This window comes from Oncorhynchus keta, unplaced genomic scaffold (assembly GCF_023373465.1).
Source record: "Oncorhynchus keta strain PuntledgeMale-10-30-2019 unplaced genomic scaffold, Oket_V2 Un_contig_541_pilon_pilon, whole genome shotgun sequence".
Classification (NCBI taxonomy): Eukaryota; Metazoa; Chordata; class Actinopteri; order Salmoniformes; family Salmonidae; genus Oncorhynchus; species Oncorhynchus keta.
In genome coordinates, this window is record NW_026288280.1 from 238,764 (window position 1) to 306,256 (window position 67,493).

Below are 67,493 nucleotides of genomic sequence, written 5' to 3' on the forward strand. Positions count from 1 at the left end.
TGGGACATGGCTGTTGCACTGCCACGTTGCCGACCACATCCACGCTGGAATGGAGACTACTTTCACCATCACGGGTAACCATGGAGACCACCTTCAGCATCACAGGACCCATACCTAGACCTAACCTCTTGAAACCAAGACCGTGTGTGTGTCGGTGTGTGTCGGTGAGAGAGAGTGACAGACAGAGAGAGTGACAGAGAGAGTGACAGACACAGAGAGTGACAGACAGAGTGTGACAGACAGAGTGAAACAGAGAGTGACAGACAGAGTGTGACAGACAGTGACAGACAGACAGAGAGTGACAGACAGAGAGTGACAGACAGAGTGACAGACAGAGTGACAGACAGACAGTGACAGACAGACAGTGACAGACAGAGAGTGACAGACAGAGAGTGACAGACAGAGAGTGACAGACAGACAGTGACAGACAGAGTGTGACAGACAGTGACAGACAGACAGAGAGTAGGCATGACAGACAGACAGTGACAGACAGACAGTGACAGACCAGAAAGTGACAGACATGAATGAGACAGATGAGTAAACATAACCAGAGAAGACAGAGTAATGACACAGATTCGAGTGACAGACAGACAGTGACAGACAGAGTGTGACAGACATTGACAAACAGACAGAGAATGACAGACAGAAGTGACAGACAGATTAGAGTGACAGACAGAAGTGACAGACAGACAGTGACAGACAGAAGTGACAGACAGAGAATGACAGACAGAAAGTGACAGACAGAGAGTGACAGACAGTTATGACGTCAACATTGTCTAACATCAAGTCTCTTGTTTATCTTTTATTGCAGAGAAAACATCACATGGTGAGTAGGCATGAATAAACATGAACCACATTAATAAACATGAACCAGATGAATAAACATAACCAGATTAGAATGACTAGACATTAATAAACATTAACCAGATTAGAATGACTAGACATTAATAAACATGAACCACATGAATAAACATGAACCAGATTAGAATGGCTAGTCATGAATAAACATGAACCAGATTAGAATGGCTAGTCATGAATAAACATGAACCAGATTAGAATGGCTAGTCATGAATAAACATGAACCAGATTAGAATGGCTAGTCATGAATAAACATGAACCAGATTAGAATGGCTAGTCATGAATAAACATGAACCAGATTAGAATGGCTAGTCATGAATAAACATGAACCAGATTAGAATGGCTAGTCATGAATAAACATGAATCAGATTAGAATGACTAGACATGAATAAACATGAACCAGATTAGAATGGCTAGTCATGAATAAACATGAACCAGATTAGAATAACTAGACATGAACCACATTAAAATAGTTTCTCCCCCTCTCCTATAGCACCTGGTATTGGAGGTTCCATCTCCACTCTGCTACTGCCACTATTACTGACCCTTCTCCACTAGACTACTCTGTGTGTGTGTGTGTGTGTGTGTGTGTGTGTGTGTGTGTGTGTGTGTGTGTGTGTGTGTGTGTGTGTGTGTGTGTGCATACATACGTGTGCGTGTGTTCATAATGCATTATCAGTCAATGTAATCAGCTATCAAACCAATCAGTCCTACAATAGATAAAATGATGATGATTGACAGATCCATACTACACAGCTTCACCATCCAGTCATCCCATGTTACAGCTTTATCATAGAATTAGGAAGTAGAATCCTAGAATGGACATGAACCTTCTTATGATGGCATAAAAGGTCAGCCATGTTGGTCAGGGAGATGATCAACCGTGGTTTGCCAGTGCTGTTATAATTTGTAAAGCAATGAATTTGAAGAATTCGCATTGTACACAGTGCATTCGGAAAGTATTCAGACCCCTTGACTTTTTTCCACCAAAACATTTTTACGTTACAGACTTGTTCTTAAGTTGTTTAAATTGTTTTTTTCTTTCCCCTCATTAATCTATCAACACATTGCCTCATAATGACAAAGCAAAATCTGTTTTTTAGGAATGTTTGCAAATGTAAATAAAAGAATACATACATTTCACATTTATACATTTATATAAGTATTCAGACCCTTTTACTCAGTACTTTTTTGAAGCACTTTTGGCAGCGATTACAGCCTTAAGTCTTCTTGGGAATGACTCTACAAGCTTGGCACACCTGTATTTGGGGAGTTTCTCCCATTCTTCTCTGCAGATCCTCTCAAACTCTGTCAGGTTGGATGGGGAGCGTCGCTGCACAGCTATTTTCAGATGTTTGATCGTGTTCAAGTCCGGGCTCTAGCTGGCCCACTCAAGGACATCCAGAAACTTGTCCCGAAGCAACTCCTGCTTCTTGGCTGTGTGCTTCGGGTCGTTGTCCTGTTGGAAGGTGAACCTTCGCCCCAGTCTGAAGTCCTGAGTGCTCTGGAGCAGGTTTTCATCAAGGATCTCTGTACTTTTCTTCGTTAATCATTCCCTCGATCCTGACTAGTCTCCCAGTCCCTGTTGCTGAAAAACATCCACTCAGCATGATGCTGCCTCCACCATGCTTCACCGTAGGGATGGTGCCAGGTTTCCTACAGACGTGACGCTTGGCATTCAGGCCAAAGAGTTCAATCTTGGTTGCATCAGACCAGAGAATCTTGTTTCTTTAGTCCTTCAACTGCCTTTTGGCAAACTCCAACTCTGTCTGGCCACTCTATCATAAAGGCCTGATTGGCGGAGTGCTGCAGAGATGGTTGTCCTTCTGGCCACTTAACCATAAAGGCCTGATTGGTGGAGTGCTGCAGAGATGGTTATCCTTCTGGCCACTTAACCATAAAGGCCTGATTGGTGGAGTGCTGCAGAGATGGTTGTCCTTCTGGAAGGTTCTGCCATCGCCACAGAGGAACTCTGGAGATCTGTCAGAGTGACCATCAGGTTCTCGGTCACCTCCCTGACCAAGGCTCTTCTCCCCCCATTGCTCAGTTTGGCCGGGCGGCCAGCTCAAGGAAGAGTCTTGGTGGTTCCAAACTTCTTCCATTTGAGAATGATGGAGGCCACTGTGTTCTTGGGGACCTTCAATGTTTTGGTACCCTTCCCCAGATCTGTGCCTCGACACAATCCTGTCTTGTAGCTCTACGGACAATTCCTTCGACCTCGTGGCTTGGTTTTTGCTCTGACATGCATTGTCAACTGTGGGACCTTATATAGACAGGTGTGTGACTTTCCAAATCATGTCCAATCAATTGAATTTACCACAGGTGTACTCCAATCAAGTTGTAGAAACATCTCAAGGATGATCAATGGAAACAGAATGGACCTGAGCTCAATTCCGAGTCTCATAGCAAAGGGTCTGAATACTAATGTAAATAATATTAATATTAATAATAATAATAATAATAATAATAATATTTGCAAACACCTAAAAACCTTTATCAATTTTAGAATAGGGCTGTAATGTAAAATGAAATTGGAAAAAGTGAAAGGGTCTGAATACTTTCTGAATGCACTGCATTTGTTAGCTCGCTAGCTATTCAGTTGTACAGGAATGATTCCATTAACTGTATGTGTTAGCGCGCTAGCTATTCAGTTGTACAGGAATGATTCCATTAACTGTATGTGTTAGCGGGCTAGCTAGCCAGTTGTACAGGAATGATTCCATTAACTGTATGTGTTAGCGCGCTAGCTATTCAGTTGTACAGGAATGATTCCATTAACTGTATGTGTTAGCGCGCTAGCTATTCAGTTGTACAGGAATGATTCCATTAACTGTATGTGTTAGCGGGCTAGCTAGCCAGTTGTACAGGAATGATTCCATTAACTGTATGTGTTAGCGCGCTAGCTATTCAGTTGTACAGGAATGATTCCATTAACTGTATGTGTTAGCAGGCTAGCTATTCAGTTGTACAGGAATGATTCCATTAACTGTATGTGTTAGCGCGCTAGCTATTCAGTTGTACAGGAATGATTCCATTAACTGTATGTGTTAGCGGGCTAGCTAGCCAGTTGTACAGGAATGATTCCATTAACTGTATGTGTTAGCGTGCTAGCTATTCAGTTGTACAGGAATGATTCCATTAACTGTATGTGTTAGTGCGCTAGCTAGCCAGTTGTACAGGAATGATTCCATTAACTGTATGTGAGCCAGCGGGCTGAAGCCAGTTGTACAGGAATGATTCCATTAACTGTATGTGTTAGTGCGCTAGCTATTCAGTTGTACAGGAATGATTCCATTAACTGTATGTGTTAGCGGGCAATTAAGCCAGTTTTATGATTCCATTAACTATATGTTTAGAGGCTAGTTATACCAGTTGTATAGGAAAACCTTAACTGTGTGTTAGGTTGACAATAGGAATGATTCCATTAACATGTTTCTGATGTATAGGAATGATTCCATTAACTTATGTGTTAGCGCGCTAGCTAAATTAAAATTCCATTAAGATGTATGCCTCTACTGCCATTAGGAATGATTCAATTAAAGTATGTTTAGGGGGATTTCTCAGGAATGACCAACATGGCTGCCATTTTCACCACATTCTGGAACTTTCATTAGGGCTTTATGTGTTAGCCCCTCTGCCAGTTGTATAGAATGATTCCATTAACTGTATGTTTTATTCCCCAAGTCATTCTAACTGTTCAATAGTCTGCTTCAGAACCAGTTGTCTAGGAATGATTCCATTAACTTGAATGTGTTACTGCTGCTCTGTTGTGAATGATTCCATTAACGTTTCTACTTAACTGCCAATACGAAGCCAACATTCCATTCAATGTCAAACAGCCAGACACTGGCTGAAATATATTTTGTAGGAGTTAAATATTGTTCATATAAAAACAGATTTCCAAAAGACAATAATTTTCAATTTATGTTTCTTTAATATATTTTAGAGGCTAGTTAAACACCTGACTGGTATAAAAACCTGTAAACTGTTTTAGGTTGACCAATAATTCTAACCCCAATTTCTGATATATCGCATGGTAACTTTTATAACCTGCATAATTAAAATCAGATTATGCCTCTACTGCCATTACATTACAATTAGAAGTACTTTGGATTTCTCCCAAGACCAACATGGCTGCCATTTTAACCCTACATTCTGGAACTTTGAGGCGCTAACCCCAAGCCCATAGGTGAATAGAATCTCTGTGGTTTTATTCCCTAAGTCATTCTAACTGTTCAATAGTCTGCCCAGAACCTGTCTACTGTCCAAACTTGAATATATACTGCTGCTCTGTTTGATTGGTGGCACTCGTTGACCTTTGCAAGTCAGAGGAAATAGAATGTAAACATGACTACTGTACCAAATAATGTTTGTTTAAATCTGTGTTCAATAAAAACTGCTTTGACAGCTACAATAATGTTTCAATGTTGAGTTTGTATTAACGTTTATAAAAGGGTGTTAAACACCTGACTGCAATAACCCCCAAGACTACAGGTAGTAACCATGGTAAAGATAACCCCAAGTGCATTTGCCTATAGGTGGTAAAAACCTGCTAGACTAGGACAGGGTCAGTAACCATAATAGGACCCTAACCGGTAGAGGGAACCCCAAGGCTATAGGTGGTAACCATGGTAACCTAACTGATGGACTAACGCTAACCCGTTGTTGCCTCTTGACTTTTCCACTTCACAATAACATCACTTACAGTCGACCGGGGGCAGATCTAGCAGAGCAGAAACCAGGCTGAACGTAAGGGGGCTTGTTGGAAAGGTGGCATCTATGATGGTGACACTCTGAAAGTCACTGAGCTCTTCAGTGAGGCCCATTCTACTGCCAATGTTTGTCTATGGAGATTGCATCGCTGTTAACTAGATTTTTTTTAGACAGCCTTTTAGGACCCTAACACATGTTTATTATGATCAACGGGATTCCTGCGGTGAATTATTTTTAAAGTGTGGGAGAAAGATCTACATATAGGGGGACATAATACTGTAACACAAGAAAGATACACTTAGAGTGCATTTGCCATTCTGGTAAAAATGCATTGTCCATTGTATAGGACAGGAGGCCAGACAGTAAGGCCATCCAGCATAGGACAGCTGGACATACCAAGGTCAGAGGGACACACAAAGGAGGGGGTCAGCCAAATGACCAACTGATGGACTATAGACATAGGACATATATTTTAGGACATGAAGATGCTGAAGGAATGTCAGAAGAGACACATAGTCCGACCTAATAAGGACAGGCATACCAAAGAACAAACCAGGCTGAACGGACCACCAGGGGGCCCATAGCATAAGGATGGGCATGTATTATTTTGGGGACATGAAGAGGTCCTGTCACCATTATAAAAAAATTTAAAAACTATTACAATAATGAGATGTATCCACCAATCCAAAGAAAGGATAGGCGGGACCACCAGACAGAACACCAGTCCACCAATAAGGATAGGCGGGACCACCAGACAGAACACCAGTCCACCAATAAGGATAGGGCGGGACCACCAGACAGAACACCAGTCCACCAATAAGGGCGGGACCACCAGACAGAACACCAGTCCACCAATAAGGATAGGCGGGACCACCAGACAGAACACCAGTCCACCAATAAGGATAGGCGGGACCACCAGACAGAACACCAGTCCACCAATAAGGATAGGCGGGACCACCAGACAGAACACCAGTCCACCAATAAGGATAGGCGGGACCACCAGACAGAACACCAGTCCACCAATAAGGATAGGCGGGACCACCAGACAGAACACCAGTCCACCAATAAGGATGAAGGTGGGTGGACCAGGGTGTGTTATCAGACAGAAGGTGGGTGGATAAGGATGAAGGCGGGACCAAGGGGTGTGTTATCTGTGAAGGTGGGTGGATGGGAAGGGGTGTGTTATCTGTGAAGTGGACCAAGTGGGTGGATGTTATCTGTGAAGGTGGGACCACCAGACAGAACACCAGTCCACCAATAAGGATAGGCGGGACCACCAGACAGAACACCAGTCCACCTGTGAAGGTGGGACCACCAGACAGAACACCAGTCCACCAAAAGGATAGGCGGGACCACCAGACAGAACACCAGTCCACCAATAAGGATAGGTGGACCACAGACAGAACCAGTTCAATAAGGATAGGCGGGACCACAGGACCAGATAAGGTATCGGGACCACCAGACAGAACACCAGTAATCAATAAGGATGGGACCACCAGACAGAACGGCAACAACAAAAGTCCACCAATAAGGATCAGACAGAACACCAGTCCACCAATAAGGTAGGCGGGACCACCAGACAGAACACCAGTCCACCAATAAGGATAGGCGGGACCACCAGACAGAACACCAGTATAAGGATAGGCGGGACCACCAGACAGAACACCAGTCCACCAATTAGGCGGGACCACCAGACAGAACACCAGTCCACCAATAAGGATATCGGGACCAAGACAGAACACCAGTCCACCAATAAGGATAGGCGGGACCACCAGACAGAACACCAGTCCACAAATGCTTACCTTTGAAGGTGGGTGGATCTGGAAGGGGTGTGTTCCTGAAGGTGGGTGGAAAAATGAAGGTGGGTGGATGGGGAAGGGTGTGTTATCTGTGAAGGTGGGTGGATGGGGAAGGGGTGTGTTATCTGTGAAGGTGGGTGGATGGGGAAGGGGTTTTATCTGTGAAGGTGGGTGGATGGGGACATGTTATCTGTGAAGGTGGGTGGATGGGGGGTGTGTTATCTGTGAAGGTGGGTGGATGAAATAGACGGGTGCTTCGAGGTATTCAAACATCCCATAATTTGATGGCTGCTCCAGGCCATAATCTTTGATGGGGCTGAACGGCAACAACAAAATTTGATCATGGTGAAAGTGGCATCTGAAAGTGAATGTCTGATAAAAGTCACCTTGTCCGAGAGAGATTTACATGGATATCAAAACGTCACGCCAGAGTAAAGACTACACAATACACACTGCTTATTTGAAGTGTCCTGGAATTCCCTATGGGAAAAAATGTGTGGAAAAACAAATGAACCAATTACCTGTTTGACCCCTGGGTATTATGACATGTCCATTGTGGGGCTCTTATGTCTATGGTTGAAATAGAGTTGAGGTATTCAAACATATGGCTGCTCCAGCCCGTTGCACATTTGTATGTGTGTACATGTGTCTGTCACCTGTAGCCGTGGCACCTTGATGTGTCTGTCACCTGTAGCCGTGGCACCTTGATGTGTCTGTCACCTGTAGCCGTGGCACCTTGATGTGTCTGTCACCTGTAGCCGTGGCACCTTGATGTGTCTGTCACCTGTAGCCTTGGCACCTTGATGTGTCTGTCACCTGTAGCCGTGGCACCTTGATGTGTCTGTCACCTGTAGCCGTGGCACCTTGATGTGTCTGTCACCTGTAGCCGTGGCACCTTGATGTGTCTGTCACCTGTAGCCGTGGCACCTTGATGTGTCTGTCACCTGTAGCCGTGGCACCTTGATGTGTCTGTCACCTGTAGCCGTGGCACCTTGATGTGTCTGTCACCTGTAGCCTTGGAACCTTGATGTGTCTGTCACCTGTAGCCGTGGCACCTTGATGTGTCTGTCACCTGTAGCCGTGGCACCTTGATGTGTCTGTCACCTGTAGCCGTGGCACCTTGATGTGTCTGTCACCTGTAGCCTTGGAACCTTGATGTGTCTGTCACCTGTAGCCGTGGCACCTTGATGTGTCTGTCACCTGTAGCCGTGGCACCTTGATGTGTCTGTCACCTGTAGCCGTGGCACCTTGATGTGTCTGTCACCTGTAGCCGTGGCACCTTGATGTGTCTGTCACCGGTAGCCGTGGCACCTTGATGTGTCTGTCACCTGTAGCTGTGGCACCTTGATGTGTCTGTCACCTGTAGCCGTGGCACCTTGATGTGTCTGTCACCTGTAGCCGTGGCACCTTGATGTGTCTGTCACCTGTAGCCTTGGAACCTTGATGTGTCTGTCACCTGTAGCCGTGGCACCTTGATGTGTCTGTCACCTGTAGCCGTGGAACCTTGATGTGTCTGTCACCTGTAGCCTTGGAACCTTGATGTGTCTGTCACCTGTAGCCGTGGCACCTTGATGTGTCTGTCACCTGTAGCCGTGGAACCTTGATGTGTCTGTCACCTGTAGCCTTGGAACCTTGATGTGTCTGTCACCTGTAGCCGTGGCACCTTGATGTGTCTGTCACCTGTAGCCTTGGAACCTTGATGTGTCTGTCACCTGTAGCCTTGGAACCTTGATGTGTCTGTCACCTGTAGCCGTGGCACCTTGATGTGTCTGTCACCTGTAGCCTTGGAACCTTGATGTGTCTGTCACCTGTAGCCGTGGCACCTTGATGTGTCTGTCACCTGTAGCCGTGGCACCTTGATGTGTCTGTCACCTGTAGCCGTGGCACCTTGATGTGTCTGTCACCTGTAGCCGTGGCACCTTGATGTGTCTGTCACCTGTAGCCGTGGCACCTTGATGTGTCTGTCACCTGTAGCCGTGGCACCTTGATGTGTCTGTCACCTGTAGCCGTGGCACCTTGATGTGTCTGTCACCTGTAGCCGTGGCACCTTGATGTGTCTGTCACCTGTAGCCTTGGAACCTTGATGTGTCTGTCACCTGTAGCCGTGGCACCTTGATGTGTCTGTCACCTGTAGCCGTGGAACCTTGATGTGTCTGTCACCTGTAGCCTTGGAACCTTGATGTGTCTGGCACCGGTAGCCGTGGCACCTTGATGTGTCTGTCACCTGTAGCCGTGGAACCTTGATGTGTCTGTCACCTGTAGCCTTGGAACCTTGATGTGTCTGTCACCTGTAGCCGTGGCACCTTGATGTGTCTGTCACCGGTAGCCGTGGCACCTTGATGTGTCTGTCACCGGTAGCCTTGGCACCTTGATGTGTCTGTTACCTGTAGCCGTGGCACCTTGATGTGTCTGTCACCTGTAGCCGTGGCACCTTGATGTGTCTGTCACCGGTAGCCTTGGCACCTTGATGTGTCTGTCACCTGTAGCCTTGGCACCTTGATGTGTCTGTCACCTGTAGCCGTGGCACCTTGATGTGTCTGTCACCTGTAGCCGTGGCACCTTGATGTGTCTGTCACCGGTAGCCTTGGCACCTTGATGTGTCTGTCACCTGTAGCCGTGGCACCTTGATGTGTCTGTCACCTGTAGCCGTGGCACCTTGATGTGTCTGTCACCTGTAGCCGTGGCACCTTGATGTGTCTGTCACCTGTAGCCGTGGCACCTTGATGTGTCTGTCACCTGTAGCCTTGGCACCTTGATGTGTCTGTCACCTGTAGCCGTGGCACCTTGATGTGTCTGTCACCTGTAGCCGTGGCACCTTGATGTGTCTGTCACCTGTAACCTTGGCACCTTGATGTGTCTGTCACCTGTAGCCGTGGCACCTTGATGTGTCTGTCACCTGTAGCCGTGGCACCTTGATGTGTCTGTCACCTGTAGCCGTGGCACCTTGATGTGTCTGTCACCTGTAGCCTTGGCACCTTGATGTGTCTGTCACCTGTAGCCGTGGCACCTTGATGTGTCTGTCACCTGTAGCCGTGGCACCTTGATGTGTCTGTCACCTGTAGCCGTGGCACCTTGATGTGTCTGTCACCTGTAGCCGTGGCACCTTGATGTGTCTGTCACCTGTAGCCGTGGCACCTTGATGTGTCTGTCACCTGTAGCCGTGGCACCTTGATGTGTCTGTCACCTGTAGCCGTGGCACCTTGATGTGTCTGTCACCTGTAGCCTTGGAACCTTGATGTGTCTGTCACCTGTAGCCGTGGCACCTTGATGTGTCTGTCACCTGTAGCCGTGGCACCTTGATGTGTCTGTCACCTGTAGCCGTGGCACCTTGATGTGTCTGTCACCTGTAGCCGTGGCACCTTGATGTGTCTGTCACCTGTAGCCGTGGCACCTTGATGTGTCTGTCACCTGTAGCCGTGGCACCTTGATGTGTCTGTCCAGTTCAGGTGTGTGACTGTCAATTACACTGCCTGATCAAACACTCCTTGACTCATTGACAACATTCTCTCTTTCAAATATAGAGGTGTTGTTTTTAAGTGGAAAATATAACAGTAAACAGTAAAGTAAACAACAAATTCATACAATACAAAAAAAATTACACTGACAAACTATTGACAACAAAAACAATCTTGTCCCCATGGACCCAAATGGGTGAGCACCCACCGCCCCACCCCTCCCACCGCCCCCACCCCTCCCACCGCCCCACCCCTCCCACCGCCCCACCCCTGCCACCCCTCCCACCGCCCCACCCCTCCCACCGCCCCCACCCCTCCCACCGCCCCACCCCTGCCACCCCTCCCACCGCCCCACCCCTCCCACCGCCCCCACCCCTGCCACCCATCCCACCGCCCCACCCCTCCCACCGCCCCACCCCTGCCACCCCTCCCACCGCCCCACCCCTCCCACCGCCCCACCCCTGCCACCCCTCCCACCGCCCCCACCCCTCCCACCCCCCCACCGCCCCACCCCTCCCACCGCCCCCACCCTCCCACCGCCCCACCCATCCCACCGCCCCCACCCCTCCCACCGCCCCACCCCTCCCACCGCCCCACCCCTCCCACCGCCCCACCCCTCCCCACCGCCCCACCCTCCCACCGCCCCACCCCTCCCACCGCCCCCCCCATCCCACCGCCCCCACCCCCCCCACCGCCCCACCCCTCCCACCGCCCCACCCCTCCCACCGCCCCACCCCTGCCACCCATCCCACCGCCCCACCCCTCCCACCGCCCCACCCCTGCCACCCCTCCCACCGCCCCACCCCTCCCACCCCTCCCACCGCCCCCCCCCTCCCACCGCCCCACCCCTCCCACCCATCCCACCGCCCCACCCCCCGCCCACCGCCCCACCCCTCCCACCGCCCCCACCCCTGCCACCCCTCCCACCGCCCCACCCCTCCCACCGCCCCACCGCCCCCACCCTCCCACCCCGCCCCACCCCCCCTCCCACCGCCCCCACCCCTCCCACCGCCCCACCCCTCCCACCGCCCCACCCCTCCCACCGCCCCACCCCTCCCACCGCCCCACCGCCCCCCTCCCACCGCCCCACCCCTCCCACCGCCCCACCCTCCCACCGCCCCACCCCTCCCACCCCCCACCCCTCCCACCGCCCCACCCCCCACCGCCCCACCCCTCCCACCGCCCCACCCATCCCCCGCCCCACCCCTCCCACCGCCCCACCCCTCCCACCCCTCCCACCGCCCCACCCCTCCCACCGCCCCACCCTCCCCCTCCCACCCCCCATCCCCCGCCCCACCCCGCCCACCGCCCCCACCCCTCCCACCGCCCCCACCGCCCCACCCCTCCCACCCCCTGCCACCCATCCCACCGCCCCACCCCTCCCACCGCCCCCACCCTCCCACCGCCCCACCCCTCCCACCGCCCCACCCCTCCCACCGCCCCCACCCCTGCCACCCATCCCACCCCCCACCCCATCCCACCGCCCCACCCCCTCCCACCGCCCCACCCCTCCCACCGCCCCACCCCTCCCACCGCCCCCACCCCTCCCACCGCCCCACCCCTGCCACCCATCCCACCCCCCCACCCCTCCCACCGCCCCACCCCTCCCACCGCCCCACCCCTCCCACCGCCCCACCCCTCCCACCGCCCCACCCCTCCCACCGCCCCACCCCTCCCACCGCCCCACCCCTCCCACCGCCCCACCCCTCCCACCGCCCCACCCTCCCCCGCCCCACCCCTCCCACCGCCCCCCATCCCCCGCCCCACCCCTCCCACCGCCCCACCCCTCCCACCGCCCCACCCCTCCCACCGCCCCACCCCTCCCACCGCCCCACCCCTCCCACCGCCCCACCCTCCCACCGCCCCACCAACAGAGACTCTAGAGTGATGTGTAGCCTGCTTTAAGATCGATTGGTCTAGAGTGATGTGTAGCCTGCTATAAGGTCACATTGGTCTAGAGTGATGTGTAGCCTGCTATAAGGTCACATTGGTCTAGAGTGATGTGTAGCCTGCTATAAGGTCACATTGGTCTAGAGTGATGTGTAACCTGCTATAAGGTCACATTGGTCTAGAGTGATGTGTAACCTGCTATAAGGTCACATTGGTCTAGAGTGATGTGTAACCTGCTATAAGGTCACATTGGTCTAGAGTGATGTGTAGCCTGCTATAAGGTCACATTGGTCTAGAGTGATGTGTAACCTGCTATAAGGTCACATTGGTCTAGAGTGATGTGTAACCTGCTATAAGGTCACATTGGTCTAGAGTGATGTGTAGCCTGCTATAAGGTCACATTGGTCTAGAGTGATGTGTAGCCTGCTATAAGGTCACATTGGTCTAGAGTGATGTGTAGCCTGCTATAAGGTCACATTGGTCTAGAGTGATGTGTAGCCTGCTATAAGGTCACATTGGTCTAGAGTGATGTGTAGCCTGCTATAAGGTCACATTGGTCTAGAGTGATGTGTAACCTGCTATAAGGTCACATTGGTCTAGAGTGATGTGTAACCTGCTATAAGGTCACATTGGTCTAGAGTGATGTGTAACCTGCTATAAGGTCACATTGGTCTAGAGTGATGTGTAGCCTGCTATAAGGTCACATTGGTCTAGAGTGATGTGTAACCTGCTATAAGGTCACATTGGTCTAGAGTGATGTGTAACCTGCTATAAGGTCACATTGGTCTAGAGTGATGTGTAGCCTGCTATAAGGTCACATTGGTCTAGAGTGATGTGTAGCCTGCTATAAGGTCACATTGGTCTAGAGTGATGTGTAGCCTGCTATAAGGTCACATTGGTCTAGAGTGATGTGTAACCTGCTATAAGGTCACATTGGTCTAGAGTGATGTGTAACCTGCTATAAGGTCACATTGGTCTAGAGTGATGTGTAACCTGCTATAAGGTCACATTGGTCTAGAGTGATGTGTAACCTGCTATAAGGTCACATTGGTCTAGAGTGATGTGTAGCCTGCTATAAGGTCACATTGGTCTAGAGTGATGTGTAACCTGCTATAAGGTCACATTGGTCTAGAGTGATGTGTAACCTGCTATAAGGTCACATTGGTCTAGAGTGATGTGTAACCTGCTATAAGGTCACATTGGTCTAGAGTGATGTGTAACCTGCTATAAGGTCACATTGGTCTAGAGTGATGTGTAGCCTGCTATAAGGTCACATTGGTCTAGAGTGATGTGTAACCTGCTATAAGGTCACATTGGTCTAGAGTGATGTGTAACCTGCTATAAGGTCACATTGGTCTAGAGTGATGTGTAGCCTGCTATAAGGTCACATTGGTCTAGAGTGATGTGTAACCTGCTATAAGGTCACATTGGTCTAGAGTGATGTGTAACCTGCTATAAGGTCACATTGGTCTAGAGTGATGTGTAGCCTGCTATGAGGTCACATTGGTCTAGAGTGATGTGTAGCCTGCTATAAGGTCACATTGGTCTAGAGTGATGTGTAGCCTGCTGAGGTCACATTGGTCTAGAGTGATGTGTAGCCTGCTATAAGGTCACATTGGTCTAGAGTGATGTGTAGCCTGCTATAAGGTCACATTGGTCTAGAGTGATGTGTAGCCTGCTATGAGGTCACATTGGTCTAGAGTGATGTGTAGCCTGCTATAAGGTCACATTGGTCTAGAGTGATGTGTAGCCTGCTATAAGGTCACATTGGTCTAGAGTGATGTGTAGCCTGCTATGAGGTCACATTGGTCTAGAGTGATGTGTAGCCTGCTGAGGTGACATTGGTCTAGAGTGATGTGTAGCCTGCTATAAGGTCACATTGGTCTAGAGTGATGTGTAGCCTGCTATGAGGTCACATTGGTCTAGAGTGATGTGTAACCTGCTGAGGTGACATTGGTCTAGAGTGATGTGTAACCTGCTGAGGTGACATTGGTCTTGAGTGATGTGTAGCCTGCTATAAGGTCACATTGGTCTAGAGTGATGTGTAGCCTGCTATAAGGTCACATTGGTCTAGAGTGATGTGTAGCCTGCTGAGGTCACATTGGTCTAGAGTGATGTGTAACCTGCTGAGGTCACATTGGTCTAGAGTGATGTGTAGCCTGCTATAAGGTCACATTGGTCTAGAGTGATGTGTAGCCTGCTGAGGTCACATTGGTCTAGAGTGATGTGTAGCCTGCTATAAGGTCACATTGGTCTAGAGCACATATGTCAGAGTCAAGGCCCGCGGGCCACATCCGGCCCGCGAGAAGGTTTTTTACGGCCCCTGGGATGATCTTGATTTATTATTAGAACCGGCCCGCAGACCGCAGCAAGCCGGCAGCCCGCAGATCTTTTACACGCACCAATACTACATTTCCCACAATGCAACGGTGACGCACCGAGCAGTAGGCTGCTTCATTTCAATATTTATTGGCACAGCAGTTGTCAGCATCACAGTAAAATTAACTTTCAGATACCCATCAAAAATGGCAAAACGGAAGGTGGACACTGAGAACCGGGGTTTCAAACAAGGTGGGAGTCGGAGTATTTGTTCACGGAGGTAGCTGGAAAACCTGTGTGTCTTCTGTGTGGAGAAAGTGTGGCGGTACTGAAAGAGTATAATCTGAGACGACATTATGAAACGAAACACGCGGACAAAAACAAGAATATGGACATGGAACAAAGGCTACAAAAGGCAGAGGAATTAAAACGAGGCCTCAAATCTCGACAGGCTCTGTTCAAAAAGCCAAATCACAAGGCCAGGCTGCTGTCAAGGCCAGTTTTATTTTGGCAGAAGAGATCGCTAAATCAGCCCGGCCATTTACGGAGGGGATTTCATCAAAAACTGCATGATTAAAGTTTGTGACGAAGTTTGCCCAGAAAAAGGCAACTCTTTTTAAATGTGAGTCTGAGCAGAAACACCATTGCCGAGAGAGTAGACCAGTTGTCCATCAATCTAAAAGAGCAGCTTGTGAAAAAGGGAAAAGATTTCATTGCATATTCCTTGGCTGTGGATGAGAGCACCGACATTTCTGACATTGCCCAGTTGTCAATTTTCATCCGCGGAGTGGACTCCAGCCTAAGCGTGACAGAGGAGTTTTTGGCTTTACGTCCTATGCATGGCACAACTACGGGGCATGATTTGTATGAAGAGGTGTCAAGATGTGTAAATGAGATGGAGCTGCCTTGGGAAAAACTCGTGGGTTTGACAACCGACGGAGCACCTGCGATGTGTGGACACAGGAGCGGACTGGTGGCGAAGATACGGGAAAAGATGCAAGAGGAAAACGCGACAGGTGAGCTGACAGCTTATCATTGTATCATACACCAGGAAGCGTTGTGCGGTAAAGCCTTGAAAATGGAGCATGTAATGAGCATCATCACGCGCACAGTTAACTTTATCAGAGCCAAAGGTTTGAATCACCGCCAGTTCAAGGCATTTCTGACGGAGTTAGAAACGGAGCATGGTGATTTGCCTTATCACACAGAGGTGCGATGGCTAAGCCAGGGAAAGGTGCTTCAAAGATGTTTCGAGCTTCGTGAGGAGATTTGTCTGTTCTTGGACAGCAAAGGGAAAGACACAACACAACTCCGAGACGAAATGTTTCTGTGTGAAATGGCTTTTCTGTGTGACATTACGAGTCATCTGAATGCAATGAACTTGCAGCTGCAGGGTCGGGATCGTGTCATCTCTGATATGTACAGTACAGTGAAGGCATTTAAAACCAAACTGACTCTGTGGGAGACGCAGATGCGGAAAGAAAATTTGAGCCACTTTCCCAGCTGCCAGACCATGAAAGAGAAGCTCTCTACCAGTGCGTTCCCGAGCGCACAGTTGGCTGATAAAATAGGTATGCTTGCCGCTGACTTTCGACGCCGATTTGCTGACTTTGAAGCACAAAAAGCAGGTTGGAACTGCTCGGTAACCCATTTGCTGTTGACGTGGAAAGCTCACCACCAAACCTCCAAATGGAGTTGATTGACCTCCAATGCAATGATGCACTGAGGGCAAAATATGCGGCAGTGGGTGCTGCGGAGTTCGCCCGTTTCCTCCCGACACAATGCCCCAGCTGCGCATCCAGGCTGCTCAAACGTTGTCTATGTTTGGCAGCACATACCTGTGTGAACAACTGTTTTCTTTGATGAACTTGAACAAAACATCACACAGAAGTCGACTTACTGCTGAACACCTCCACTCAATTCTGAGGATTTCCTCAGCTCAGAGCCTACCCCGAACATTGATGAACTTGTGGAAAAGATGGGACACCACCAAGTATCACCCTCAACCTCAAACAAGTGAACATTACTGTGCAATCACATATTTAGAGTTTTTACTCAGTTCAAGTTTAAAAGTTAAAGTTTAATATTTGTTTTCACTGCATGTTACTTCTCCTTAAACAAAGTGTTGTTTTTGATTAATAGATTTTTGCACTTTATTTTATTGTATTTCAATCCAATTATATTTTAAAAATATTTCAGTTGAGTGGATGATAGAAAATTGCTATTATTGTTTTTTTCTTTGAAGTAAATTTAGCCCACTTTTGCTAAAATAGAAAATATAGGCTACTGATGGTGCCTTGAATACCGGTTTCTTTCATTTAATGTTCATGTTATGGGGATTTTTATATAAAGGAAATTTGTCTTTTGTGTCTGTTGAAAATTAAAGATTACTGACAGAGCCATAAGAAAATATTGCTTTATTTATCTGATCATATTGGAATATATTTGTTAGGTTTTCAGTAGGTTCAATTAGGTTCACTAGACTATATGCGTCATTTAAACATTTTTCAATGAACATTCGAACAGTCCGGCCCTCGGCTTGTAGCTAAATTTTTTATTTGGCCCTCCGTCCATTTGACTTTGACACCCCTGCTCTAGACCAATGTGACCTTATAGCAGGCTACACATCACTCTAGACCAATGTGACCTTATAGCAGGCTACACATCACTCTAGACCAGGGGTGTCAAAGTCAAATGGATGCTGTCCAAGAACAGACAAATCTCCTCACGAAGCTCGAAACATCTTTGAAGCACCTTTCCCTGGCTTAGCCATCGCACCTCTGTGTGATAAGGCAAATCACCATGCTCCGTTTCTAACTCCGTCAGAAATGCCTTGAACTGGCGGTGATTCAAACCTTTGGCTCTGATAAAGTTAACTGTGCGCGTGATGATGCTCATTACATGCTCCATTTTCAAGGCTTTACCGCACAACGCTTCCTGGTGTATGATACAATGATAAGCTGTCAGCTCACCTGTCGCGTTTTCCTCTTGCATCTTTTCCCGTATCTTCGCCACCAGTCCGCTCCTGTGTCCACACATCGCAGGTGCTCCGTCGGTTGTCAAACCCACGAGTTTTTCCCAAGGCAGCTCCATCTCATTTACACATCTTGACACCTCTTCATACAAATCATGCCCGTAGTTGTGCCATGCATAGGACGTAAAGCCAAAAACTCCTCTGTCACGCTTAGGCTGGAGTCCACTCCGCGGATGAAAATTGACAACTGGGCAATGTCAGAAATGTCGGTGCTCTCATCCACAGCCAAGGAATATGCAATGAAATCTTTTCCCTTTTTCACAAGCTGCTCTTTTAGATTGATGGACAACTGGTCTACTCTCTCGGCAATGGTGTTTCTGCTCAGACTCACATTTAAAAAGAGTTGCCTTTTTTTCTGGGCAAACTTCGTCACAAACTTTAATCATGCAGTTTTTGATGAAATCCCCCTCCGTAAATGGCCGGGCTGATTTAGCGATCTCTTCTGCCAAAATAAAACTGGCCTTGACAGCAGCCTGGCCTTGTGATTTGGCTTTTTTGAACAGAGCCTGTCGAGATTTGAGGCCTCGTTTTAATTCCTCTGCCTTTTGTAGCCTTTGTTCCATGTCCATATTCTTGTTTTTGTCCGCGTGTTTCGTTTCATAATGTCGTCTCAGATTATACTCTTTCAGTACCGCCACACTTTCTCCACACAGAAGACACACAGGTTTTCCAGCTACCTCCGTGAACAAATACTCCGACTCCCACCTTGTTTGAAACCCCGGTTCTCAGTGTCCACCTTCCGTTTTGCCATTTTTGATGGGTATCTGAAAGTTAATTTTACTGTGATGCTGACAACTGCTGTGCCAATAAATATTGAAATGAAGCAGCCTACTGCTCGGTGCGTCACCGTTGCATTGTGGGAAATGTAGTATTGGTGCGTGTAAAAGATCTGCGGGCTGCCGGCTTGCTGCGGTCTGCGGGCCGGTTCTAATAATAAATCAAGATCATCCCAGGGGCCGTAAAAAACCTTCTCGCGGGCCGGATGTGGCCCGCGGGCCTTGACTCTGACATATGTGGTCTAGAGTGATGTGTAGCCTGCTATAAGGTCACATTGGTCTAGAGTGATGTGTAGCCTGCTTTAAGATCGATTGGTCTAGAGTGATGTGTAGCCTGCTATAAGGTCACATTGGTCTAGAGTGATGTGTAGCCTGCTATGAGGTCACATTGGTCTAGAGTGATGTGTAGCCTGCTATAAGGTCACATTGGTCTAGAGTGATGTGTAGCCTGCTGAGGTCACATTGGTCAAAAGCACTCACAAACTTCTACAGATGCACAATCGAGAGCATCCTGGCGGGCTGTATCACCGCCTGGTACGGCAACTGCTCCGCCCTCAACCGTAAGGCTCTCCAGAGGGTAGTGAGGATTGCACAACGCATCACCGGGGGCAAACTACCTGCCCTCCAGGACAGCTACACCACCCGATGTTACAGGAAGGCCATAAAGATCATCAAGGACATCAACCACCCGAACCACTGCCTGTTCACCCCGCTATCATCCAGAAGGCGAGGTCAGTACAGGTGCATCAAAGCTGGGACCGAGAGACTGTTAAACAGCCACCACTAACATTGAGTGGCTGCTGCCAACACACTGTCATTGACACTGACCCAACTCCAGCCATTTTAATAATGGGAATTGATGGGAAATTATGTAAATATATCACTAGCCACTTTAAACAATGCTACCTTATATAATGTTACTTACCCTACATTATTCATCTCATATGCATACGTATATACTGTACTCTATATCATCGACTGCATCCTTATGTAATACATGTATCACTAGCCACTTTAACTATGCCACTTTGTTTACTTTGTCTACACACTCATCTCATATGTATATACTGTACTCGATACCATCTACTGTATGCTGCTCTGTACCATCACTCATTCATATATCCTTATGTACATGTTCCTTATCCCCTTACACTGTGTATAAGACAGTAGTTTTGGAATTGTTAGTTAGATTACTTGTTGGTTATCACTGCATTGTCGGAACTAGAAGCACAAGCATTTCGCTACACTCGCATTTAACATCTGCTAACCATGTGTATGTGACAAATAAAATTTGATTTGATTTGATTTAGAGTGATGTGTAGCCTGCTATGAGGTCACATTGATCTAGAGTGATGTGTAGCCTGCTATGAGGTCACATTGATCTAGAGTGATGTGTAGCCTGCTGAGGTCACATTGGTCTAGAGTGATGTGTAACCTGCTGAGGTCACATTGGTCTAGAGTGATGTGTAGCCTGCTATAAGGTCACATTGGTCTAGAGTGATGTGTAGCCTGCTATAAGGTCACATTGGTCTAGAGTGATGTGTAGCCTGCTATAAGGTCACATTGGTCTAGAGTGATGTGTAGCCTGCTATAAGGTCACATTGGTCTAGAGTGATGTGTAGCCTGCTATAAGGTCACATTGGTCTAGAGTGATGTGTAGCCTGCTATAAGGTCACATTGGTCTAGAGTGATGTGTAGCCTGCTATAAGGTCACATTGGTCTAGAGTGATGTGTAGCCTGCTGAGGTGACATTGGTCTAGAGTGATGTGTAGCCTGCTGAGGTGACATTGGTCTAGAGTGATGTGTAGCCTGCTGAGGTGACATTGGTCTAGAGTGATGTGTAGCCTGCTGAGGTGACATTGGTCTAGAGTGATGTGTAGCCTGCTATGAGGTCACATTGGTTAAGAGTGATGTGTAGCCTGCTATGAGGTCACATTGATCTAGAGACTCTAGAGTGATGTGCAGCCTGTTATAAGGTCACATTGGTCTAGAGTGATGTGTAGCCTGCTGAGGTCACGTTGGTCTTTAGAGCGATGTGTAGCCTCCTATAAGTTAGCAGGGTAAGTAGCAGAGTCTCTAAATATACTGAGAGATGTTAGGCCCTCTCAGGTTTAATGCTGGCATCGCCAGAGAGAGGCCAAGAGACCCTGGGGCCGGTGGTCTGAGTCTAGCCTGAGAGGGAGAGAGAGGTCTAGCCTGAGCGAGAGAGAGAGAGAGAGAGAGAGAGAGAGAGAGAGAGAGAGAGAGAGAGAGAGAGAGAGAGAGAGAGAGAGAGATCTAGCCTGAGAGAGAGAGGTCTAGCCTGAGAGAGAGAGGTCTAGCCTGAGAGAGAGAGGTCTAGCCTGAGAGAGCCTGATGTGCCTTCACTCCTGTTAGGCTTCTGATGCTCTTCACCTTAACGCAGAGGTTGTAGAGGGCTTTACCTCCCACCCCCTCAAACTCCCCCAGGCTCGGAGTGTTAAAATCTAACAAGTCCTCCAGACCCCCTTGCCAGTCTCCAGTCTCTGCCGTCACCTGCAGTGGCGGGAACATTGGTGGCCCCTCTCCCTTTGGCCTCTCAAACACCCCCCTTACCGGCTCAGACAGTGCCTTCCTGTTTGTTGCGCCAAGACCTCCGGGGTTTTCCACCCCTCCTCTCCCAGCAGTCTCAGGTCACCCAGCCTTTGTCAACCCCCTGCCATCAGTTGCCTCTGCAGGGTGGCCGACTGAACCGATCTCAAAGGGATGGCTGGGTTGTGGAAGATGGGCTCCTCCCACACCCACTGCCCAGGCTCCACACCCCCTTCTCGTGTGGGCCTTAGCAGCTGCCAGGCCCTCAGCACCGCAGAGTAAAACTCTGAGAGACCTGCTGTACTCAGCCTCTCCAGCTTCATGAGGAACAGCTGCCGGTCCAACCCTAATCCGCCAGCTCTCCTCAGCAGCGTGCATGCTGGTTCCTCCAGCCAACATCAGTGTGGTACAGCAGTCTCTGCACCGCCTTTAGTCGGAAAGCAGCCATCCTGCTCTCCAGTTCCACCAGGCCCTGTCCTCCTTCGTGGACGGTCATGTACAAAACTGCTGCCTTCAGCCAGTGATGTCCCGACCAAAAAAGTCCACCAGCTTGCGTTGCAGGTCTGCAAGCAGACCGGCGGGGGGTTGAGGACAGCCAGTTTATGCCACAAGGAAGATGCCACCAGGTTGTTGATTATCAGCACCCTCCCTCTATATGACACTTGGGACAGGAGCCACCTCCACCTGGCCAGTCTTGACACCACTGCCTGTGTCAGCCCCTCCCAGTTCTTGCTGACCCACCTCTCCGAGCCCAGGTACACCCCCAACACTTTAAGCCCTTCACAACCCCACTGCAAACCCCCTGGAAGCAGGGGAGGAGCCCTATCCCCCCATGCCCCACATAACAGAGCTTTGCTGAAGCTCCCTCGTACACCTTCAGACTGGTCTCTAGTTCCTGCATATCTTGCCCATCCCTGACCATCACAGAAACATCATCTGCATATGCTGAGACTGCAATTCCTGTCACCACATCCATGCCTGTCCAGCACACTCCCCGCAGTCTCCTGCGTAGCAGTCCTAAAAAGGCTCAATGGCTAGTGTGTACAGCTGCCCAGATAGAGGGCATCCTTGTCTAATGCCCCGTCTCACCCAGACTGGCCTACTGAGCCCCCTCCCACCTTAACCATACATGACGCCCAGCATACAACAGCTTCACACAGGTCACAAAACTCTTCCCAAACCCAAACACAGACATCGCATTAAACAGATACTCATGATCCACTCTATCAAAAGCCTTCTCTTGATCTAAAGAGACCAGTCCAAAGTTCACATTAGAACCTCTCGACAAGTCCAACATGTCCCTAATCAAGAACAAGTTGTCCGTGATTGAGCGTCCCGGTACACAATATGTCTGGTCCTTGTGTATTATAGAGTCCAGATGGGACTTCAGTCTGTTAGAGAGGACCTTGGCAAAAATCTTGTAGTCCGCACAGAGTAATGCCACAGGCCTCCAGTTCTTAAGTTCACACAAGTCCCCTTTTTTGGGCAGGAGAGTCAGAGCCGCCCGACGGCAGCTCATCGGCAACTCTCCTACCCCGACGCATTCACGCAACACGCAAAAGAAATCCTGTCCAATTGTTCCCCAGAAATTTTTGTAAAATTCCACTGGAAGCCCATCAACCCCGGGTGCACGACCGGGGGACATCTGGGTTACTGCCTCTGCCAGTTCATGTGACAACAGAGGAATTCCATCCCTCTGTGCCAGAGAGAGCTTAGGGAGTCCTGCGAACAAGACCTGAGCACACATAGGATCACACATTTCTGCCCTATACAATTCAGTATAAAACTCCACAGTCCGCTCCCGCATCTCCCCCACCACAGAGGTCACCCGCCCATCAGACAGCCGTAGACAATGCATACCCTTGGCTTCACTGCTCTGTCTTTCCAAACCAAAGAAGAAGGAGCTGGGAGCATCCATCTCCTTGAGCATGGAGAACCTAGCTCTTACAAGTGCTCCCTTTGCTTTAACCTGGAAAAAACTGCCCAGGTCCCTACGTACTCGGCTAAGTTAGCCTGGAGGCCTACATTGCCTTGCCCCACCATCTCTACCTCCATCTCACTAATACACCTCTCTAGTTCCCCCAATACTCTCCTAGCCTCTGAGGATGAGAGAGCTGTGTACTGTTGACAGAAAAGCCGAATTTGCACTTTCCCCACATCCCACCACTGACTCAGAGACTCATACTCCTCTCTTCGCTGCCCCCATCTTTCCCAAAAAGTCTGGAAACCTGAGCAAAAAGTGGCATCTTGTAAGAGCTTTACATTGAACTTCCAATAAGATGCCTGCCGGGGCCCTGGTGAAATAGACAGCCGAGCCATGGTTATGTGGTGATCCGAAAACCCCACTGGGAGAATGGTAGCACCCAGCAGCCTATTGCTCTGATTCCTGGACATGTAAAAACGATCAAGTCGAGCTGCACTCACCCTAGCCCCAAAAACCTTCACCCACGTATACTGTCTTGTGTTTGGATGTTTAGTTCTCCAAACATCCACTAGGTCAAACTGATTAAAGATGTCCCTTAACACTCCCACTGACACTGAATGAGGCTCTTCCCCATTTCTGTCTTTTGTAAAATCCATTGTACAGTTCCAGTCACCTCCGATCACCAGCGTCTCCTCAGGCGCTACTTGTGAGAGTTCCTGTCTAAGACTCCCAAATAGAACCCCTCTTTCTCTCCCTGTGTTAGGCGCATACACATTTATAAAGACAAAACACATGTTGTTAATTTCTGCTTTAACAACAAGCAACCTACCCCTACACACCTCCTTTGAGGAGCAAATTTTTACAGCCAGACCCGGTACAAAAAGGACTGCCACCCCTGCACTAAGATTTGTCCCATGGCTCAACACACTTGCCCCTTTCCACCAGAGCCCCCAATCAACTTCATTCACCACATCACTATGCGTCTCCTGCAGAAACAACACCTGTACTTTTTTTTGTTTCACATATTCACCCAACACACTCCTCTTTCCCGCATCTCTGGCGCCATTTATATTGAGCGAGCCTACCCGAAGAGTCTCCATAAGAAGTGGGAGAAAAGCCAGCAGAGAAATAGACCAATAGCAAAGCTCAAAAAGCCCCAGTGTCAGTAAGAAATTAAACATTTAAACAGTGTCTGAAGGTAAACCTTTACGCACTGTTGTGACCCACTTCCTCAACCTAAACCGTTTCCTGGGTGAGAGGACACCATGCCCCTCATTTCTCATAGCATGTTGTACTGATCTTACAAACTTTCTAGGATCAGGAAAAAAGCCTCAAGATTAACTTTTTTCCCTTAGTCTCATTCAGGAACCTTGTCAGTTCTCTCAACGTACTTAGACCCCTCTGGTTGACTGGCTGTCAGCTCCGGGCCAATTGAAGAGGAGTCTGAAAAAAATACCTCCTCATCCTCTTCCTCAGACTCACTTTCCTCCTCTTCTCTATCTCCCACCCTGACCACCTGCCCTTTCTCTCTGGTTAGGGCTTCACCCACAGCAACAGGCAACATTTCCATGGTGCCTTTGTCCACACCCTTTTTCTTTTTCCTCTTGACACCCTCCTCCTCCCCCCCTAATCTCTTACACTTCCCCACTATACTCTCCTCATCCACTAGAATAACCTGACTAGACACAGTATCATCTGCACCACCCTCCATAGCATGACTAGGGCCAGCCTCAGCTCCAACACCCTCCATAGCATGACTAGGGCCAGCCTCAGCTATACCACCCTCCATAGCATGACTAGGGCCAGCCTCAGCTACAACACCCTCCATAGCATGACTAGGGCCAGCCTCAGCTCCAACACCCTCCATAGCATGTCTAGGGCCAGCCTCAGCTACAACACCCTCCATAGCATGTCTAGGGCCAGCCTCAGCTACACCACCCTCCATAGCATGTCTAGGGCCAGCCTCAGCTACACCACCCTCCATAGCATGTCTAGGCCCAGCCTCATCTACACCACCATCTCTAGACTGACTAGACCCAGCCTCTGCTTCTCCACCATCTCTAGCCTGACTAGACCCAGCCTCTGCTTCTCCACCATCTCTAGCCTGACTAGACCCAGCCTCTGCTTCTCCACCATCTCTAGCCTGACTAGACCCAGCCTCTGCTTCTCCACCATCTCTAGCCTGACTAGACCCAGCCTCCACTACCCTACCATCTCTAGCCTGACTAGACCCAGCCTCTGCTTCTCCACCATCTCTAGCCTGACTAGACCCAGCCTCATCTACACCACCATCTCTAGACTGACTAGGGTGGGAGGGGTTTGTATTTCACAGTATTTTACTGTAATTATTTGGGATTGGTGAAAGCATGTTGGCTGCGAGGTAAAGTGTTTACACATTAAAGCATATTAATGAATATTTGGTGTTTTATATCACTTGGATGACTAGAAGAAAAGCTTCCAAAACATTCCCACAGCATGATGCTGCCACCACCATGCTTCACTGAAGGGATGGTGGCAGGTTTCCTCCAGATGTGACAGTTGGCACTTAGATGACTAGAAGAAAAGCTTCCAAAACATTCCCACAGCATGATGCTGCCACCACCATGCTTCACTGAAGGGATGGTGGCAGGTTTCCTCCAGATGTGACAGTTGGCACTTAGATGACTAGAAGAAAAGCTTCCAAAACATTCCCACAGCAATGATGCTGCCACCACCATGCTTCACTGAAGGGATGGTGGCAGGTTTCCTCCAGATGTGACAGTTGGCACTTAGATGACTAGAAGAAAAGCTTCCAAAACATTCCCACAGCAATGATGCTGCCACCACCATGCTTCACTGAAGGGATGGTGGCAGGTTTCCTCCAGATGTGACAGTTGGCACTTAGATGACTAGAAGAAAAGCTTCCAAAACATTCCCACAGCATGATGCTGCCACCACCATGCTTCACTGAAGGGATGGTGGCAGGTTTCCTCCAGATGTGACAGTTGGCACTTAGATGACTAGAAGAAAAGCTTCCAAAACATTCCCACAGCATGATGCTGCCACCACCATGCTTCACTGAAGGGATGGTGGCAGGTTTCCTCCAGATGTGACAGTTGGCACTTAGATGACTAGAAGAAAAGCTTCCAAAACATTCCCACAGCAATGATGCTGCCACCACCATGCTTCACTGAAGGGATGGTGGCAGGTTTCCTCCAGATGTGACAGTTGGCACTTAGATGACTAGAAGAAAAGCTTCCAAAACATTCCCACAGCAATGATGCTGCCACCACCATGCTTCACTGAAGGGATGGTGGCAGGTTTCCTCCAGATGTGACAGTTGGCACTTAGATGACTAGAAGAAAAGCTTCCAAAACATTCCCACAGCATGATGCTGCCACCACCATGCTTCACTGAAGGGATGGTGGCAGGTTTCCTACAGATGTGACAGTTGGCACTTAGATGACTAGAAGAAAAGCTTCCAAAACATTCCCACAGCATGATGCTGCCACCACCATGCTTCACTGAAGGGATGGTGGCAGGTTTCCTCCAGATGTGACAGTTGGCACTTAGATGACTAGAAGAAAAGCTTCCAAACAGGCCAAAAGGACGTTGCTAAATGCTTCACTCACTTAAGGTTTAAGACTTGCTGCCACTCCAATCTGTCCCCTGTACATTTTAAATGATGGGGCACTATAACAACATAGGAGTTCAACTGGTACAGCATTGTCACTCACGGGTGTAACAAAAATAGCCTCTTGCAAGGCTCGCCTCAAAATGTGTTAATGAGCCAGAAACCATGCGCCCAATATTGATCAAAAGGCTATTGGTGCTTCAAAGATACAGTATGGAATTACAGTACCATTCAAAGTACAGTAATTATTTCCCCGCCAAAAACATTTTCTCACAAATCATTTACAGTATGCTGCAGTAAAACGTTTGAGTATTTTACTTTTGATAATATAAAAGATTACTGTATCATTTACAGTTCCACGTCACAACAATCGAAAGCAAAGTTAACCTGCTTTGGTCACAGAGGATTAGGTTGTTTTTGACTGTAATATATAGAATTGTCCTTGCCACCGAGTTGCTTGTAAGTTACTGTCAAATTCACAGTGTTGTGTGTTTGAGTGATAGACAAACACAGAGACAGAGAGAGAGAGAGTGTGAGAGAGAGACAAACACAGAGAGAGAGTGTGAGAGAGGGGGGGCAGAGAGACGGACACAGAGAGAGAGACACAGAGAGGGGGCAGAGAGAGACAGAGAGAGAGACAGAGAGGGGGCAGAGAGAGACAGAGAGAGAGTGTGAGAGACAGAGAGACAGAGACAGAGACAGAGACAGAGAGACAGAGAGACAGAGAGAGAGACAGAGACAGAGACAGAGAGAGAGACACAGAGAGACATAGGAGAGAGGGAGAGAGAGAGAGAGAGAGAGAGAGAGAGAGAGAGAGAGAGAGAGAGAGAGAGAGAGAGAGAGAGAGAGAGAGAGAGAGAGAGAGAGAGAGAGAGAGAGAGAGAGAGACAGAGGGGGCAGAAAGACACACACAGAGACAGAGAGAGAGAGAGAGAGAGAGAGAGAGAGAGAGAGAGAGAGACAGAGAGAGGAGGCAGAGAGACAGACAAAGAGACCGAGAGAGAGAGACAGAGAGAGAGAGACAGAGAGAGGGGGCAGAAAGACACACACAGAGAGTGGGAGACAGAGAGACAGAGAGATAGAGACAGATAGGGCAGAAATACACACAGAGACAGAGAGAGAGACAGAGAGAGGAGGCAGAGAGACACACAGAGAGAGAGAGAGACAGAGAGAGGAGGCAGAGAGACAGAGAGAGACAGAGAGGGGAGGCAGAGAGACAGAGAGAGGAGGCAGAGAGACAGACACAGAGAGAGGAGGCAGAGAGACAGACAAAGAGACAGAGAGAGGAGGCAGAGAGACACAGAGAGAGAGAGAGAGAGAGAGAGAGAGACAGAGGGGAGGCAGAGAGACACAGACAGAGACAGAGAGAGAGACAGAGAGAGGAGGCAGAGAGACACAGACAGAGACAGAGAGAGAGACAGAGAGAGGAGGCAGAGAGACACAGACAGAGACAGAGAGAGAGACAGAGAGGGGAGGCAGAGAGACAGACACAGAGAGAGGGGAGGCAGAGAGACAGACACAGAGAGAGGGGAGGCAGAGAGACAGACACAGAGAGAGGGAGACAGAGAGACAGAGACAGAGATGGAGACAGAGAGAATATTAATTTCTATGCCTCATTTTCTGCATTCTCAAGACTTCCGGCCTGTTGTCCTTCAATAATCCAAATGAATAACCTTGTTGTTGATTTGTTTTTGAACTGTAGTAGCCTATAGCCTAACCTTTTGTTGATTTTTTAATTTAACCTAAACCCTGTTGACGAGCTTGTTTTTCAGCTCATATCTGGGGTTTCTCATAGAGACTGACGACTTAACAAAGCAAAGGCCTAGAAGTTGTCAGCCACTCAGTCTTGTTAAAATACTCCAAACCTGTAGGTGTTAGTAGTGTTATTTGGCAATGCATGTCTTTGTGTGTTGCCTTATGGTCTAGTCCAACTATTCCCAATCAAAATCAAAATATGATTCACATTTTAATTTGATTTGATTTTTATTTTTTTTACATTTAAAAAAAAAAATGTGAATCATATTTTGATTTTGATTTGGGAATAGTTGGACTAGACAATAAGGAACAAAGAAAATTAAATGACTTTAATATTATTAACGTCTGGCTCCAAATCACTTAATCTATCTATCTTAATCAAAAGCTCACTTATTCAAAACGCCATCTTTGTCAGTAGGACAGGCCTATAGTATTTCCTCTTCCTTGCTTCCTTCTCTCTCTCTCTGTATCGGTGGACGACTGAGAGGGTGCTCTGATTGGCTGTAGCAGTGTTCTAGCGGCACCTCCGGCAGCCAATTGGAAGACAGGAGCGCGTATAAAAGCTGCTCCGTGCGATGTCGGTTATTGAAAGAAAGAAAGAAAGAAAGAAAGAAAGAAAGAAAGAAAGAAAGAAAGAAAGAAAGAAAGAAAGAAAGAAAGCAAGCTGGAGGGTTGATATCTCCGAGGAACATATCAAAAGAAGAATAATTCTGAAAAACTCTGAACTTCTGTCTCGGCTGTCTGTGTCTGGGACTCACAGGTATGCAATGCATCTGGAATATGCCTACATGGGAGTCATACCTGCCTTCACCCAGGGTACTTTTATTACAAACGTGCTGTGCTAAATTGATTGCAATAGGTTTTCATGTTGTAATTAATGATCGTTAGAATAGGCCTATTGTTTTCATGTTATAATTAGAGTTACATGTATTTCTCCCAAGTTAAGAATAAGCATTAAAGTTTATCTATAATGTTAATGTCGCGGTGAGAAAAAACAGTGATTCCATTCACTCATTCCTCTGGGATTCAGTAATGTGTAGAGGCAGGGATTCTATAGAATAATCTGGGCAACATGTGAGAAACTGTTTGCGCACCTGTTTTATAAACCTGGTGAATCCAGTATCCATTAACTACCCATTATTAGCTAGTGGTTTGGCCTATCGTTATTCTCTGAAGTGGTTTTGTCTCTTGCTCCAGAGTTATGATTATATGAACTCGGTTTGTTTATCTGGCGTCTGTTTGCTGCGCTAATGTGCAGTTTCCGCACCAGGTATGGAACAGAAGTCCGTCATTGCCTCCAGCGCGTAATTGACTCCCCCGCCACCTTCAGCCCTTCTCTGAAACGTTGCTTTTGTAGCTGGACACCGGTAGAACAAGCACCGGTCCTGTAGATTTCAGTTAAGACGTGTCACTGTCACACTGTTACCTAGGTAATAACACCCGGGTGTATGTGCGCGTCTATGTGTCTTATAGCGGAAGGTGGGAGAAGTTGAGAAATAACAGGGAGGGGGAGGAAATGACTCTCATGGACCCAGAACAGAGGCAAAGAGAGAGTTGCATAGGAATCACCTTGAAGGTCAAAGGACCACGTGGTCACATAAAAGAGTTGTGAGATTTGGTTGGTTGGGTGGGGGGTTGTTGGTTCCTATGGTGATCAGCAACATTCAGACTGTTCCTGAGCAATATAAAGAAACAGTAAATAATGTAACTGTGGTCATATGATATTATATTCAATACAACCAGCACCCAGAGTGGATAGCTGCTGAAATAACCTCTCTCTGTTTTCAACAGAGCTGTGAACCCTGGTATCCAGAGATACTGGCAGAGGGCCTCACTATATTCTGTCTAGAACATTCCCCCCGCCCCCTTGTCTGGCCATGGCTCCGTCCCTGGCCACAGCATTCGCCAGGCGGTGGTGGATGGCGTTGACAGCCATTATAGAGAACCTGTTTTTCTCAGCTGTCCTGCTGGGCTGGGGATCACTACTCATCATGCTGAAGTCTGAAGGTTACTACTCCTACATGTGCAATGGAGAAGGTAAGACCACCATCTTTATGTGGCCTCCCTTTGACCTGCTCTTTACTGTCACATCCCCTTTAGATTCCTATACTGACACATCCCCTTTTAAGATTCCTTTACTGACACATCCCCTTAAGATTCCTTTACTGACACATCCCCTTAAGATTCCTTTACTGTCACATCCCCTTTAGATTCCTATACTGACACATCCCCTTTTAAGATTCCTTTACTGACACATCCCCTTAAGATTCCTTTACTGACACATCCCCTTTTAAGATTCCTTTACTGTCACATCCCCTTAAGATTCCTATACTGTCACATCCCCTTTAAGATTCCTTTACTGACACATCCCCTTAAGATTCCTTTACTGACACATCCCCTTATGATTCCTATACTGACACATCCCCTTTTAAGATTCCTTTACTGACACATCCCCTTATGATTCCTATACTGACACATCCCCTTTTAAGATTCCTTTACTGACACATCCCCTTTTACGATTCCTTTACTGACACATCCCCTTTAAGATTCCTATACTGACACATCCCCTTTAAGATTCCTATACTGACACATCCCCTTTTAAGATTCCTATACTGACACATCCCCTTTTAAGATTCCTATACTGACACATCCCTTTTAAGATTCCTATACTGACACATCCCCTTTTAAGATTCCTTTACTGACACATCCCCTTTAAGATTCCTATACTGTCACATCCCCTTTAAGATTCCTATACTGTCACATCCCCTTTAAGATTCCTTTACTGACACATCCTCTTAAGATTCCTTTACTGACACATCCCCTTTAAGATTCCTATACTGACACATCCCCTTTTAAGATTCCTATACTGACACATCCCCTTTTAAGATTCCTATACTGACACATCCCCTTTAAGATTCCTATACTGACACATCCCCTTTTAAGATTCCTATACTGACACATCCCCTTAAGATTCCTTTACTGACACATCCCCTTTAAGATTCCTATACTGTCACATCCCCTTTAAGATTCCTATACTGACACATCCCCTTTAAGATTCCTTTACTGACACATCCTCTTAAGATTCCTTTACTGACACATCCCCTTTAAGATTCCTATACTGACACATCCCCTTTAAGATTCCTATACTGACACATCCCCTTTAAGATTCCTATACTGACACATCCCCTTTAAGATTCCTTTACTGACACATCCCCTTTAAGATTCCTGTACTGACACATCTCTTCTCTCTAGGGAACCACACCTCCTCCCCCAACCTGTCTGTCCCCCGCCCTCCACCAGGGGTCAATGATGAATACAGTGATTACTACTCAGAGGAGGAGGGTGTGGTGGGGCTGGGGATGGAGTAGAGATGAGGCCTCTGGCTCCCCAGGACCATTACGGACCCGTGAGGATGAACGGCTGGCTCATCTGTCAGGACCAGGATGAGATGTTGAACCTGGCCTTCACCGTGGGATCATTTCTCCTCTCAGCCATCACTCTGCCGCTGGGCATCGTCATGGACAAATACGGACCACGAAACCTACGACTACTGGGCAGGTAGGAGAGGGTGAGAGGGGATGTGTCTGTGTGTATAGTCTCAGTTAGTCTGAACAGTTCAGTTCAGGTGGTTGGGTGTGTGTGTGTGGTAGTTGGTCTGATTTGTATTGTGTCGTATGTTGTTGTAGTGTGTTGTTATATTGTCTAGAGTGTTAATGTATTGATTACTTGTCTAATGTATTGATTACTTGTCTAATGTAGTGATGAATTGTCTAATGTATTGATTACTTGTCTAATGTAGTGATGAATTGTCTAATGTAGTGATGAATTGTCTAATGTAGTGATGAATTGTCTAATGTAGTGATGAATTGTCTAATGTATTGATTACTTGTCTAATGTAGTGATGAATTGTCTAATGTATTGATTACTTGTCTAATGTAGTGATGGATTGTCTAATGTTCTGATGGAATATATCCATGTATTTTGTAATGTTTTGAAGTGTTTAATGTTTTGATGTATTTTGTAATGTTTTGAAGTGTTTAATGTTTTGATGTGTTGTGTAATGTTTTGAAGTGTTTAATGTTTTGATGTATTTTGTAATGTTTTGAAGTGTTTAATGTTTTGATGTGTTGTGTAATGTTTTATTTGTGTAATGTTTTGAAGTGTTTAATGTTTTTGTATGTTTTCAGTGCCTTTAATGTTTTGTCTGTCATTTAATGTTTTGATGTGTTGTGTAATGTTTTGAAGTGTTGTGTAATGTTTTGAAGTGTTTAATGTTTTGATGTGTTGTCTGTGTGTTCCAGTGCCTGTTTCTCCTTTTCCTGTCTCCTCATCTCCTACGGTGCATACAATCCTGATGGTGAGTAGCTGTAATATGTTGATTAGATGACAGTGTATTCTCACATGATGTAATAGCAGGGTACAGTGCCCATGTGTAGGTAGCTTACTAGTGGAGAGCTATTCAGCAGAACTGATGGTCTGGGGGTAGAACAGGCTATCTTGGCTGAGGTCCATGATTATCTTGGTGTCCTGAGGGTAACAGGGCCCAAGTGTTTGGGCAGTAAAATGGTAACATTTCATTGGAATTTAGAAGAACGGATCTAATGTTTCCACTAGTCAGAGATGTGAAACACCATCATGGTGTTTAGAGGCTGTAGAGAGGAAACACCATCATAGTGTTGAGAGGCTGTAGAGAGGAAACACCATCATAGTGTTGAGAGGCTGTAGAGGGAAACACCACCATAGTGTTTAGAGGCTGTAGAGGAAACACCACCATAGTGTTTAGAGGATGTAGAGAGAGGAAACACCATCATAGTGTTTAGAGGCTGTAGAGAGGTAACACCATCATAGTGTTTAGAGGCTGTAGAGAGGTAACACCATCATAGTGTTTAGAGGCTGTAGAGAGAGGAAACACCATCATAGTGTTTAGAGGCTGTAGAGAGGAAACACCATCATAGTGTTTAGAGGCTGTAGAGGGAGGAAACACCATCATAGTGTTGAGAGGCTGTAGAGGGAGGTAACACCATCATAGTGTTTAGAGGCTGTAGAGAGGAAACACCATCATAGTGTTTAGAGGCTGTAGAGGAAACACCATCATAGTGTTTAGAGGCTGTAGAGGAGAAACACCATCATAGTGTTTAGAGGAAACACCATCATAGTGTAGAGGAGAGGAAACACCATCATAGTGTTTAGAGGCTGTAGAGGAAACACCATCATAGTGTTTAGAGGCTGTAGAGAGAGGTAACACCATCATAGTGTTTAGAGGCTGTAGAGGAAACACCACCATAGTGTTTAGAGGCTGTAGAGGAAACACCATCATAGTGTTTAGAGGCTGTAGAGGAAACACCATCATAGTGTTTGTTTAGAGGAAACACCACCATAGTGTTTAGAGGGAGAGAGGTAACACCATCATAGTGTTTAGAGGCTGTAGAGAGAGGTAACACCATCATAGTGTTTAGAGGCTGTAGAGCAGGGGTGTCAAACCTATTTTACATCAGTAACAGCAGACAATGCCCAGGAGTGTCGGCAATGACCATTAAAATTATGTCATACTCATATATAATGAATCAAAATATCATGGTTCTTCCTCGGTTTTGGTGTAAAAAGGAAGCACAAGAACATTAGGAAATATTGAAATTTAATGAACTATCCTTTATTAAACATGATTTCATGAAACACCTTATATTTCCTTAGATTTAAATGTAATTTGATTTTTATCATCTCAAATATGCACAAGTAACTCTGATCCCACTGATTGTTCAAAGGCACAACTTTAATTGGTACTGAAAAATATAGTAATGCACTTTAAGATTAAATGAGACTTTTAAAGAAAGGAATTTTTAAACCACTTACACATACGCATATAAAATCTAAATGTAATCCCTGCGTACACCTTACAAACTAAGGAGAGTGATTTTAAATGTGTAATGAAGAAAGTGTTCGCCTGTCCTGTAAATCTGTAAACTTCATACATGAAACATACATACACATACAATACATACTGAAAATGTATGAACAGTAGAATTCCATCACACAACTTTTGTTTTGAAGCTGCTGACTAACATTAAAGTGCACATTTTTAAATCACCACAGTAAGGATTCATCTTCACAGAGCTGTATTCTTTCAATGCAAACAGTATCTAAGGCAGCATTTTAAAGGTGTTAGTCTAGTCTGGACTTGTATTTGTACCTGAAACTTGGCATCTTTTGGCCTGTACAAGTGCATCAACACCAGGTGTCATGTCCTGACTAGCTGTCACTTTCAGAATGTCATTTAAGTGCTTGTTTGTGAGCCTTGAACGCATTTTTGTTTTATTGATATTCATCACTGAGAAAATTTGTTCACAAAGGTAGGTTGTCCCAAACATGCACAAAATTTTAGCAGCCAGGGCTGTTAATTTGGGGTACCCTGGTAGTAGATACTGATAAAATCTGTCCAGACCTACAGAGGCAAATTTGCCCTTCAAATCTGCATCACACTGCAAATCAATTATCTCTAGCTGAATTTCGACCGGCAGATCAGAAGCTTTAACTGTGAAAGGTGAGCGAAAAACTGAAAATTCTGTCTCAAGTTCACCAAATACCTGAAAACGTTTCTCAAACTCCCGCAGTAGTCCTGCAATTTTGTCTTTGTACCGTTTCATGTCCGCATCAGGTCTGGTCACACACACATCTCTCAGACAGGGAAATGAGCAGGGTTGCCATTTGCCAGTTGCATCTCCCACAAAGTCAGCTTCAACTTAAATGCATGTATGTTGTCAGAAAACTGTGTGACAACTTTTTTGCGGCCTTGCAACATTTTGTTCAGATTGTTCAAGTGTTCAGTAATATCAACCAAGAATGCAAGGTCCCGTAGCCATTCCTGAGATTGTAATTCCAACACCGGTTTTCCTTTTTCTCCATGAACTGTCCGATTTCCTCTCGTAGATCAAAGAAATGCCTCAGCACAGCGCCTCGGCTTAACCATCTCACTTCAGTGTGGTATGGCAGGCTGTGGGTAATGTTGCTGTCGCTGAGAAGTTTGTCAAACTGACGATGGTTCAGACCTCTGGACCGGATGAAATTTACAGTGCGAACAACCACCTCCATGACGTGGTCCATTTTCAGCGACTTTCAACACAATGCCTCCTGGTGCAAAATACAGTGAAATGTCCAGAAACGATCTCCTCCATTAAGGGCTTGTACTTTGTCTTTGAACTTTGTCGCGACACCTGCTTTCTTTCCGACCATGGATGGCGCGCCGTCTGTAGCCAGGCTGACAGCGCGGACCAGTCCACTCCAACTCTGTCCAATGCAGCAACGACAGAGCCGAAAATGTCCTCGGCTGTTGTGGTGTCCATCATTGGCACCAACTCAAGAAACTCTTCAGTAACAGTCAATGTCTCATCAACTCCTCGAATAAATATGGCCAGTTGGGCCACGTCTGTGATGTCAGTGCTCTCGTCAATTGCCACGGAAAATGCAATAAATGACTTGACTCTCTGTTTCAATTGACTGTCTAAATCTGCCGATAGTTCCGAAATCCTCTCTGCTATAGTATTCCTCGTCATGCTAATATTGGCAAAAGCTTGTCGCTTCTCGGGACATACAAGTTCAGCCGCCTTCATCATGCATCGTTTAACAAAGTCACCGTCGGAATACGGCTTCGATGCTAATGCTATTTCGCTAGCAATTAGGTAGCTGGCTTTTACCGCTGCTTCACTGACTTCTGGCTCTGGATGAAAGTTGACTGCTGTTTCTCAGACCCGCCAGCAATTCGTTAATCTTATCTCTTCTCAGTTGTCCTTGCAAGCCGTCATATTTTTCGCTGTGATGAGTCTCGTAGTGGCGTCGAATATTATATTCCTTCAATACCGAAACTTGTTGCAAACACACCAAGCACAAAGGTTTTCCGTGCATCTCTGTAAATAAATAGGACGTGGTCCATTTTTCTTTGAAAATTCTACACTCCTTATCTACTTTTCTCCGTTTGGATAACGACATTTTGGCTAATGAGGGTGTAGTGGAGAGGTAGAGACATTAACAATCTTAACAACGTCGTAACAAGCAGCAGATGGCGCATTGATACCGTCTGCTGTTTTCAGTCTGTCTCAGTGATGCGGCTTGTCTTAAAAAAAAAAATATTAATTCCATGTCTTTTATGCATTTTTTCCACTTTCAAATTATCCTGCGGGCCTGATCGAACCTCCTTGGGGGCCGGTTCCGGCCCGCGGGCCGTATGTTTGACACCCCTGCTGTAGAGGAAACACCATCATAGTGTTTAGAGGCTGTAGAGGAGAAACACCATCATAGTGTTTAGAGGCTGTAGAGAGGAAACACCATCATAGTGTTTAGAGGCTGTAGAGAGAGGAAACACCATCATAGTGTTTAGAGGCTGTAGAGAGAGGAAACACCATCATAGTGTTTAGAGGCTGTAGAGAGAGGAAACACCATCATAGTGTTTAGAGGCTGTAGAGAGAGGAAACACCATCATAGTGTTTAGAGGCTGTAGAGGAAACACCATCATAGTGTTTAGAGGCTGTAGAGAGGAAACACCATCATAGTGTTTAGAGGCTGTAGAGAGGAAACACCATCATAGTGTTTAGAGGCTGTAGAGAGGAAACACCATCATAGTGTTTAGAGGCTGTAGAGGAAACACCATCATAGTGTTTAGAGGCTGTAGAGAGAGGAAACACCATCATAGTGTTTAGAGGCTGTAGAGAGGAAACACCATCATAGTGTTTAGAGGCTGTAGAGAGAGGAAACACCATCATAGTGTTTAGAGGCTGTAGAGGAGAAACACCATCATAGTGTTTAGAGGCTGTAGAGGAAACACCATCATAGTGTTTAGAGGCTGTAGAGGAGAAACACCATCATAGTGTTTAGAGGCTGTAGAGAGGAAACACCATCATAGTGTTTAGAGGCTGTAGAGGAAACACCATCATAGTGTTTAGAGGCTGTAGAGGAAACACCATCATAGTGTTTAGAGGCTGTAGAGGAAACACCATCATAGTGTTTAGAGGCTGTAGAGGAAACACCATCATAGTGTTTAGAGGCTGTAGAGAGGTAACACCATCATAGTGTTTAGAGGCTGTAGAGAGGAAACACCATCATAGTGTTTAGAGGCTGTAGAGGAAACACCACCATAGTGTTTAGAGGCTGTAGAGGAAACACCACCATAGTGTTTAGAGGCTGTAGAGGAAACACCATCATAGTGTTTAGAGGCTGTAGAGGAAACACCATCATAGTGTTTAGAGGCTGTAGAGGTAACACCATCATAGTGTTTAGAGGCTGTAGAGGAAACACCATCATAGTGTTTAGAGGCTGTAGAGGAAACACCATCATAGTGTTTAGAGGCTGTAGAGGAAACACCACCATAATGTTTAGAGGCTGTAGAGAGGTAACACCATCATAGTGTTTAGAGGCTGTAGAGGTAACACCATCATAGTGTTTAGAGGCTGTAGAGAGGAAACACCATCATAGTGTTTAGAGGCTGTAGAGAGGAAACACCATCATAGTGTTTAGAGGCTGTAGAGAGAGAACACCATCATAGTGTTTAGAGGCTGTAGAGAGGAAACACCATCATAGTGTTTAGAGGCTGTAGAGAGGAAACACCATCATAGTGTTTAGAGGCTGTGAGAGGAAACACCATCATAGTGTTTAGAGGCTGTAGAGAGGAAACACCATCATAGTGTTTAGAGGCTGTAGAGAGGAAACACCATCATAGTGTTTAGAGGCTGTAGAGGGAAACACCATCATAGTGTTTAGAGGCTGTAGAGGAAACACCATCATAGTGTTTAGAGGCTGTAGAGGAGAAACACCATCATAGTGTTTAGAGGCTGTAGAGGAGAAACACCATCATAGTGTTTAGAGGCTGTAGAGGAGAAACACCATCATAGTGTTGAGAGGCTGTAGAGAGAGAACACCATCATAGTGTTTAGAGGCTGTAGAGGAAACACAATCATAGTGTTTAGAGACTGTAGAGAGGAAACACCATCATAGTGTTTAGAGGCTGTAGAGGAAACACCACCATAGTGTTTAGAGGCTGTAGAGAGGTAACACCATCATAGTGTTTAGAGGCTGTAGAGGTAACACCATCATAGTGTTTAGAGGCTGTAGAGGAAACACCACCATAGTGTTTAGAGGCTGTAGAGAGAGGAAACACCATCATAGTGTTTAGAGGCTGTAGAGGAAACACCATCATAGTGTTTAGAGGCTGTAGAGGAAACACCATCATAGTGTTTAGAGGCTGTAGAGGAAACACCATCAGTGTTTAGAGGCTGTAGAGGAAACACCATCATAGTGTTTAGAGGCTGTAGAGGAGGTAACACCATCATAGTGTTTAGAGGCTGTAGAGAGAGTAACACCATCATAGTGTTTAGAGGCTGTAGAGGAAACACCATCATAGTGTTTAGAGGCTGTAGAGGAAACACCATCATAGTGTTTAGAGGCTGTAGAGGAAACACCATCATAGTGTTTAGAGGCTGTAGAGAGAGGAAACACCATCATAGTGTTTAGAGGCTGTAGAGGAAACACCATCATAGTGTTTAGAGGCTGTAGAGAGGAAACACCATCATAGTGTTTAGAGGCTGTAGAGGAAACACCATCATAGTGTTTAGAGGCTGTAGAGGAAACACCATCATAGTGTTTAGAGGCTGTAGAGGAAACACCATCATAGTGTTTAGAGGCTGTAGAGGAAACACCATCATAGTGTTTAGAGGCTGTAGAGAGGTAACACCATCATAGTGTTTAGAGGCTGTAGAGGAAACACCATCATAGTGTTTAGAGGCTGTAGAGGTAACACCATCATAGTGTTTTAGAGGCTGTAGAAACACCACCATAGTGTTTTAGAGGCTGTAGAGGAAACACCATCATAGTGTTTAGAGCTGTAGAGGAAACACCATCATAGTGTTTAGAGGCTGTAGAGAGAGGTAACACCATCATAGTGTTTAGAGGCTGTAGAGGAAACACCATCATAGTGTTTAGAGGCTGTAGAGGAAACACCACTTAAAGAAGGAATGTTCATCTACACTAAACACAAGTCAAAGCAACCATTCCTGTTGTGCTCCCAGTTCCTGGCAAGATGATTAAGTGCTGTTACAACACACATGTGATGTTTTAAAACGTCTCAGGATGATGTGTTTCAATGCTCCAGCAACGTTCATGTTTTCTCTACTTCACGTTGGTTACAGATCAGTTGCCATGAGTTGTTGGTTTTTACCGAGCACTTCATTTTAACGTTGTAATAAATAACATGTTTAATGGGGTTGTGCTCTTCGTCATGTTGCCACTAGTTTCTAGTTGTTCCAAAAACAGTTTTGTGTTTGTGTATCTGACACTTTCTCCACCTTCCTCCACAGAGCTGTCTGTACTCGTCTTCATCGCTCTGACGTTCAACGGCTTCGGAGGCATGTGCATGACCTTCACCTCTCTCACGGTAAAGAGAGGTGTGTGTGTGTGTGTGTGTGTGTGTTCAGGTCAGATTTCTCCGTATTTATTTGTGATTTCACCATTTTCCCTTATGATCCAAAAGAGAATGTGTGTCAGTGACGTTTGTGTGTTTTGCATAATCTCTGTGTAGAGAACATTGTGTCATTTGTCCTCTTCACTGGCACTGGAAATACTTTTGTACTAATCATTAATCTATTATGTAAATGTCCGGTTGATTTAGTTATTTTCTTCAACACACAAAACCCTCCTGTTCTCTCTCTGTCTCTCTGTGTCACGAACGTCGGAAGAGAGTGACAAGGTACGCTCACCACGCTGCACATATTCCCTTCATTTGTAGAAAATGTAGCCAACAAAACAAGAACACGACCGTGAAGCTTCGGCTTTTAATGCCACTAAAAAGTAAACTTCCCACACTGGGGATCCTACTTAGGCAGCCCTTTTCCCCTCCTTTCAATCAGAGACAATGATGGACAGCTGTCCCTGATTGAGAACCATACCCGGCCAAAACATAGAAATAACAAAACATAGAAATCAGACGATAGAATGCCCACCCAAATCAAGCCCTGACAAAACCAAAATAGACAGTACCCCCCCGCCCAAAGGTGCGGACTCCGTTCGCAAAACCTGAACCTATAGGGGAGGGTCCGGGGTAGCGGCTCTGATGCGGGATGTAGACCCCCTCTACCTCTGGCTCACCTCACTTTGGTAGCGCCTCTGGTGTGGGGACCCTCGCTGCCGACCCCGGACTGGGCACCCTCGTTGCGGGCCCCGGACTGGGAACCCTTGCTTGAGGCCCCCGACTGGCCCGTGGAGCTGGCACCGGACTCACCAGGCTGGTGAGACTGGTCCGTGGAGGAGGCACAGGATGAACCGGCTGTGGGGGAGCACTGGAGTTCTGGTGCTTAGCACTTGCACCGCTCCTCTTGGCAGCATGTGAAAGCTACCTGTGTTGCTCATATTTAGTTTTTGGTGTGTTCTAATAGAACTGTGTCCAAATAGAATTTCTATTTGTCATCCTGATTTCCTGGCTGGAAGGGATCAACTCCCATGGGAACAGGTGGAGGCAAATAGGAGAGCAGAAGCAGCCGGAGAGAGGAGCCGGCGATATGAGGGAACACGGCTGGCAAGGAAGCCCGAGAGGCAGCCCCGAAAATGTATTTGGGGGGGCACACTGGGAGTGTGGCGAAGCCAGGTAGGAGACCTGCGCCAACTTCCTGTGCTTACCGAAGAGCGAGAGAGACCGGGCAGGCACCGTGTTATGCTGTGGAGCGCACTGTTTCCCCGGTGCGGGTGCATAGCCCGGTGCGGTACATTCCAGCTCCTCGTATCGACCGGGCTAGAGTGGGCGTCGAGCCAGGTGCCATGAAGCCGGCTCTACGCATCTGGTCTCCAGTGCGTCTCCTTGGGCCGGCGTACATGGCACCAGCCTTACGCATGGTGTCCCCGGTTTGCCAGCACAGTCCACCGGGAGCATTCAACCAGGTAAGGTTGGGCATGCTCGGTGCTCAAGAGCTCCAGTGCGCCTGCACGGTCCGGTCTATCCAGTGCCACCTCCATGCACCAGCCCTCCGGTGGCAGCCCCCCGCACCAGGCTGTCTCTCGGGCTTCTGCCTACAGGGTCTTCCGCCTGTCCAGCGCTGCCAGAGCCTTCCTCCTCTCCAGCGCTGCCAGAGCCTTCCGTCTGTCCAGAGACAGTCGCCCATCTGTCCAGAGCTGCTGGAGTCTCGCGTCTGTCCAGAGCTGCTGGAGTCTCGCGTCTGTCCAGAGCTGCTGGAGTCTCGCGTCTGTCCAGAGCTGCTGGAGTCTCGCGTCTGTCCAGAGCTGCTGGAGTCTCGCGTCTGTCCAGAGCTGCTGGAGTCTCGCGTCTGTCCAGAGCTGCTGGAGTCTCGCGTCTGTCCAGAGCTGCTGGAGTCTCGCGTCTGTCCAGAGCTGCTGGAGTCTCGCGTCTGTCCAGAGCTGCCAGAGTCTCGCGTCTGTCCAGAGCTGCCAGAGTCTCGCGTCTGTCCAGAGCTGCCAGAGTCTCGCGTCTGTCCAGAGCTGCCAGAGTCTCGCGTCTGTCCAGAGCTGCCAGAGTCTCGTCTGTCCAGAGCTGCCAGAGTCTCGTCTGTCCAGAGCTGCCAGAGTCTCGCGTCTGTCCAGAGCTGCCAGAGTCTCGCGTCTGTCCAGAGCTGCCAGAGTCTCGTCTGTCCAGAGCTGCCAGAGTCTCGCGTCTGTCCAGAGCTGCCAGAGTCTCGCGTCTGTCCAGAGCTGCCAGAGTCTCGCGTCTGTCCAGAGCTGCCAGAGTCTCGCGTCTGTCCAGAGCTGCAGAGTCTCGCGTCTGTCCAGAGCTGCCAGAGTCTCGCGTCTGTCCAGAGCTGCCAGAGTCTCGCGTCTGTCCAGAGCTGCCAGAGTCTCGCGTCTGTCCAGAGCTGCCAGGAGTCTCGCGTCTGTCCAGAGCTGCCAGAGTCTCGCGTCTGTCCAGAGCTGCTGGAGTCTCGCGTCTGTCCAGAGCTGCTGGAGTCTCGCGTCTGTCCAGAGCTGCTGGAGTCTCGCGTCTGTCCAGAGCTGCTGGAGTCTCGCGTCTGTCCAGAGCTGCCAGAGTCTCGCGTCTGTCCAGAGCTGCCAGAGTCTCGCGTCTGTCCAGAGCTGCCAGAGTCTCGCGTCTGTCCTGAGCCGTCAGCCAGCCAGGAGCTGCCAGAGCCGTCAGTCAGCCAGGCGATGCCAGAGCCGTCAGTCAGCCAGGCGATGCCGGAGTCTCCCGCCTTCCCGGCACTGCCGGAATCCCCATCCATTCGGGATGTCTAGGGTTCCCAGTCCAAGGTCAGTGCCGATGGTCGCCGCTTTAAAGAGGCCACAGAGGCGGGCGAAGAGGCGCACCAGAACTTTGAAGTGGGGTCCACGTCCTGCGCCAGAACTGCCACCGCGGACAGACACCCACCCAGACCCTCCCCTATAGGTTCAGGTTTGCGGCCGGAGTCCGCAACTTGGAAGGGGTACTGTCACGTATTTTCCTTTGTTTTGTCTTTATTTAGTATGGTCAGGGCGTGAGACTGCCCACCCCATCTATGTTTTGTGTTTCTATTTTTGGTTTCTGTTTCGGCCTAGTATGGTTCTCAATCAGAGGCAGGTGTCGTTAGTTGTCTCTGATTGAGAATCATACTTAGGTAGCCTGGGTTTCACTGTTGGTTTGTGGGTGTTTGTTTCCATGTCTGTGTTTGTCACCACACGGTACTGTTTCGGTTTGTTCACGTTTATGGCTTTTGTATTTTAGTGTTCAGTTTATGTCTTTAAAATAAACATCATGAACACTTACCACGCCGCATCTTGGTCCGATCCTTACTCCTCTTCAGATGAAGAGGAGGAAATCTGCCATTACAGACAGAACCTGTGAAGACGATCTAGGTGCTGCTGTAACCCCTCTTTAGTGGGAGACAGCAGCACCAGGTCATCTGCGTACAGCAGACACATGATTTCAGTGTTGTGTAGGGTGATACCAGGTGCTGCCGATTCTTCTAATGTTTTTGCCAATTCATTAATGTAGATGTTAAATAGTGTTGGACTTAATGGACAGCCCTGTTTCACTCCCCGTCCCCGAGAGAAGTCTGTTTGCTTGTTGCCAATTTTAACCGCACATTTGTTTTTAGTGTACATTGATTTAATAAAATCATATATTTTCTCTCCAAAACCACTTTCTATTAGTTTATAAAAAGACCTTTGTACCAAATTGAATCAAATGCTTTCTTGAAATCTACAAATCACGAGTAGATTTTGCCTCTGTTTTGGTTTACTTGTTTATCAATTTAGAGTGTGGAGGGTGGAAATGTGGTCTGTTGTACGATAATATTTTAGAAATCCAATCTGGCTTCTGCTCAGGACGTTGTGTTCATCAATGAAATGATGTAGTCTGCTGTTTATAATACTGCAGAGAATTCTCCCCAAGTTGCTGTTAACGCAAATTCCTCTAATTATTTGGGTCAAATTTGTCTCCATTTTTATAGATTGGTGTGATCAATCCCTGGTTCAAAATATCAGGAAAATACCTGCAGTGAGGATAATGTTGAAGAGTTTGAGTATAGCTAATTTGAATTTGTGGTCTGTATATTTGATAATTTCACTTAAAATACCATCAGCACCACAGGCCTTTTGGGTGGGAGAGTGCATAGTTTTTCCAATAATTCTTCTTCTGTAATTGGAGTATCCACAGGATTCTGATAGTCTTTGACTGCCGATTTCAAGGATTTGTCATTTTTCTTATATATTTTTTTGTCCTGTGCTCTTTGTTAAATTGCCGTAGAGGTTTACAAAGTGATTTCTCCACATATCCCCATTTTGGAGAGCCAATTCCTCATGATGAGGTTTGTTTAATTTATTCAAATTCTCCCAGAAGTGGTTTGATTCTATGGATTCCTCAATTCCATCCAGCTGGTTTCTAATGTTCTGTTCCTCTGTTCTCAGGGTGTGTTTGTATTGCTTCAGTGTTTCCCCATATTGAAGGCCTATATTTTTGTTGTCTGGTTCTCTGTGTTTTTGATTAGATATATGTTTCAATTACTTTCTTAGATTTTTGCAATCATTATCAAACCATTTTTCATTATCTGTTATTTCTAGTTTGCTCTTATGCTTCTTAAGATTAGCCAAGGAGGCTAATTTGTCAAATATAAAGTTTATGTTCCAAATGGCCAAATTTAGGAGGAGAATGTTAAGGCTAAAAGTTGTCCAGGAGAGATTGTATTTTTTGGCTACTAATTGCTTTTTGGTAGATGTCTGTACTGTTCTGTTGGTAGATGTCTGCACTCCATCTACAGGCCTGTTTTGTACTATGTCATTTATTGAGCCGTGATGCTTCAAGGTTGGGTTGGGCTGACTGTTAGTGGGCTGACTGTTAGTGGGCTGACTGTTAGTGGGCTGACTGTTAGTGGGCTGACTGTTAGTGGGCTGACTGTTAGTGGGCTGACTGTTAGTGGGCTGACTGTTAGTGGGCTGACTGTGAAGACTCTGAGAGAGGTGTTAGTGGGCTGACTGTGAAGACTCTGAGAGAGGTGTTAGTGGGCTGACTGAAGACTCTGAGAGAGGTGTTAGTGGGCTGACTGAAGACTCTGAGAGGTGTTAGTGGGCTGACTGTAAAGACTCTGAGAGAGGTGTTAGTGGGCTGACTGTAAAGACTGAGAGAGGTGTTAGTGTGAAGGCTCTGAGAGAGGTGTTAGTGGGCTGACTGTGAAGACTCTGAGAGAGGTGTTAGTGGTCAGGGCCTGACAGTTGTTGATCCATCCTCAGTTTTAACTGTTTTAAAGTCACCATTGGCCTCATGGTGAAATCCCTGAGTGATTTCCTTCCTCCCTGGCAACTGAGTTAGGAAGGATGCCTGTATCTTTGTAGTGACTGGGTGTATTGATACACCATCCGAAGTGTAATGAATAACTTCACCATGTTCAAAGGGATATTTAATGTCTGCTCTTTTTTTTTGACCCATCTACCAATAGATGCTCTTTGTGAGCCATTGGAAAACCTCCCGGGTCTTTGTGGTTGAATCTGTTTGAAATTCACTGCTTGACTGAGGGACCTTACAATTATCTGTATGTGTGGGGGTACAGAGATGAGGTAGTCATTGTAAAATCATGTTAAACATTATTATTGCACACAGAGTGACTCCATGCAACTTATTATGTGACTTGTTAAGCAAATGTTTACTCCTGAACTTATTTAGATTTGCCATAACAAAGGAGTTGAATACTGATTAACTCAAGACATTTCAGCTTTACATTTTTAAAAATTAATTTGTAAATAAAACAAATAAAAACATAATTCCACTTTGTCATTATGGGGTATTGTGTGTAGAGGCCAGTGACACACCACCTCAATGTTATCCATGTTACATTCATTATGGGGTATTTAATCCATGTTACATTCATTATGGGGTATTTAATCCATGTTCAATTCATTATGGGGTATGTAATCCATGTTCAATTCATTATGGGGTATGTAATCCATGTTCAATTCATTATGGGGTATGTAATCCATGTTACATTCATTATGGGGTATGTAATCCATGTTCAATTCATTATGGGGTATGTAATCCATGTTACATTCATTATGGGGTATGTAATCCATGTTAAATTCATTATGGGGTATGTAATCCATGTTCAATTCATTATGGGGTATTTAATCCATGTTACATTCATTATGGGGTATTTAATCCATGTTACATTCATTATGGGGTATTTAATCCATGTTACATTCATTATGGGGTATGTAATCCATGTTACATTCATTATGGGGTATGTAATCCATGTTACATTCATTATGGGGTATGTAATCCATGTTACATTCATTATGGGGTATTTAATCCATGTTACATTCATTATGGGGTATTTAATCCATGTTACATTCATTATGGGGTATTTAATCCATGTTACATTCATTATGGGAATTATTTAATCCATGTTACATTCATTATGGGGTATTTAATCCATGTTACATTCATTATGGGGTATTTCATCCATGTTACATTCATTATGGGGTATTTAATCCATGTTACATTCATTATGGGGTATTTAATCCATGTTCAATTCATTATGGGGTATTTAATCCATGTTACATTCATTATGGGGTATTTAATCCATGTTACATTCATTATGGGGTATTTAATCCATGTTACATTCATTATGGGGTATTTAATCCATGTTACATTCATTATGGGGTATTTAATCCATGTTACATTCATTATGGGGTATTTAATCCATGTTACATTCATTATGGGGTATTTAATCCACGTTCAATTCATTATGGGGTATTTAATCCATGTTACATTCATTATGGGGTATTTAATCCATGTTCAATTCATTATGGGGTATGTAATCCATGTTCAATTCATTATGGGGTATGTAATCCATGTTCAATTCATTATGGGGTATGTAATCCATGTTCAATTCATTATGGGGTATGTAATCCATGTTACATTCATTATGGGGTATTTCATTCAATTCAATTCATTATGGGGTATGTAATCCATGTTCAATTCATTATGGGGTATTTAATCCATGTTACATTCATTATGGGGTATTCAATTCAATTCATTATGGGGTATTTAATCCATGTTCAATTCATTATGGGGTATGTAATCCATGTTCAATTCATTATGGGGTATTTAATCCATGTTACATTCATTATGGGGTATTCAATTCAATTCATTATGGGGTATTTAATCCATGTTACATTCATTATGGGGTATTTAATCCATGTTACATTCATTATGGGGTATTTAATCCATGTTACATTCATTATGGGGTAGTTAATCCATGTTACATTCATTATGGGGTAGTTAATCCATGTTAAATTCATTATGGGGTATGTAATCCATGTTAAATTCATTATGGGGTATTTAATCCATGTTACATTCAGGCTGTAACACAACATGTGGAAGAAGTCAAGGGTCTGAATACTTTCTGAAGGCCACTGTAATTTAGCTACAGTAGCCAACTAGCTTTTGGTGGAATTGTGTCGCGATACGAAACATTCAGCCCCGCCCCTTGGCCGGCAGTGGGGTTGCTAGAGGTGGTTAGCGTCCCGTTCCTGGATTGGACAGGGCACTATAGATACTTCAGGTTATCTCGGTATAACCAGGACCGCTCACGTAGCCCTGCCTCTCTTTCTATATCGAAGCGTTGTCCGCGTAGAGAGGTCTTTGCCTTGTCACTCTCAACGATCTAGCTCTAGCTGGGATGTGTGAACCCCACCTTTATCCTGTAGACTCTTTATTTCACCACTAATTGGTCCTTGAGTTGTTATTAAGCACTAGTCCTACCAGTCTCTATATGATTTCCGTGGTTGAGTGTTCCCCTCTGTGATGTATCTAGTTTAAAGTGTGAAGAACTTTAGTCAACTTAGTCTCACTACTCTGCCCATCGGCTATGTATCGCTTGGAAAATAAAACTTAGATAGATCGATAAGACAATTAAATGAATCACTACTGGACACACCTTCCTCTTTGTCTTTTAATAGTAACTCTTTCTGTCATAGAGTACTGATCTCCGTTTCCAGTGTCCCGGTAGCGGGACAAAACAATATTGACTAATTCAGACTGCCCCTACAAAACAATATTGACTCATTCAGACTGCCCCTACAAAACAATATTGACTCATTCAGACTGCCCCTACAAAACAATATTGACTCATTCAGACTGCCCCTACAAAGCAATATTGACTCATTCAGACTGCCCCCTACAAAACAATATTGACTCATTCAGACTGCCCCTACAAAACAATATTGACTCATTCAGACTGCCCCTACAAAACAATATTGACTCATTCAGACTGCCCCTACAAAACAATATTGACTCATTCAGACTGCCCCTACAAAACAATATTGACTCATTCAGACTGCCCCTACAAAACAATATTGACTCATTCAGACTGCCCCTACAAAACAATATTGACTCATTCAGACTGCCCCTACAAAACAATATTGACTCATTCAGACTGCCCCTACAAAACAATATTGACTCATTCAGACTGCCCTACAAAACAATATTGACTCATTCAGACTGCCCCTACAAAACAATATTGACTCATTCAGACTGCCCCTACAAAACAATATTGACTCATTCAGACTGCCCCTACAAACAATATTGACTCATTCAGACTGCCCCTACAAAACAATATTGACTCATTCAGACTGCCCTACAAAACAATATTGACTCATTCAGACTGCCCCTACAAAACAATATTGACTCATTCAGACTGCCCCTACAAAGCAATATTGACTCATTCAGACTGCCCCTACAAAACAATATTGACTCATTCAGACTGCCCCTACAAAACAATATTGACTCATTCAGACTGCCCCTACAAAACAATATTGACTCATTCAGACTGCCCCTACAAAACAATATTGACTCATTCAGACTGCCCCTACAAAACAATATTGACTCATTCAGACTGCCCCTACAAAACAATATTGACTCATTCAGACTGCCCCTACAAAACAATATTGACTCATTCAGACTGCCCTACAAAACAATATTGACTCATTCAGACTGCCCCTACAAAACAATATTGACTCATTAGTTACTGCATGTTTATTTTTGAAAGGGTGTTTTAGGCATAAATGACAGATTCCTAGAGATCTGTCAACGCTGTGTTACATTACATGAGATCTGTCAACGCTGTTACATCACATGAGATCTGTCAACGCTGTGTTATTAGGTCAAAATATTCATGAGATCTGTCAACGCTGTAGTTACATTACATGAGATCTGTCAACGCTGTGTTACATTAAGATCTGTCAACGCTGTTACATCACATGAGATCTGTCAACGCTGTGTTACATTACTAGATCTGTCAACGCTGTTACATCACATGAGATCTGTCAACGCTGTGTTACATCACATGAGATTCGTCAACGCTGTGTTACATCACTAGAGATCTGTCAACACTGTTACATCACTGGAGATCTGTCAACGCTGTGTTACATCACTGGAGATCTGTCAACGCTGTTACATCACTAGAGATCTGTCAACGCTGTTACATCACATGAGATCTGTCAACACTGTGTTACATCACTCTGTCAACGCTGTGTTACATCACTAGAGATCTGTCAACGCTGTGTTACATCACTTGAGATCTGTCAACGCTGTGTTACATCACTAGAGATCTGTCAACGCTGTTACATCACTAGAGATCTGTCAATGCTGTGTTACATCACTAGAGATCTGTCAACGCTGTTACATCACTAGAGATCTGTCAACGCTGTTACATCACTAGAGATCTGTCAACGCTGTGTTACATCACTTGAGATCTGTCAACGCTGTGTTACATCACTAGAGATCTGTCAACGCTGTTACATCACTAGAGATCTGTCAACGCTGTGTTACATCACTAGAGATCTGTCAACACTGTGTTACATCACATGAGATCTGTCAACGCTGTGTTACATCACATGAGCTGTCAACGCTGTTACATCACTAGAGATCTGTCAACGCTGTTACATTACATGAGATCTGTCAACGCTGTGTTACATCACTAGAGATCTGTCAACGCTGTTACATTACATGAGATGTCAACGCTGTTACATTACATGAGATCTGTCAACGCTGTTACATCACTAGAGATCTGTCAACGCTGTGTTACATTACTAGAGTGTCAACACTGTTATATCACTAGAGATCTGTCAACGCTGTGTTACATTACTAGAGATCTGTCAACGCTGTTACATTACATGAGATCTGTCAACGCTGTGTTACATCACTAGAGATCTGTCAACGCTGTGTTACATTACTAGAGATCTGTCAACGCTGTGTTACATCACTAGAGATCTGTCAACGCTGTGTTACATCACTAGAGATCTGTCAACGCTGTGTTACATTACATGAGATCTGTCAACGCTGTGTTACATCACTAGAGATCTGTCAACGCTGTGTTACATCACTAGAGATCTGTCAACGCTGTGTTACATCACTAGAGATCTGTCAACGCTGTTACATCACTAGAGATCTGTCAACGCTGTGTTACATCACTAGAGATCTGTCAACACTGTGTTACATCACTAGAGATCTGTCAACACTGTTACATCACTAGAGATCTGTCAACGCTGTGTTACATCACTAGAGATCAACTGTTACATCACTAGAGCTGTGTTACATTACTAGAGATCTGTCAATGCTGTGTTACATCACTAGAGATCTGTCAACGCTGTGTTACATCACTAGAGATCTGTCAACGCTGTGTTACATCACTAGAGATCTGTCAACGCTGTGTTACATTACTAGAGATCTGTCAACGCTGTGTTACATCACTAGAGATCTGTCAACGCTGTGTTACATCACTAGAGATCTGTCAACGCTGTGTTACATTACTAGAGATCTGTCAACGCTGTGTTACATCACTAGAGATCTGTCAACGCTGTGTTACATCACTAGAGATCTGTCAACACTGTTACATCACTGGAGATCTGTCAACGCTGTGTCACTAGAGATCTGTCAACGCTGTGTTACATCACTAGAGATCTGTCAACACTGTTACATCACTGGAGATCTGTCAACGCTGTGTCACTAGAGATCTGTCAACGCTGTGTTACATCACTAGAGATCTGTCAACGCTGTGTCACTAGAGATCTGTCAACGCTGTGTTACATCACTAGAGATCTGTCAACACTGTGTTACATCACTAGAGATCTGTCAACGCTGTTACATCACTAGAGATCTGTCAACGCTGTTACATCACTAGAGATCTGTCAACGCTGTTACATCACTAGAGATCTGTCAATGCTGTTACATCACTAGAGATCTGTCAACGCTGTGTTACATCACATGAGATCTGTCAACGCTGTGTTACATTACTAGAGATCTGTCAATCTGTTACATCACTAGAGATCTGTCAACGCTGTTACATCACTAGAGATCTGTCAACACTGTGTTACATCACTAGAGATCTGTCAACACTGTGTTACATCACATGAGATCTGTCAACGCTGTGTTACATCACATGAGATCTGTCAACGCTGTGTTACATTACTAGAGATCTGTCAACGCTGTGTTACATCACATGAGATCTGTCAACGCTGTGTTACATCACTAGAGATCTGTCAACGCTGTTACATCACATGAGATCTGTCAACGCTGTGTTACATCACATGAGATCTGTCAACGCTGTGTTACATCACGAGATCTGTCAACGCATCACGAGATCTGTCAACGCTGTGTTACATCACATGAGATCTGTCAACGCTGTGTTACATCACGAGATCTGTCAACGCTGTGTTACATCACGAGATCTGTCAACGCTGTTACATCACGAGATCTGTCAACGCTGTGTTACATCACATGAGATCTGTCAACACTGTGTTACATCACTAGAGATCTGTCAACGCTGTGTTACATCACATGAGATCTGTCAACACTGTGTTACATCACTAGAGACGTGTGTTACATCACTAGAGATCTGTCAACACTGTGTTACATCACTAGAGATCTGTCAACACTGTGTTACATCACTAGAGATCTGTCAACGCTGTTACATCACATGAGATCTGTCAACGCTGTGTTACATCACATGAGATCTGTCAACACTGTGTTACATCACTAGAGATCTGTCAACGCTGTGTTACATCACTAGAGATCTGTCAACACTGTGTTACATCACTAGAGATCTGTCAACGCTGTGTTACATCACTAGAGATCTGTCAACACTGTGTTACATCACTAGAGATCTGTCAACGCTGTTACATCACGAGATCTGTCAACGCTGTTACATCACGAGATCTGTCAACGCTGTGTTACATCACATGAGATCTGTCAACACTGTGTTACATCACTAGAGATCTGTCAACGCTGTGTTACATCACATGAGATCTGTCAACACTGTGTTACATCACTAGAGATCTGTCAACACTGTGTTACATCACTAGAGATCTGTCAACACTGTGTTACATCACTAGAGATCTGTCAACGCTGTTACATCACATGAGATCTGTCAACGCTGTGTTACATCACATGAGATCTGTCAACACTGTGTTACATCACTAGAGATCTGTCAACGCTGTGTTACATCACTAGAGATCTGTCAACGCTGTGTTACATCACTAGAGATCTGTCAACGCTGTGTTACATCACTAGAGATCTGTCAACGCTGTGTTACATCACTAGAGATCTGTCAACGCTGTGTTACATCACATGAGATCTGTCAACACTGTGTTACATCACTAGAGATCTGTCAACACTGTGTTACATCACTAGAGATCTGTCAACGCTGTTACATCACATGAGATCTGTCAACGCTGTGTTACATCACATGAGATCTGTCTGTGTTACATCACTAGAGATCTGTCAACGCTGTGTTACATCACTAGAGATCTGTCAACACTGTGTTACATCACTAGAGATCTGTCTGTGTTACATCACTGTGTCAACGCTGTGTTACATCACTAGAGATCTGTCAACACTGTTACATCACATGAGATCTGTCAACGCTGTGTTACATCACTAGAGATCTGTCAACACTGTGTTACATCACTAGAGATCTGTCAACGCTGTGTTACATCACTAGAGATCTGTCAACGCTGTGTTACATCACTAGAGATCTGTCAACGCTGTGTTACATCACTAGAGATCTGTCAACGCTGTGTTACATCACTAGAGATCTGTCAACACTGTGTTACATCACTAGAGATCTGTCAACGCTGTGTTACATCACTAGAGATCTGTCAACGCTGTGTTACATCACTAGAGATCTGTCAACGCTGTGTTACATCACTAGAGATCTGTCAACACTGTGTTACATCACTAGAGATCTGTCAACGCTGTTACATCACTAGAGATCTGTCAACGCTGTGTTACATCACTAGAGATCTGTCAACACTGTGTTACATCACTAGAGATCTGTCAACACTGTGTTACATCACTAGAGATCTGTCAACGCTGTGTTACATCACTAGAGATCTGTCAACGCTGTGTTACATCACTAGAGATCTGTCAACGCTGTGTTACATCACTAGAGATCTGTCAACACTGTGTTACATCACTAGAGATCTGTCAACGCTGTGTTACATCACTAGAGATCTGTCAACGCTGTCATCACTAGAGACTGTGTTACATCACTAGAGATCTGTCTGTTACATCACAGAGATCTGTCAACGCTGTGTTACATCACTAGAGATCTGTCAACGCTGTGTTACATCACTAGAGATCTGTCAACGCTGTGTTACATCACTAGAGATCTGTCAACACTGTGTTACATCACTAGAGATCTGTCAACGCTGTGTTACATCACTAGAGATCTGTCAACGCTGTGTTACATCACTAGAGATCTGTCAACACTGTGTTACATTACATGAGATCTGTCAACGCTGTGTTACATTACTAGAGATCTGTCAACACTGTTACATCACTAGATCTGTCAACGCTGTGTCACTAGAGATCCACCGCCTCTTGTTCCTCCTCTCGCTCCACCTCTAGCTCCTCCTCTCGCTCCTCCTCTTGCTCCTCCTCTCGCTCCTCCTCTCGCTCCACCTCTCGCTCCTCCTCTAGCTCCTCCTCTCGCTCCTCCTCTTGCTCCTCCTCTCGCTCCTCCTCTCGCTCCACCTCTCGCTCCTCCTCTAGCTCCTCCTCTCGCTCCACCTCTAGCTCCTCCTCTTGTTCCTCCTCTCGCTCCACGTCTAGCTCCTCCTCTCGCTCCTCCTCTTGCTCCTCCTCTCGCTCCTCCTCTCGCTCCTCTAGCTCCTCCTCTAGCTCCTCCTCTAGCTCCTCCTCTCGCTCCTCCTCTCGCTCCTCCTCTTGCTCCTCCTCTTGCTCCTCCTCTCGCTCCACCTCTCGCTCCTCTAGCTCCTCCTCTAGCTCCTCCTCTAGCTCCTCCTCTAGCTCCTCCTCTCGCTCCACCTCTAGCTCCTCCTCTCGCTCCTCCTCTTGCTCCTCCTCTCGCTCCACCTCTCGCTCCTCCTCTAGCTCCTCCTCTCGCTCCTCCTCTCGCTCCACCTCTAGCTCCTCCTCTCGCTCCACCTCTAGCTCCTCCTCTCGTTCCACCTCTAGCTCCTCCTCTCGCTCCTCCTCTTGCTCCTCCTCTCGCTCCACCTCTAGCTCCTCCTCTCGCTCCACCTCTAGCTCCTCCTCTCGTTCCACCTCTAGCTCCTCCTCTCGCTCCACCTCTAGCTCCTCCTATCGTCTTTCACAGCACCAAGAATATAGTCCCAGTATTTGTTTAAAAAACGAAATACGGACTCTTTTTCCTTGCGTTTCTTTCTGACCCTCAGCGAGACCCCAACCAGTTTAGGCAGGAGTCTTTCACAAACCAAAAGACTGGACAAATATTATTAGTTTAAATTCTCTCTCTCTCTCCCTTCAGCTCCCTAACATGTTTGGTAATCTGCGTTCTACATTCATTGCTCTGATGATCGGCTCCTATGCCTCCTCTGCTGTCACCTTCCCTGGAGTCAAGGTAACACACACAGGCACGTTTACACACAGACACGCACCAAAAGTATCTGAAACATCTTTAAGAAACTGTAATGTAGTTGATCATCTTTGTTGTTGTGTTCTAGGTGATCTATGACCTTGGTGTGACCTTCATCACCATCATGGTTGTCTGGGCAGCCTGTTCTGGCCTCGTCTTCTTTAACTGCTTCTTCAACTGGCCTCTGGAACCCTTCCCTGGCCCCGAGGACATGGACTACAGGTGAACACCGCACACATCTAGTTTCCGCCAGGTTAAAGGTCATAGGTCAAGCTCCAGGTCAGATCAAGAATGTTTAACTGTACGGACAACCAGCTGTATTACTCTGTTACATGAACCCCTCTCTGTTACATGAACCCCTCTCTGTTACTGTTACATGAACCCTTCCATCTCTCTCTCTCTCTCTCTCTCTCTCTCTCTCTCTCTCTCTCTCTCTCTCTCTCTCTCTCTCTCTCTCTCTCTCTCTCTCTCTCTCTCTCTCTCTCTCTCTCTCTCTCTCTCTCACCACCTCCCCTTCATCCTTTCTCCCTCCCCTCTCCCTGTCCCCCTCTTCCTCCCTAGTGTGAAGGTAAAGTTCAGTTGGCTGGGTTTTGACCACAAGATCACAGGGAAGCAGTTTTACAATCAGGTGACCACGGTGGGGAAGCGTCTGAGTGTGGGCAACAGTCTGAAGCAGAGAGAGCTGGCCACTAAGGAAGGACACAGACTCTGTCTCTCAACCATGGACCTGGAGGTCAGCAGAAAACCCAAGGAGGAATGTAAGGACACAACGTTCAGACAACATTCACTAAAGATTCATTCAACATTACACAATGTTCTGACAACTCAAAAAACTTCATTCAACTTCCTGTCAAACAACGCAACACAAAGTACTTACAATATAACACAGTATACATACAGCACATTAAAAAAAGAAAATATGCTCACCCCAATGATCACCTGTGTAACTATTGACATAAGCTCAGAACCACTTGTGTTTCAAACATGGTCCTGCTGATCGATGTCATTACCTCTGTCAGAATACCATTAAAGTGGCGACGCAAAAATAATACACATTTACAATAGGCCTATGAAAAAAACAGAAAACAAACAAAGTGGAATTAAAATGTATTTAATTGTCTTTATTTTTTACCCAAAATACTTTGTACTGTCATATTGGAAGACAAATTCTAACATTTGAAGATAACAAAAACTATAAATATACATACAGTTGGGCAAAAAGTATTTAGTCAGAAACCAATTGTGCAAGTTCTCCCACTTAAAAGATGAGAGAGGCCTGTAATTTTCATCATAGGTACACTTCAGCTATGGCAGACAAAATGAGAGAAAATCCAGAAAATCACATTGTAGGATCTTTTATGAATTTATTTGCAAATTATGGTGGAAAATAAGTATTTGGTCAATAACAAAGTTTATCTCAATACTTTGTTATATGCCCTTTGTTGGCAATGACAGAGGTCAAACATTTTCTGTAAGTCTTCACAAGGTTTTCACACACTGTTGCTGGTATTTTGGCCCATTCTTCCATGCAGATCTCCTCTAGAGCAGTGATGTTTTGGGGCTGTTGCTGGGCAACACGGACTTTCAACCCCCTCAAAGATTTTCTATGGGGTTGAGATCTGGAGACTGGCTAGGCCACTCCAGGACCTTGAAATGCTTCTTACGAAGCCACTCCTTCGTTGCCCGGGCAGTGTGTTTGGGATCATTGTCATGCTGAAAGACCCAGCCACGTTTCATCTTCAATGCCCTTGCTGATGGAAGGAGGTTTTCACTCAAAATCTCACGATACATGGCCCCATTCATTCTTTCCTTTACACGGATCAGGCGTCCTGGTCCCTTTGCAGAAAAACAGCCCCAAAGCATGATGTTTCCACCCCCATGCTTCACAGTAGGTATGGTGTTCTTTGGATGCAACTCAGCATTCTTTGTCCTCCAAACACAACGAGTTGAGTTTTTACCAAAAAGTTATATTTTGGTTTCATCTGACCATATAACATTCTCCCAATCTTCTTCTGAATCATCCAAATGCTCTCTAGCAAACTTCAGACGGGCCTGGACATGTACTGGCTTAAGCAGGGGGACACGTCTGGCACTGCAGGATTTGAGTCCCTGGCGGCGTAGTGTGTTACTGATGGTAGGCTTTGTTACTTTGGTCCCCTAATGAATGACCCAGCAGGTCATTCATTAGGTCCCCCTGTGTGGTTCTGGGATTTTTGCTCACCGTTCTTGAGATCATTTTGACCCCACGGGGTGAGATCTTGCGTGGAGCCCCAGATCGAGGGAGATTATCAATGGTCTTATATGTCTTCATTTCCTAATAATTGCTCCCACAGTTGATTTCTTCAAACCAAGCTGCTTAACTATTGCAGATTCAGTCTTCCCAGCCTGGTGCAGGTCTACAATTTTGTTTCTGGTGTCCTTTGACAGCTCTTTGGTCTTGGCCATAGTGGAGTTTGGAGTGTGACTGTTTGAGGTTGTGGACAGGTGTCTTTTATACTGATAACAAGTTCAAACAGGTGCCATTGATACAGGTAACGAGTGGAGGACAGAGGAGCCTCTTAACTTCTTGCGTCGAGCCATGCCGGATCCGGTAGCGTAATCATAGCCTCAAGCTCAATACCATAACGCAACGTTAACTATTCATGAAAATCGCAAATGAAATTAAATTAATATGCTAGCTCTCAAGTTTAGCCTTTTGTTAACACTGTCATTTCAGATTAAAAAAAATATGCTTCTCTACCATAGCAAACTAGCATTTAGCGTTAGCATTTAGCGTTAGCTTTAGCAGGCAACATTTTCACAAAAACCAGCAAAAACATTCAATAAATCATTTACCTTTGAAGAACTTCAGATGTTTTCAATGAGGAGACTCTCAGTTAGATAGCAAATGTTCAGTTTTTCCTGAGATTTTTTGTGCAGGAGAAATCGGTCTGTTTGGTGCGTCACGTTTGGCTACCAAAAAAAAACGAAAATTCAGTTATCCAAATTAACTCCATAATATCGACTGAAACATGGCAAATGTTGTTTAGAACCAATCCTCAAGGTGTTTTTCACATCTCTCTTCAATGATGTATCGTTCCTGGAAGTATGAGTCTACTTCTGTATCGCATGGTACAAGGATTGCCACTGGGAATTACGCACCGACTTAGACAAAGGACACCGGACGGCCCCCTGGCAAATGTAGTCTCTTATGGCCAATCTTCCAATGGTATGCCTACAAATACGTCACAATGCTGCAGACATCTTGGACGAACGGCAGAGCGCATAAGCTCGTTCACAGCATATTCACAGCCATATAAGGAGACGTTAGTAGAACAGAGCGTCAAAAATCCTGATCATTTCCTGTTTGAAGTTTCATCTTGGTTTCGCCTGTAAGATCAGTTCTGGGGTACTCACAGATAATATCTTTGCAGTTTTGAAAACATCAGAGTGTTTTCTTTCCAACGCTGGCAATTATATTCATAGTCGAGCATCTTTTCATGACAAAATATTGCGCTTAAAACGGGCACGTTTTTTTTTTATCCAATAATGAAATAGCGCCCCCATAGCTTCAAGAGGTTAAAGAAGAAGTTACAGGTCTGTGAGAGCCAGAAATCTTGCTTGTTTGTAGGTGACCAAATACTTATTTTCCACCATAATTTGCAAGTAAATTCATTAAAAATCCTACAATGTGATTTTCTGGATTTTTTTCCCTCACTTTGTCTGTCATAGTTGAAGTGTACCTATGATGAAAATTACAGGCCTCTCATCTTTTTAAGTGGGAGAACTTGCACAATTGGTGGCTGACTAAATACTTTTTGCCTCACTGTATATAGTCATTGCTTAAGTATTCAGCCCCTTGGTTGAGGGAAGCCTAAATGAGTTCTGGTGTTCTTATTTGTGCTCTCGTTACATACAGGCCCACCATTTACACAGATTACTTCAGCCATCTGAAATACATTCCATAGCAAAATATAGCTTTTGGAATCACCCCCCTCTCTCCTATCCGAAACCTTTCTCTCTTGCAGCCCAGTCGTTCATGCAGAGCATCAGCAGCCCTCTCTTCATCCTCTCTCTAGTCACCATGTCCATCACTCAGCTCCGTGGGAGCCTCATCCTGGAGGCCCTCAGCGATGGAACTCATCATGAGTACTGCTGCTAGGGCTGGGGGTGGGTCATGAACAACCTGGAGACCTCATCCTGCTGCTAGGGCTGGGGGGAGCCATGAGTCATCAGCGACCTGGAGACCTCATCCTGAGTACTGCTGCTAGGGCTGGGGGGTGAGTCATGAACAACAACCTGGAGACCTCATCACTGGTGAGTACTGCTGCTGGGGCTGGGGGTGAGTCATGAACAACAACCTGGAGACCTGCTGCTAGGGCTGGGGTGAGTCATGAACAACAACCTGGAGACCTCATCACTGGTGAGTACTGCTGCTAGGGCTGGGGGGTGAGTCATGAACAACAACCTGGGTACTGCTGCTAGGGCTGGGGTGAGTCATGAACAACAACCTGGAGACCTCATCACTGGTGGGGTACTGCTGCTAGGGCTGGGGGGTGAGTCATGAACAACAACCTGGAGACCTCATCACTGGTGGGTACTGCTGCTAGGGCTGGGGGGTGAGTCATGAACAACAACCTGGACCTCATCACTGGTGGATACTGCTGCTAGGGCTGGGGGGTGAGTCATGAACAACAACCTGGAGACCTCATCACTGGTGGATACTGCTGCTAGGGCTGGGGGGTGAGTCATGAACAACAACCTGGAGACTGAGTGGGTACTGCTGCTAGGGCTGGGGGGTGAGTCATGAACAACAACCTGGAGACCTGCTGCTAGGGCTGGGGGTGAGTCATGAACAACAACCTGGATCCTGCTGCTAGAGGGCTGGGGGTGAGTCATGAACAACAACCTGAGAGACCTCATCACTGGGAGGGTACTGCTGCTAGGGCTGGGGGTGAGTCATGAACAACAACCTGGAGACCTCATCACTGGTGGGTACTGCTGCTAGGGCTGGGGTGAGTCGTCATGAACAACAACCTGGAGACCTCATCACTGGTGGATACTGCTGCTAGGGCTGGGGGGTGAGTCATGAACACAACAACCTGGAGACCTCATCACTAGGGCTGGGTACTGCTGCAGGGCTGGGGGTGAGTCATGAACAACAACCTGGAGACCTGCTAGGGCTGGGGGTGAGTCATGAACAACAACCTAGAGACCTCATCACTGGTGGGTACCTGCTGCTGCTAGGGCTGGGGGGTGAGTCATGAACAACAACCTGGAGACCTCATCACTGGTGGGTACTGCTGCTAGGGCTGCTGGGGGTGAGTCATGAACAACAACCTGGAGACCTCATCACTGGTGAGTACTGCTGCTAGGGCTGGGGTGAGTCATGAACAACAACCTGGAGACCTCATCACAGTACTGCTGCCTGGAGAACCTGGAGACCTCATCACTGGTGGGGTACTGCTGCTAGGGCTGGGGTGAGTCATGAACAACAACCTGGAGACCTCATCACTGGTGGGTACTGCTGCTAGGGCTGGGGGGTGAGTCATGAACAACAACCTGGAGACCTCATCACTGGTGGGTACTGCTGCTAGGGCTGGGGGGTGAGTCATGAACAACAACCTGGAGACCTCCTGCTAGGGCTGGGGTGAGTCATGAACAACAACCTGGAGACCTCATCACTGGTGGGTACTGCTGCTAGGGCTGGGGGGTGAGTCATGAACAACAACCTGGAGACCTCATCACTGGTGGGTACTGCTGCTAGGGCTGGGGGGTGAGTCATGAACAACAACCTGGAGACCTGCTGCTAGGGCTGGGGTGAGTCATGAACAACAACCTGGAGACCTGCTGCTAGGGCTGGGGGTGAGTCATGAACAACAACCTAGAGACCTCATCACTGGTGGGTACTGCTTAGGGCTGGGGGTGAGTCATGAACAACAACCTGGAGACCTGCTGCTAGGGCTGGGGGGTGAGTCATGAACAACAACCTGGAGACCTCAACACTGGTGGGTACTGCTGCTAGGCTGGGGGTGAGTCATGAACAACCTGGAGACCTGCTGCTAGGGCTGGGGTGAGTCATGAACAACAACCTAGAGACCTCATCACTGGTGGGTACTGCTGCTAGGGCTGGGGGTGAGTCATGAACAACAACCTGGAGACCTGCTGCTAGGGCTGGGGGTGAGTCATGAACAACAACCTGGAGACCTCAACACTGGTGGGTACTGCTGCTAGGGCTGGGGGTGAGTCATGAACAACAACCTGGAGACCTGCTGCTAGGGCTGGGGGTGAGTCATGAACAACAACCTAGAGACCTCATCACTGGTGGGTACTGCTGCTAGGGCTGGGGGTGAGTCATGAACAACAACCTGGAGACCTCAACACTGGTGGGTACTGCTGCTAGGGCTGGGGGTGAGTCATGAACAACAACCTGGAGACCTGCTGCTAGGGCTGGGGGTGAGTCATGAACAACAACCTGGAGACCTGCTGCTAGGGCTGGGGGTGAGTCATGAACAACAACCTGGAGACCTCATCACTGGTGGGTCCTGCTGCTAGGGCTGGGGGTGAGTCAAGAACAACAACCTGGAGACCTGCTGCTAGGGCTGGGGGTGAGTCATGAACAACAACCTGGAGACCTCATCACTGGTGAGTACTGCTGCTAGGGCTGGGGGTGAGTCATGAACAACAACCTGGAGACCTGCTGCTAGGGCTGGGGGTGAGTCATGAACAACAACCTGGAGACCTGCTGCTAGGGCTGGGGGGTGAGTCATGAACAACAACCTGGAGACCTGCTGCTAGGGCTGGGGGGTGAGTCATGAACAACAACCTGGAGACCTCATCACTGGTGGGTACTGCTGCTAGGGCTGGGGGGTGAGTCATGAACAACAACCTGGAGACCTGCTGCTAGGGCTGGGGGTGAGTCATGAACAACAACCTGGAGACCTGCTGCTAGGGCTGGGGGGTGAGTCATGAACAACAACCTGGAGACCTCATCACTGGTGGGTACTGCTGCTAGGGCTGGGGGGTGAGTCATGAACAACAACCTGGAGACCTCATCACTGGTGAGTACTGCTGCTAGGGCTGGGGGTGAGTCATGAACAACAACCTGGAGACCTGCTGCTAGGGCTGGGGGTGAGTCATGAACAACAACCTGGAGACCTGCTGCTAGGGCTGGGGGTGAGTCATGAACAACAACCTGGAGACCTGCTGCTAGGGCTGGGGGTGAGTCATGAACAACAACCTGGAGACCTGCTGCTAGGGCTGGGGGTGAGTCATGAACAACAACCTGGAGACCTCATCACTGGAGGGTACTGCTGCTAGGGCTGGGGGTGAGCCATGAACAACAACCTGGAGACCTGCTGCTAGGGCTGGGGGTGAGTCATGAACAACAACCTGGAGACCTGCTGCTAGGGCTGGGGGTGAGTCATGAACAACAACCTGGAGACCTGCTGCTAGGGCTGGGGGTGAGCCATGAACAACAACCTGGAGACCTGCTGCTAGGGCTGGGGGTGAGTCATGAACAACAACCTGGAGACCTCATCACTGGTGGGTACTGCTGCTAGGGCTGGGGGTGAGTCATGAACAACAACCTGGAGACCTGCTGCTAGGGCTGGGGGTGAGTCATGAACAACAACCTGGAGACCTGCTGCTAGGGCTGGGGGTGAGTCATGAACAACAACCTGGAGACCTCATCACTGGTGGGTACTGCTGCTAGGGCTGGGGGTGAGTCATGAACAACAACCTGGAGACCTGCTGCTAGGGCTGGGGGTGAGTCATGAACAACAACCTGGAGACCTCATCACTGGTGGGTACTGCTGCTAGGGCTGGGGGTGAGTCATGAACAACAACCTGGAGACCTCAACACTGGTGAGTACTGCTGCTAGGGCTGGGGGTGAGTCATGAACAACAACCTGGAGACCTGCTGCTAGGGCTGGGGGTGAGTCATGAACAACAACCTGGAGACCTGCTGCTAGGGCTGGGGGTGAGTCATGAACAACAACCTGGAGACCTGCTGCTAGGGCTGGGGGTGAGTCATGAACAACAACCTGGAGACCTGCTGCTAGGGCTGGGGGTGAGTCATGAACAACAACCTGGAGACCTCATCACTGGAGGGTACTGCTGCTAGGGCTGGGGGTGAGCCATGAACAACAACCTGGAGACCTGCTGCTAGGGCTGGGGGTGAGTCATGAACAACAACCTGGAGACCTGCTGCTAGGGCTGGGGGTGAGTCATGAACAACAACCTGGAGACCTGCTGCTAGGGCTGGGGGTGAGCCATGAACAACAACCTGGAGACCTGCTGCTAGGGCTGGGGGTGAGTCATGAACAACAACCTGGAGACCTCATCACTGGTGGGTACTGCTGCTAGGGCTGGGGGTGAGTCATGAACAACAACCTGGAGACCTGCTGCTAGGGCTGGGGGTGAGTCATGAACAACAACCTGGAGACCTGCTGCTAGGGCTGGGGGTGAGTCATGAACAACAACCTGGAGACCTCATCACTGGTGGGTACTGCTGCTAGGGCTGGGGGTGAGTCATGAACAACAACCTGGAGACCTGCTGCTAGGGCTGGGGGTGAGTCATGAACAACAACCTGGAGACCTCAACACTGGTGGGTACTGCTGCTAGGGCTGGGGGTGAGTCATGAACAACAACCTGGAGACCTGCTGCTAGGGCTGGGGGTGAGTCATGAACAACAACCTAGAGACCTCATCACTGGTGGGTACTGCTGCTAGGGCTGGGGGTGAGTCATGAACAACAACCTGGAGACCTGCTGCTAGGGCTGGGGGTGAGTCATGAACAACAACCTGGAGACCTCAACACTGGTGGGTACTGCTGCTAGGGCTGGGGGTGAGTCATGAACAACAACCTGGAGACCTGCTGCTAGGGCTGGGGGTGAGTCATGAACAACAACCTAGAGACCTCATCACTGGTGGGTACTGCTGCTAGGGCTGGGGGTGAGTCATGAACAACAACCTGGAGACCTCAACACTGGTGGGTACTGCTGCTAGGGCTGGGGGTGAGTCATGAACAACAACCTGGAGACCTGCTGCTAGGGCTGGGGGTGAGTCATGAACAACAACCTGGAGACCTGCTGCTAGGGCTGGGGGTGAGTCATGAACAACAACCTGGAGACCTCATCACTGGTGGGTCCTGCTGCTAGGGCTGGGGGTGAGTCAAGAACAACAACCTGGAGACCTGCTGCTAGGGCTGGGGGTGAGTCATGAACAACAACCTGGAGACCTCATCACTGGTGAGTACTGCTGCTAGGGCTGGGGGTGAGTCATGAACAACAACCTGGAGACCTGCTGCTAGGGCTGGGGGTGAGTCATGAACAACAACCTGGAGACCTGCTGCTAGGGCTGGGGGTGAGTCATGAACAACAACCTGGAGACCTGCTGCTAGGGCTGGGGGTGAGTCATGAACAACAACCTGGAGACCTCATCACTGGTGAGTACTGCTGCTAGGGCTGGGGGTGAGTCATGAACAACAACCTGGAGACCTGCTGCTAGGGCTGGGGGTGAGTCATGAACAACAACCTGGAGACCTGCTGCTAGGGCTGGGGGTGAGTCATGAACAACAACCTGGAGACCTCATCACTGGTGGGTACTGCTGCTAGGGCTGGGGGTGAGTCATGAACAACAACCTGGAGACCTCAACACTGGTGAGTACTGCTGCTAGGGCTGGGGGTGAGTCATGAACAACAACCTGGAGACCTGCTGCTAGGGCTGGGGGTGAGTCATGAACAACAACCTGGAGACCTGCTGCTAGGGCTGGGGGTGAGTCATGAACAACAACCTGGAGACCTGCTGCTAGGGCTGGGGGTGAGTCATGAACAACAACCTGGAGACCTGCTGCTAGGGCTGGGGGTGAGTCATGAACAACAACCTGGAGACCTCATCACTGGAGGGTACTGCTGCTAGGGCTGGGGGTGAGCCATGAACAACAACCTGGAGACCTGCTGCTAGGGCTGGGGGTGAGTCATGAACAACAACCTGGAGACCTGCTGCTAGGGCTGGGGGTGAGTCATGAACAACAACCTGGAGACCTGCTGCTAGGGCTGGGGGTGAGCCATGAACAACAACCTGGAGACCTGCTGCTAGGGCTGGGGGTGAGTCATGAACAACAACCTGGAGACCTCATCACTGGTGGGTACTGCTGCTAGGGCTGGGGGTGAGTCATGAACAACAACCTGGAGACCTGCTGCTAGGGCTGGGGGTGAGTCATGAACAACAACCTGGAGACCTCATCACTGGTGAGTACTGCTGCTAGGGCTGGGGGTGAGTCATGAACAACAACCTGGAGACCTGCTGCTAGGGCTGGGGGTGAGTCATGAACAACAACCTGGAGACCTCATCACTGGTGAGTACTGCTGCTAGGGCTGGGGGTGAGTCATGAACAACAACCTGGAGACCTCATCACTGGTGGGTACTGCTGCTAGGGCTGGGGGTGAGTCATGAACAACAACCTGGAGACCTGCTGCTAGGGCTGGGGGTGAGTCATGAACAACAACCTGGAGACCTCATCACTGGTGAGTACTGCTGCTAGGGCTGGGGGTGAGTCATGAACAACAACCTGGAGACCTCATCACTGGTGGGTACTGCTGCTAGGGCTGGGGGTGAGTCATGAACAACAACCTGGAGACCTGCTGCTAGGGCTGGGGGTGAGTCATGAACAACAACCTGGAGACCTGCTGCTAGGCTGGGGGTGAGTCATGAACAACAACCTGGAGACCTCATCACTGGTGGGTACTGCTGCTAGGGCTGGGGGTGAGTCATGAACAACAACCTGGAGACCTGCTGCTAGGGCTGGGGGTGAGTCATGAACAACAACCTGTGTGGATGTCACGGTTGGAGTCAATTCCTACTTCAATTCTTAACTACAAAACCTCATTTAATATTTTTCCTCAACAGTTCAACAACCATTAAATTCCATCTCAAATTCCAAATCTCAGTCAATTCAAAACCACAATTCCTAATGTAATATTCTGCCTTAACAATCACATAATTAAGTTTCCTCTCTAGACCAATTCCCTGAATGTTACTTCCTGTCACTTCTTTCAACTCAACTACTGCCACTCATGGCACATTTCCAAATGCCAACTTTACCTTTTAACGAACTAAATATATATATATATATATAACTAAATATCTAAAACACCTTTGCTACACATTTTTGAAATTGTATATTCAAACAAAACTCTTTGTGTAACATTTACACATCAATTTGCTTAAATATATATTTTATTGTTATTATTATTATTTATTTATCAGTTGACCGGGGCAGATCTAGCAGGGCAGAAATTTGACTAACTGACTTGTTGCAAAGGTGGCATCCTATGATGGTGCCATGTTGAAAGTCACTAAATTATATACACCTGTCAGCAACGGGTGTGGCCCGAATCCACTAAGTTGAAGGGTGTCCATATACTTTCGGCATGTCTGTCCTAATGAAACAATAACACTAAAGGTAGACTCTCTAATAATGTTTATTAATAATGCTGCACTGTAAATGACCACTCAGTGGTGTAAGAACCAGTGTTACTAAGCAGAGGTGAGTGTGATTTGTGTCATTTGTACTCTGGGTAGAGTAAAACGCTGACTCAAAACCACGCCCCATCATTATCATATTTCCCAGCATGCTCTATGGCAGGTTCCTTTTTTTTAGAAATCTTTATTTCAATATCTGTGTTTTTTTGCATGTATATTGATTGGGTGATTTTTCAAAGATAATTAGCATCCGTTTTTGTCTATTCTAATCTAATCTGTGGCTGGCTGGATTTACTGAGATGGTTGTTCCAGTTTACATGGTTCCAATAGCCGCCAAGGTAAAACAGCTGATGTGCCCTCGAGGCACTTCACCCTAATGTCCACCAGGGGTGCTGTACTACTATGGCTGTTTAAAACAACACCTTTCACGTTGTGTGGATAAGACATATTTTTCCGAGGCTGGAAGTAAGTCACATAACATGTTGTATTCTGTAGCTCAGTTGGTAGCTCATGGCTCTTACAACTCTAAGATAGTGAGTTTGATGCCCAATAGTCTTTGGTTGGAAACATCAAATGAAGCAATACAGAATAAGACTGGTTAAGGACACCGATCTGTAATTTGGGTGAACAATCCCTTTAATTGGACCAGAACAACCTAACCTTAAAACATTACAAAAATTATGCATATACAGTAATGTTTCGAGTTTAAATTATTTGATTGGTTTAGAACACAGTTTGCATTCAAATTCAATTCCAAATTATTTACATCCAGTAAGGAATTTGCACAATTATATTGAAATTCTAAGTTTAAAATTCCATTCCAATTATGTTTTTATTTTCAATTCCAGATTCAACTCCAATTCAGACAGTGTAAATTCCAATTACATTTTTTGAAGATTGCTGCAATTCCAAGTAAATTCTCCACTTCCTGCTTGAATTACAGAATTGAATTTGGAATTTGAATGACATCTCTCTCTCTCTCTCTGGTGCATGCTGGGT

General features: G+C 46.8%; 2 protein-coding genes and 1 pseudogene across 2 annotated transcripts in view; all 3 read left to right on the top strand.

Annotated features, from left to right (window-relative positions):
• Positions 1 to 4,055, top strand: part of LOC127925323 (ferroxidase HEPHL1-like) — a 92,149-nt gene extending 88,094 nt beyond the window's left edge. Inside the window, 3 exon segments of the mRNA XM_052510169.1 lie at positions 1 to 74; positions 812 to 826; positions 1,352 to 4,055. The exon segment at positions 1 to 74 is cut by the window's left edge and continues 80 nt beyond it. Of these exon segments, the coding sequence (XP_052366129.1) occupies positions 1 to 74; positions 812 to 826; positions 1,352 to 1,416 (154 nt within the window). The 3' untranslated portion in view covers positions 1,417 to 4,055.
• A 25,224-nt stretch (positions 4,056 to 29,279) lies between these two features.
• LOC127925316 (large neutral amino acids transporter small subunit 4-like) lies at positions 29,280 to 59,169 on the top strand (annotated as a pseudogene).
• On the top strand, positions 40,527 to 44,702 carry LOC127925321 (uncharacterized). The gene is made up of 2 exons (XM_052510168.1): positions 40,527 to 42,061; positions 44,448 to 44,702. The coding sequence occupies exons 1-2, from the start codon at positions 41,266 to 41,268 to the stop codon at positions 44,582 to 44,584; spliced, it is 933 nt and encodes a 310-aa protein (XP_052366128.1). The 5' UTR covers positions 40,527 to 41,265; the 3' UTR covers positions 44,585 to 44,702.
• Positions 59,170 to 67,493: the final 8,324 nt, after the last annotated feature.

Coding starts and splice junctions, on each gene's coding strand:
- LOC127925321 (XM_052510168.1), top strand. CDS start 41,266: ATGTATTTGGGGGGGCACACTGGGAGTGTGGCGAAGCCAGGTAGGAGA. Junction 42,062..44,447: donor GCTGCTGGAGTCTCGCGTCT/GTCCAGAGCTGC, acceptor CCTCATGATGAG/GTTTGTTTAATTTATTCAAA.